At 38.5% G+C, this 72,089-nt stretch overlaps 1 long non-coding RNA gene across 2 annotated transcripts; it reads left to right on the top strand.

The window, feature by feature from the left end:
• The first annotated feature begins 29,526 nt into the window (after positions 1 to 29,526).
• Positions 29,527 to 55,853, top strand: LOC129196681 (uncharacterized). 2 transcript variants are annotated; one of them, XR_008574191.1, is made up of 5 exons: positions 29,527 to 29,596; positions 36,983 to 37,214; positions 41,896 to 42,145; positions 52,077 to 54,585; positions 55,120 to 55,853. It is a non-coding gene; the product is annotated as an uncharacterized LOC129196681 (long non-coding RNA). The 2 variants fall into 2 exon arrangements; XR_008574192.1 differs by lacking the exon at positions 41,896 to 42,145.
• The last annotated feature ends 16,236 nt before the right edge of the window (positions 55,854 to 72,089 follow it).

Raw genomic sequence — 72,089 nt, 5'->3', positions numbered from 1 at the left:
ATCACAGACATTCATTCAGAGCACTCACATGAGCACAAACAGCACCAATGGCCTCATCCTGCTCCCTTTGGTTGAGCAAGATGGTGGTCTAATGGTGAGAATGTACATTTTGTCATGGTGTAACCCCAGCTGGTAACTGAGCACTGCACAGCTGCTCGCTCACTCCTCACCCTTTCAAGGGCATGGAGAGGAGAATGGAAAAAAAAAAAAAACAACTTCATGTGTTGAAATAAAGACAGTTTAATAGGATAACAAAGGAAGACAACAACAATAATAATAGAAATAACAATAATGACAATAAGAATATGTAAAACAAGTGATGCACAAATGCAATTGCTCACTATATACAGAAGGAAAAAAACCCACAATCTGATGCCCAGTCTGTTTCCAAGCAGCAGTCCTGCCTCCCGACTAGCCTCCCCAGTTCTCTCCGGAGCATGACGCTCTGTGGTAGGGAATATCCCTTTGGCCAGCCTGGGTCAGCTGTCCTGGCTGTGCTCTCCCAGCTTCTTGTGCACCTGGCAGGGCCTGAGAAGCTGAACAGACCTTGGCTTTTCTACAACAACTACCAACATCTAAATGCATCAGTGTGTTATCAACATTATTCTCATGCTAAATCCAAACCACAGCACAATAGAACTCCTAGAAAGAAAATTAACTCTACCTCAGCCGAAACCAGGACAATTTATAAGTATGCATGTATGTATGTACAAGGTGGACCCCTCCAGCAGCTGGGCTCAGACATTCAGTCTGCTCAGCAGCTGCCCCTGGATCCCAGGCTGTCCAGTCACTGCCACCTGAACATAGGAGCCATCAAAGCCACAGCCCCACTCCAGCTGAGTCAGACCCCGTCACTCACACTCACCCCTTCTCCTCGCCACCGCCCCAGGCTGTCCAAGACTCCTGCAGTACCACAGCCAGCCCCCTGGTGCGCTCACACTTAGAGACACACAGATGCTTTCACAGCCAGAGCTGACCCTTTGGGACACACACACTCCCAGGTCACTTCACCTGCTCACTGGCTCGTTCAACCTCATCTTCACTTGGGATCACACACTTGCTCGCACACCTGCACTCCCTCCAGTTGCTGGCAACATAGGCTCCCATACACGCACAGGCACATGGATAAGAGCCCCTTACTGGAAAATAGCTGATAGTGGACTTCAAAAAGGCTAAACCACATCCAGCCCATGGTCTGACTCACATCCCCATACGCACAGGACAGAAAGCCCTCACTCAAACAAGAATTATTCCCTTGTCCCTCTGTTTCCCACAACTGTTCCACCCCAAACCATTTAACCCCCTCCCTTTTCCTGCCTTTGTTACCTCCCCTAAACATCCCATAATGAGTCCTGTGCAATCCCAAAACGCTCTTCCTCTGCATCTTATAATGGTCCCTCACTCCTAGGCAGCAACCCCCATTAGTCTGAAAGGTGTTCTGGAGAACCTCTTCCCTTGACTCTTCCTGATGAGTTTCATGCTTGGACACTGGAGCTGAGGGTCTCCTGGGAAAGCCCTGGGAAGAGTATGGACAAGGTGTCCTTTTCTCTGAGTCCTCAGTTTGTGTTCCCACTTGTCTTTGTGTCTCCCTGTGCTGCTCTGAGCTTGTGAAGATGGGTTTTTGATGGGCTGATGGCCCCTGTGATGGGCCTGGGAATAGCCAGGCAGGGCTATTTTGGGGGTCCTTATCTGCTATGGTCTCTCTGTGTTCCTTTGTGGGTGTGGAGACAAGATTTTTTTATCACATAATCTGCCACATATGTTTCTAGAAAAATAAATTTTCAATTTCACTTTAAATAAAAAAAAAAGGTAAGCTTCTTCCACAAAATCCCTGTCTTCTGACCAGATCTGGGTATAAATAATTATTTTGGGATATTATATGGAAGCTGAATTTATTCTGAAGATTCCTTTGGGCACTGAAGTGAATGGCAGCAGAGACAGTAATTAGTAGACAGTATACCACCACTTTTGACAGTCTGAAGCATGACTCAAACATTGTTAGAAGCCTCAAGGACTGGGAGAAATAAATCATATCAAATAAAAGAAAAAAACCAGTGTAGATAGCAGCTGTGGAAAAACATATATATAAAGGCTTATTTCAATTAGAATCACACAGATGAAATCAAGAAAGGTTGGCTGTCTTGCAATTCAAAAGATATGAGCTTAAACAACCTCAGTCGCCTGTGAAGTACTAAAAGATAACTGAAAAGCAAATTTCCAAGAGAAACATCTGTAGTAGAACATCCATGGAGTCAATTTCAAGACTTCAGCTTGTATATCTAAAATGGTAAAATTAATATAGCCTTACACAAATAAACATAGATGAAAACCTTAATAGGAAATATGTGGATTGACACAGATTGATATGATGGGTGAAGGATGCCTGTAGTTCTGGATTGGTGTGTTCATTGGAAGATAATTGCATCAGAGGTGGGTGTCAAAGAGCAGCTTTTATATGACACATTTTGCAGACCTACAACATCAATAATATTTTATCAAGTTACATTTGAGAAAGTAATGATGTCAATAGAAAAATCGAGTTAGAAAAAAAGCTGAGATCAAAATGTTAGACCTAGTCAAGCACATTTTACAGTCATGAACAGGAAGTACTATTTTTTTAGTATTTGATTAATTAGACATTTATACGTTAGAAGTCATGATGATGAACAGATTTGAACTTGCACTCTGTTCTACTCTGTTTATAAAATAACTGTCTAGTTATTTTACGAAAAAAATCTCATCCAGTGCTACGCTTCCAGGAAAAGGTTTGCTTCTGCCTGTGGCATGACTACTTACCCTTATCTACTCACAGAAGGAAGCCTTTTAAACTTGAGAACTTCTTTTTCTTAGAAAAAAAGGGAAAGTTAAAGAAGGAAGAAGTCTTTTCAAAGGCAGCAAAAATGCAAAACATATTTAGTAGGTCTGCAGATATGTATAAATTTACATGAAGCACATTGAAGAAAAACAGCAGTATCAAAATGTTGTGAGACAATATTACATTTTGGTCACTAGCCAATCTAATCTGGTATATTTAATATATATATATTACTTAGGTAATTCTTCTTAAAAAGGAATTAAACATTATGTAGGTAATGTCATTTACACAAGAGGAAGTAGATCCTACTTGTAGTCACCCTCATCCAATATCGATGCCACACATGAGGTCCAACTCCCAGAGTGTGCACAGACCACGCTGGCCAACATGGGAAAACTCAAGAGATGGAGTTAAGGGGGTCCTGTGTGCAAACAGACCATGAGGCTGACTGTACTATGGTTGGTTTGTGACTATAAAGGGTGTACTTTAGAACTCTTATCTAGAAAAAGCCAGTTAGGAGTCAGCTCAGAAAGTTGCTCATCTGCACTTCCAGCTGTTAGTCATAGCTTTCAGCTGAGACTGGTGATTGACTGTGTCAGTACTTCAATCTATTTCAAATAAAATCAGATTCATTTAAACTAGCATTGAAATGAGTTGCAGCTCTGCCTGAGGGAATACAAACCTGTATGTGCATATGCCTTGTATGCCAAGCATCAGATAGGATGAGATATTAATGGAAAATATTTTCCTTTAATGTTCCACTTGTCCTAACTTACTTGTCTAGTGCTTAAGGCACTCACTACAGGGGAAAGAAATCTTTGGAGTGAGTATGTGTATTTCATTCAATATCTGTCAAGAATAAAAATTAAACAAACGAAAAATGGTAGAACAAACTATTGTTTGTTTAAAACAAGAAGACAGACTTTGTGCAAGTGAATATCCTGAACATAAGGCTGAAGAGTCTCACTCTCGCTTTCTTTCTAAGGACTTTTTTTTCCAATTTTTGTTATAAGTGTGAAGTACACTTACTTTGATGGGAGAAACTGAGGCTTTTTGTCCTGCCTTGTTTTACCTAGAGTGGTCCGTGGACTAGTATTTAAAGTACAGTGCTAAGAAGGGGGAGCTTTAGAAAAGATTTAGCAGATCTCCTCTGTTTTTGATGAGTTCTCTAACCTGTGAGGTATTTTCTAAAGGAAATAAATATCACTACTTCTTTGTTTAGTTTATTTGTGGAGAAAAATGAAAAGTACTTCCTTCAGAAGAAGGGACTTACTTAAGAAGAAAATTCAAAATGGGGATTAGGTACAAGCTGGCCAGACTTATAAGGAGAGCTTTAAACTAGATTTAGTGGGGGGACGGGATAGAGTTTTGAGTAACAGAGAAGACCCAGGGGCTGCTGATGTATTAGGAATCAACAGGGAAATACAATTGTGAAATGCCTCAAAGAAATTAGGGTGTGTTCCTCTGAGCAGGTGACACAGTTGATAGCCCAACTGTAGTACCCCTGTACCCTGCAGCAAGGGTAACAAACAGGAGGAGCTGGAAGCCACTATGGAGCTAGAAAGCTATGATCTAGTTGCTATTGCTGAAACGTGGTGGGACAAATTGCATGACTGGAGCACTGCAATTGACAGCTATAAGTTGTTCAGAAAGGACAGGTAAGGAAGGAGGGACAGGAGGGTTCTCCTCTCTGAAAAAACAAAATGAATTGACTGCACAGAGCTATCTTTGAAAAACAGTGATAAACAGGTTGAGACCTTACGGGTAAAAATTAGGGGCCAAGCTGACAAAGGACACCTCATGGCTGGTGTTTACTAAAGGCTGCCTGACAAAAGGGAGCCCATAGATTAAGCCTTCTTACTTGAACTACAAGAAGCATCATGCTTGCATGCATTGCTCTGATCCCGCTGAGGGACTTCAACCACCCCGACATCTGCTGGGAAAGCAGCACAGCAAGCTGCAAGTGGCCCAGCAGACTCCTGGAGTACATCGAGTAAACTTTCTTAATCCAGGTGATAGGCAGCCGCACTAGAGGAGAAGCGTTTCTTGCCCTGTTGCTCACCAACACAGATGAACTAATTAGAGCGGTCAAGACTGGTGGCAGCCTGGGCTGCAGTTAGAATGCCCTGGTGAAATTCACAGTCTTGAGTGATACGAGCCAGGTGAAAAATGAAGTCAAGACCCTGAATTTTAGGAGACTGAACTTTCAGTTGTTTAAGGAATTAGTGGAAAGGACTCCCTGGGAAACTGCCCTCAGGGATAAAGGAACTGAACAAAGCTGCCTGTTTGTTAAGGATATTTTTCTTAGAATGCAAGAGCTCTAATAAAATAATAAATAATAATATAAATAATTATGAATAATTAAAATTAAAATAATAAACAATTAAAAATTACTATAGAAAAGAATAGTACATATACACATGATAAAATAGGTAATTGGGAATATTTTCTTTTTAATATTAGAGTTGTGTAATATTTTCTTCTTACCTACAAGGAAAACTTACAAATTGTTATTTTTCAAAACATTCTGATACAGGAATTGTTACCATAACACTCTAGAAACAGAACTTTTTGTTTCCCTCTTTGACTACTAAATTTTTGAGTAAGACATTAAGGCTCTGTTTTAGAGAAATTTCTATTGGTACATGTATATATTGAACAAAATGTGTTAATAAAATAAATTTTGAAAATTCTGAAGTACTTAATCCTCTCATTTTTGCCCTTACACACCAGCTAGTCAAAGTAAAAAAAAAAAAAAAAAACAAAACATTTCGCTGTATTCTCAACATGGATATTTTTCTCTGCAAGCTGAGGGGGAACATTCAAGGAGTAGAGGACATCTTTCTCCTTCATTCCTGTATTGGTGAACATTTGGGATTATATGCCCAGATCTAGAACACCAGAATCTCATTGCGGAAAATACCAGGGATCCTACATCTCCCAGAAAGTAGCTGATGAAAACCAAGGACATTTAAAATCTAAGACACATCACCCTTTACTTATACACCTGCTATAAAGGAAGTCAGATGATCTTGATTTCCTTTACTGTTCTGTCACAGTAACTTCATACAAAGTTTAACGTACTAATACAAAAAAATTACATTACATTCTCTGTGGTAATTTTTTGTGTGTTACCAAAAAGCAAACTGTCAATAGCTGTCAATATAACATCAAGCATATGGTCTTGAAGATAAATGGAAGCAAGATGTCTTAGTGCTATATCCCTAGCTTTTAAAACAGCAGCAAATATGTTCCTAGATCTGCTATTCATCCTAAGTATACACAGAGTTTTTACAGAAGTAATATAGCAAATATAAAAGATGGAAAAACACGGTTTAACATATAAGTATGTGAAGCATATTACAATTCTCTGTGCTATGAACTAAAGCAAAATTTTAAGTGGAAAGCGTGTGAACTCATCCTTCTTTTTCAACATAGCTACCCATAATATGTATTTTCAAAATTGACAAGAGTTTAATTAGTAATGTAATGGCAACATCAGAACAACCATATATGGCAGATACTAGCAGATCTTCTAGGCAGAAGCTAGTTCTGTTACTTGCAGTAGCATTTTTTTGGAAATTATGATTTTATTCTGCTTCTCTGTGGCAAGATTCTTAAAGTCCTTCGCAGTGCAGAACTGGTCACACTGAGTCACCTGGGAAGAGATCCAGACTTCCTACTTTGTGGCATCTTAACTACAGGTGTCAAGTGAGACAATCTTCCTAAATTCTTATATGCCTTTCACAGTCAGTGAACAGAGCTCGATGCCTCTGAAATACTCCTAACAGAACAAATGTTCTTCTGGAGACTTTGAAAATACTGTTTACCTCTACTGGGTATAAAAACATTTAACACTACAACAGCCCTTACAAGCTGATATGCACTGTCATGGCTTCTGAAGTTCTCACTGATTATTCAAATTGGTTTCTGTTCAGACCACACCACAGTTTTCATCTAAGTGGAAAAAAATCCTAAATATTTTATTTGGATTATGACTGAAATATGTAAGGGACATACAAATAAGATTGACTGATACCATCCTTCATATGTATTAACCAGATAGCGTTTTTACAGTGTGAAAATGGAAAATGACATTATGGGGTTTGGCAGGATTAGGAAGAAATTATATAAGATAGCAAAATGATATGGTAGCAAAAAAGTTGCAGCTTTTGCTAATGTCATGTCTACTGATTCATTCTTTAACACTAAGGGAAATAAATCACCACAGTGCATGGTATTTCTGATTCCATACTAGGCAGCAGAAGAATGTCAGGAGGGCATGGTAAAAATGGGGGTTAGATAGCTAGTAGAGAGCTAGTTTATGGTGATCTATAAATAAATGAGGCTTTTGAGATAGAACCCTTATTTCTTCACATTTTCTATTTCTTTTGATATAGTACTGCCAGTAAATATGATATTTTAGAGTTGTGGGTTGTGGGGAGTTTGTTTTCTTTTTTTTTTTTTTTTTGTCTGAGGATCAGCTGGACTTCATGGGAGGCAATCCTGAAGGGCAAAGGAGTCCAGGAAGGCTGGATATTCTTCAAGAAGGAAATCTTAAAGGTGCAGGAGCAGGCTGTCCTCATGTGCTGAAAGACACATTGGCCAGGAAGAAGACCAACCTAGCTGAACAGAGATCTTTGGCTAGAACTCAAGAAAAAATGAGTGTTTCTGGCCTTTGGAAGAAGCGGCAGGCAACTCAGGAGGACTGCGAGGATGTCATTCGGCTATGCAGGGAAAAATTAGAAGGGCCAAAGCCCAGCTAGAACTTAATCTGGCTACTGCTGTAAAAGAGAATAAAAAATGTTTCTGTAAATGAATTAACAACAACAGGAGGGCTAAGGAGAACCTCTATCCTTTACTGGATGCAGAGGGAAACAGTGATGAAGGATGAGAAAAAAGCTGAGATACTCGATGCTTTCTTTGCCTCAGTCTTTAATAGTAAGACCAATTGTATTCCGCGTACCCAGCCCCCTGAGGTGGAAGACAGGGTTGGGGAGCAGAATGAAGCCCCCATAACCCAAGGGGAAATGGTTACTGACCTGCTGCAACACTTAGACACACACAGGTCTTCGGGGCCTGTGGGGATCCACCCGAGGGTACTGAGGGAACTGGTGGAAGTGCTCACCAAGCCACTTTCCATCATTTATCAGCAGTCCTGGCTAACTGGAGAGGTCCCAGATGACTGGCCGTTAGAAAATGTGATGCACATCTACAAGAAGGGCCAGAAGCTGGACACAGGGAACTCCAGGCCTGTCAGTCTGACCTCAGTGATGGGGAAGGTTACATAGCAAATAATCTTGAGTGCTATCACACCGCACATAGAGGACAACCAGGTGATCAGGCCCACTCAGCATGGGTTTATGAAAGTATGTTGGGTTTGCGTGGCAAGGTTTTGGTAGCGGGGGGGCTACAGGGGTGGCTTCTGCCAGAAGCTGCTAGAAGCTTCCCCTGTGTCTGATAGAGCCAATGCCAGCCGGCTCTAAGACGGACCCACCGCTGGCCAAGGCCAAGCCAATCAGCGCCTCTGTGATAACATATTTAAGAAGGAGAAAAACACTGAGAGAGAGAGCTTTTGCAGCCAGAGAGAGGAGTGAGAAGATGTAAGAAACTCTGCAGACACCAAGGTCAGTGCAGATGGAGGGGGAGGAGGAGCTCCAGGCGCCGGAGCAGAGATCCCCCTGCAGCCCGTGGTGAAGACCATGGTGAGGCAGGCCATGCAGCCCATGGAGGAAGGATGAGGGGGTGTAGAGATTCCACCTGCAGCCCGTGGAGGACCCCACGCCAGAGCAGGTGGAGGCACCTGAAGGAGGCTGTGGCCTGTGGGAAGCCCATGCTGGAGTAAGTTCCTGGCAGGACCTGTGGACCCGTAGAGAGAGGAGCCCACGCCAGGGCAGGTTTGCTGGCAGGACTTGTGACCCTGTGGGGGACCCACGCTGGAGCAGTTTGCTCCTGAAGGTCTGCACCCCGTGGGAGAGACCCACGTTGGAGAAGGTTGTGAGGGACTGTAGCCCGTGGGAGAGACTCACGTTGGAGAAGTTCATGAAGGACTGTCTCCCGTGAGAGGGACTCCATGCTGGAGCAGGGGAACGATGAGAGGAGTCCTCCCCCTGAGGATGAAGGAGTGGCAGAAACACCGTGAGATGAACTGACCGTAACCCCCACTCCCCGTTCCCCTGTGCCGCTGAGGGTGGCAGAGGTTGAAGCCAGGAGTGAAGTTGAGCCCGGGAAGATGGGAGGGGTGGGGAGAGGTGTTTTAAGAGTTGATTTTATTTCTCATTCCTCTACTCTGTTTTGCTTGGTAATAAATTAGATGAATCTCCTCTAGACATTCAGTCTATTTTGCTCGTGACGATAATTAGTGAGTGATCTCTCCCTGTCCTTATCTCGACCCATAAGCTTTTCATTATACCTTTTCTCCCCTGTCTAGTGAACAAGGGGAGTGATAGAGTGGCTCTGGTGGGCACCTGGCCCCCAGCCAGGGTCAACCCACCACAGAAAGGCAGGTCCTGCTTGACTAACCTGATCTTCTATGACAAGGTGACTCGCTTAGTGGATGAGGGAGACACCATGGATGTTGTCTACCTGGACTTTGAAAAGCCTTTGACAGCATTTCCTGCCACATTCTCCTAGAGAAACTAGCTGCTCATGGCTTGGATGGGGGCATATTTTGCTGGATAAAAAACTAGCTGAAAGGCTGGACCCAACGAGTTGCGATGAATGGACTTAAATGCAGTTGACAGCTGGTCACAAGTGGTGTTCCCCGGGGCTCAGTACTGGGACCATTTCTGTTTAACATCTTTATCAATGATCTGGATGAGGGGATCGAGTGCACCTGCAGCAAGTTTGCAGATGACACCAAGCTGGGCAGGAGTGTTGATCTGCTGGAGGGTAGGAAGGCTCTGCAGAGGGATCTGGACAGGCTGGATCAATGGGCTGAGGCCAACTGTATTGAGGTTCAACAAGGCTCAGTGCTGGGTCCTGCACTTGGGTCACAACAACCCCAGGCAACGCTACGGGCTTGGGGAAGAGTGGCTGGAAAGCTGCCTGGAGGAAAAGGACCTGGGGGTGTTGGTCGACAGCTGGCTGAACATGAGGCAGCAGTGTGCCCAGGTGGCCAAGAAGGCCACCAGCATCCTGGCTTGTATCAGCAATAGTGTGGCCAGCAGGACTAGGGAAGGGATCGTCCCCCTGTACTCAGCACTGGTGAGGCCTCACCTCAAGTCCTGTGTTCAGTTCTGGGCCCATCTCTACAAGAAGGACATTGAGGTGCTGGAGCATGTCCAAAGAACAACAACAAAGTTGGTGAAGGGTCTAGAGCACAAGTCTGATGAGGAGTGGCTGAGGGAAACTGGGGCTGTGATTCTATGATTCATTCAGTGAGGCTCACAGACAACAAAATGTCACATAAATACATGTTACAGTGAAGTGTCACGCAGCAGTAATAAAAATATTTAACCAATAGAGGCTAGAACGATGTAAAATGCTTAACATAACTTTTTGGACTTCCAGCACAATTTTTCAGGAGTACTAGCATTCTTATAGCACTTTTTACACTACTTAGCTGAAAAGAAAGTGTATGGCATTGAAGAATCTTAAGCATGGATCAGAGAAGGGAGGAGATTTGAATTTACACCACTAGATACTAGGGGTTTTTTGTAAATGTAATCGTGCTGGAAGGTGTTTTAAAACAACACACAGAACGTTGTAAGTGGTATATAAAAAGAGGACTCACAAACAGGAAAATATCTTGATGCAGCTTGAATTACTACATTAGTCTATCTGGGGATAATTGAATACATGTTTATCACAAGTGCCTTTTCTTAATTTTCTTTGGAAAAAAATACATCTAATCTCACACTGTGTAACTGCTAGCAATTTCAAGAGAGAGATATATTCATTCAGCTGTAATATTCATGTCAACATCTGCAGAACTATAACTTCTATTCATTTCCACAGAATAAGCACCTACAATGTACGTGTAAATACCAGTGTCAAGTGCTGGATGTTGAGTTTATGCCTCTTGCCAACCTGTACATCTCTAAATGAACAGGAGGGGTTTCGCTGACAAAAAATCCCTTACTTATTTGTATCATTCAACTAATTCAGCACAAACATAATTAAGTTTTCATTTGATGCTTTGAGTGCTATTTTTTCTCCACTTATTTCTGTATTATGTGTTTTGATGTGAGTCTGTGCATCCAAGCTGTCTTAATTGACCGTATGTTTGATATCCTAAATATCTGTTCTGTGTGGAATATGCAGTTTTTCTTCATGAACTTCAAGTTGAGAAATCATTCTTTGCAGTCAACTGAATATCTGCCGAATGGTAAAGTGGACATTAGACTTGCTTGACATGTTGGATTCCTCCAGGCCATAATCTACGTTTCTCACTTGTAATAGATACCCTTACTGCTATAATAGCTAAACCCAACAGGACTTATCCATTTATTTAGCTATTAATAGAGATTTTTTTCCCCATCTGTTATAAAAATGGGTTATTACCTTTTTATTTAATCTTATTGCCACACTCCTTAAATGTGATTTATTTGGCATATTTTCACTTAATAGCTATTTAGATTACCGTAGCCAAAATGTCTCCTTAGGTATTGTCATTACAGATGTTTATGAACAGATATGATCAGATGATATGAACAGAGGTTTATGAACACTGAACTCTGTGCTGATTTCTGGCTCAGAATACAATAGACACTTTCAAAGTACATCCAATAGAGATACTATTTTTTTAAAAACAGTTCTTTTTCTTTTCAGGCCCTATTTGAATCTCATTTTCATCCCAGTTCCCCAGCTTTTCTACATTCAGACCTAAGTACCACCTCCTAACACATGAAAGCAAACTCTGCTGCTCATCAGTACTTGCCTACCACTCAGAATTGTCTCCATAACAGTCCTCAGAACAGATTTCTCAACCTGTTCCTGATACCCATAAATATGGGGATCTAAGTAAAGTCTGAAAATTAAGCCTGATACATCCTACATTCTGTGGCAAGAGGACAAAGTATTTAATCTTGAAATTCTTTTTATAACATTGTCTACTTGGTTTTAAAAATTATTTTTTATATTACTAAGCTGTTAATCAGAGTTGAAGAAAATAAAGAGAGCAGGGTTTCTGTTCATAGAAGTTTTTTATAATGTTTCAGTGCAAATCAAAGTGCTGTTCAGAGCACTAACTTGTTGGGTTTTGGTTGGTTTTTTTTTTTTACTTCTGAAATGACCAAGCGAATAAATCTTGGAATGACAATACTAAGAAGAAAGCATATGGCCTAGGGGATCATCAGATTGCACCAGGAGCCACAGTGCCATGAGATTCTTCTGTAAGTGCAAGTATTTCACTCTGCATAAAATTCCATTCCTTTTTACAGTAATAGCTAATGTATGGAATTGTAAAATAAATATACATGAGTAAAGAATTGCAGTTCTGAAACTTCCAAAATTTTGTGAAAATTAGTCAGAATTTAAATGTTTCATTAATATAATATACTGAGTGGGTTATACAGTACCAATACTTTTTTTATTGTTGTCTGTGCATGTCTTTTTAGCTCTAGTTCCCATCTCATCTTAGCAGAAAATTGACTGTGTTTGATAAGTATCTATGAACACAAATCACCAAGTATTTTTTGAAACACTTAGCCAATGCCATGAAATATCTGGATCTATTATAGATGTCATTTTCAGTGTATAGTTCTAAAGTTCAAACCACAGTCAAGTAAGAAGATTGTTGAGATGTATTTTGTTTTTCTTGGAATCAAATCATCATTCATGATTGACATCCTATCTATCATTCAGAAAAAGTATATTGAACCTTGTTTCCTGTAGTATATCTCCTTAAAATGTGATTCTCCATTGATGTTACTAAACCTTGGTATGTTCCCAAGCATTCTGGTCCAAAAGCACATACTTGTCACCTTTTCATTCCATGGCTTCCTAGTAATTTTTGTTTTCTTCATTTTTAAGAAGCCAGACATTTTAGTCAGGTGGAGCCAGCATGCACTAGTGTAGAAGTATGGATGAGTTATTGAACTTGTCTCTTAAAGAAAAATCCTTTAATCTCTGAAATTTACTAATTTAGATAATATAGCTAAATAAAGAACACAAGTTACATTAATAGTATTATTTACCACTTGCTCTTAGCTACAAATTGCCTCAGTTCTTTACATATCTGTGTCATGTAATTCCTTTCTTGCAGCTGCAATAAGACAGCACTGATGTGATGGTCTAAATGTTCTGGGTTTTGGGGAATTTTAAAAGTTTTCTTTATAGAAGCTCAATCCTTAGTAGATATATAAATGAAGCACAGATATCTAATATTAAAATAAAATGCTATGTTTTAATTATTTATCTGGAAACCTAATTATCATTTATAGATAATGAGTTAGACCTCAAAATGTTCATTTTGATGTGCTTTACTCAAGCTGATGCAGTTACTTCAATCTGCATTAACTAAAGATCTTCTTCATTGTATGGTATCTCTGAAGCATTGATAATGAATATTTAGCTAGTGAAATATAGAAGGGACATGACATTAAAGTTATTGCTTCTTCAGATAATTTATGTTCTAAGACGTAATATAGTTACTGATAAAAACAACAACAACAAAAACAATCAATCAAACAAAACCAGAAAAGAAAATCAAACCATAGAACCTTCTAAATGATGGATAGCTATTGCTTTTAAATGAAATCTATTTTTTTTCCACTTCAACTCAACGGATGGTATACATGTATATTATCAAAGATATCATTCTCAACTAAAGTATTATTCTCTTCATAATTTGACACATGGTCTTAAGGTCAATGTCATCTGAGGAAAAAAAAAACCAACCCAAAAACTACCAGAAAAGCAGTGCAGAAATTGAAATATGTACTGTTAAAATCCAAGAGTGTGCATAAATGAGCTGCAAAACCAACAAATTGTTGTTGAAATTACATTGGAAGAAATTTTATTGAAATTCCTCTCCATTACAGAGTAATAATGGCAAATTTTTAAGTACTAACCTGTCTTATGAATTGGCAAGAATGTATTTTTAAAAAATTTTAAACAATGCTATGTTTGCATGAAAGGCAGTATAAAACTTCTTTTTGTTAACATACTCCTCATATCTATATATTTTTATACCTTTTAATTGCATTTCATGTAAAATGATTGATAATATGTATTAAAACATCCAAATATATTTGACGTATTTTCCTGCTTACTATAATCCTGTGTACTTACTTAGAATCTGATATTACATAAATTGATTGCAAATGTGAATAATGCTTTATGATTTATCTCTTTTATTTCTTTGAATCCTGTATATTATTAGTCTAGGTTTTCTTCAAGAAACTAGCAACAACAAATCTCAGACAATGATTGTTCAATGGTTCCCACTGTGTGCATAGACCTGAAGTCATAATTCATGTAACTCATTCTGTTGAATACTATTTATATAAGTAGTGCCTCTTCAGAAGTTATTCTTGTAGCCTAATTATTACAATTTCTCACAGGAAAAGTTCATCTGCCAATGCAGTTGCTCAAACTGACTTTCAAATCAGAGGTTGTCACACAGGTAAAATCTCCTTTCCACACTTAACTTGGAACTCATGATTCTATGCTTTTATTGTTTGCAAAAAAATATGGTTTATGCTGTCTTCTTGTATTTTCCAAAGAAAAGTCTGCATATAAATTTTAAGAATTTTTTTTCATGCTATAAATAACAGTTCTACCTCTGTTTCACAATACTGCCTGTCAAAAATGGATGCCTTTGTACTCCCTTGTAGGCCTTGTTCATCTGGATTGCAGTGAGTTTGCATTCAGTCCTTGCAATACAGAGCTAAGACATGCAGGTAAAAGAGTGATTTTTTTTCTCTTTTTGTAATTTTCATTCTGCTCATAAATAGTTATACTACTAGTTCAACTCATTAGTTTTATAAACTTCCTCTAAGATTGTACCCAGGGGAAAGTTGTAATGAACGGGAGTAATTTCTGAGTCAACAAATAAATCAAAGATAACCTAGTTTTGTTTTGGTTTGGTTTTTTACCTTTTCCAAATGATAAACTTATTGAAATTTTTTTTAAATAAATCTGTATTCATTTGTAATTAAATTTAATAACATTTTAATATCAACTCTACAATTTCTGTGTAAGACTAATTGGGAGAAAACAATTCTGTCAGAAATCAGAAAGTTTTTAACCATTAGCAGAAATTTTTAAGGTATTTATTATTCTTCTTTTATTAATGTTTGAAAACCTTCCTCGATGTTATCATGTTAACACTGGAGCTTTTTAGAAGTTAAAATATTTTCAATGTTTTCCATTGTATTGGGTCTGGCTGAGATGGAGTCAATTTTCCCCACAGCAGCCCTCACAGGGCTGTGTTGTGTGTTGGTAGCGAGCAAGGTGCTGGTAACACCCCGGGGTTTTGGCTGCTGCTGAGCAGCGCTGGCACAGCACCAAGGCTGTCTCTACATTTTCCCCTGCCTCACCAGTAGACTGGGGGTGGACAAGATCTTGGGAGGGGACACAGCCAGGACAGCTGACCCAAACTGACCACAGGGATATTCCATACCATATGACGTCTGCTCAGCAGTAAGAAGATAAGAGAAAGGAGAAGCAAGTGGGGCATTCATTATTTATGATGTTTGTCTTCTGGAGCAACCACTATGCATACTGAAGCCCTGCTTCCTGGGAAGTGGCCGGACATCGCCTGCTGATGGGAAGTAGAGAGTAAATCTTTTGTTTTTCTTTAGTTCCGTGCATGGCCTTTTGCTTTTGCTTTATCAAACTGCTTTTGTGTTGACCCACAAGTGTTTTTCTCCATCTTATTTTCTTCCCCTCTGTCCTGCTGAGGATGGAAATGAGAGCGTGGCTTGGTGGGCACCTGGAATCCAGCCAAGGTCAACCCACTGCATTCAACTTCTGTGTGCTGCCTGGAAATCCATGTATGCTCTCTCAGCTTTCTTTTTTGAATGAAGGTCATTGGAATTGCTTAGATTTGAAAAATATTTGTTTTATTTCTGTCTTCTTTTTTAGCTGAGCCTTCATATATGATGAAGATTACTCACGGAAGGCAATATGTTTTAGTAGCCAGAACAAATGTTAGATATTAACGTGGAGCCTGAAGAAATCATTACCTATTCCTTCAGATTTTAGAAATAAATTCAACTAATAACATGTTGCACCGAAGGCAACTGAATATGTATTTTTATGGATTTGAAGATACAAAGAAATTATTTTTCTAGAGTGTGTGCAATATACTACACGATTAGTTCTGATGATTTAACTTTTGTTTAGAGATTCGAAAATTTACATCTGTTGGCTTTAAGATCCTACATTATAAAATCAAATTGATTTGTAGTTAATTAATGAACAGGAGCCATCCTAACTTACAGAAGTAAATGACATCGTTGCTAATAATTAGTAAAAAAGATTGAAGTTATTTGTCTGCTATTTTAAGTCTTTTTTTTCTCTTTATTTTCATTATGAGACAAATTCCATAACCTTTGTGCACCAAACTTGTTAAAGTAATAACATCTGAGAAACCGAACCTTCCAACTCAATGTACGTTTAAACACTAGAACCTAAGTAAATAGTATGATATGGAGTATAATGCATATTTATACCATGATACAGGGCAAGATTGTGGCAAAATAGAGAAATGCATAGCCACAATATTACAATATCTGTATGTTTATCAAGATTCAGGACTAATTATAGATACCTCCACTTTAGAGCAGCTGAAAGTGGGACTTAAAAAAAATAACATTAAAAAAAAGTGGATTTAACACAGACTGGCAAACAAATCTAATCCTAAAAGAATGGTGGTGGAGGGGTATGTCTGATTTTTTTCAAAAACCTTTCATGTATCTACAGTATGGAGAGGAATTGGTCTAACTGTCTTTAATGTAAACATCTACATTTGAGTTCAACATCTAGTCTCTAAGTGAAGAGTGTGAAGAGAACAAATAGGTATTTTTAGGGCACATTTAATCTTTAATTTTAAAGTAGATTCTAAAATAAATCAGATGACTCATGGTCTAAAGTGCCTATTTTTTCCTGCTGACTAGAAGGAAAGCCTAAGTATAAATATCTTCAATACAGAATTGAAAAAATTAGGTGTGAGGAGTTTACTCAAAAAGCCTTTGGGCAAGAAGTGAATAAACCCTTTCTACTGTGTGAAGAGTTACAGGATCATAACTGTGGGAGCAGAGTATTATCGTAAGGCAAATATTGGTTTTTATCTGAAAAAGGCATCTCTCTCAACTACATACTGTAACAGAAGATACCCTATCCCTGGAGTTTGGCTATTTGTATTGCAAAACTGTTCAAATAATGCCCAGTAGCAGTTTTGAACCATGCCAAAAAGCATTCTCCTGAAACTCCTGCACACAGTCTGGTAGGGTGTTGGCCAGAGACAATTTAGAACTAGCAGTGGGACGGGACCACCCAGTTCGGGAGGCTAAGAGAGATTAATGGAGTGCACGTAGTTGGTCGCAGTACCAGAAAACCCTCTGGCAAATCACACACAGAAAATCCATAGGTAGGTACAGTCCCTAATGTCCCATGGTAGAGCTTAGCATACCACGTAAAGAATTGCACACCAGTAAGTCTTTAGCAGGTACAATACCAACTTTTTTATTATTATTATTTCAACTACAGTCATCCTTTTTCTCAACATTCATATGACATATCCACTACTTATTACTGTTCTGGGAGGACACCCTTTTTGTCTGTGTGTGCAATCTGAGGGGTTTTTAATAATCAAAATATTTAATTTAATTTTATATAATCCCTGAACATTTGTCTTGGTCATTTGCTTCAACAGGACTGAATGACTGATAGCATGATGAACTCCTCTAAATGAACCAGTGTATTTATTGAGCTTTTTTAAATATAGTACACAAACCAAATAATTTTCTAATAAAAAGGATGTATTGAAATAAAACATTCTGAAATATACAGTAATGGTTGTTTTGCTCTGCATCAGATGTTAAAATGCTCCAATCTTAGAAACTAACTTTGTGGAGAAAGAAGAAAAGGAAAAAAGTTCAACTTTGTAGGTTTTGTGCAAGCTGTCAGGAAAATCAACAGCTAGCTTGCACATGGTACAGTAGCTCTGCCTTTTATATGACAAGAAATTGTACCATATGCCCCATTAGAGAAGGGTGTGGAAGGGACATTAAAATATTGTGAGATCTCTCTTAATAAAGTCATAAATATGTAACTGACTTTTCTCCCATTTAGCAAACTTGAGGCTTAAATTTCTTAGATTATAGGTATTTATATGTTCAGTATTAGTTTTAATGTTTTAAGTAGGCCATCTATATTAGTACTTTAATCTTTTTCCACTGCTATTGCAGATAAAAAATCCAAACAAGCATGCATTATAATCATATAACCTATCACAATGGAAAAAGCGTAACAGGCAAAATGTAAACTGAAGTCACTAATGATGAAGAAGTCTGAGATTCAAATATAACATTTGTCTCTCATGCTTTCATGTTTTATTTAGAACTAGTTGTACTGAAATAAACAAAATATTTTCTATGAACTGCATGTAACCAGAAAGGTTAGTAAAAAAGATTGGGAAAATTTCAAAGATCTTGCCTCATGGACTATCTTTTTTATTATTTTTTTTTATTATTTTTTTAATGAAAAAATAATTGGACCATGTGCTTTTTAGTACCATAAGAAAATATTTAAGTAGGCACACAAATCCTAGTGATTCCAAGTTGAAGTTAAGAGTCAAAAAGTAAGATCAGTCTCAGATGTTATTTTAAATGTGATCCAAAGTATATAAACAGTATTTGTGCTTTTAAACATTTAGGGTTCTGAAATACAGGCAGATAAATCAATATGGAAGCAAACAACTTCTTGATTTGCTTACATAATTAGAATATATATAAAAATAAAGAAACTTGAAAGCCCTTAGTATCAATTACTATTCAGATACTTTTTGGTGCCTGGATGTGAAGGTAGTGGTCTATTTTTCAAAAGTGTTTAAAGACAAAATAAAATAGTATTATATTGTAAGCTGCATGCTTTCACAGTCCTTAATCTTTTCCTAAATATTTACCTTGAAAATGAATGCTTAATGCCAAAATGTAGTGATTTAGAACCAAATACAAATCCCCCCCAAATTTATTCATAATATCCTAATTAAAGGTCTATGATCTGCTAAATTGTTGATCTGTATCTAAATTGGTTGTTGTAATGCACCTGTGCAAATGTCTCTAGTAGTCCCAATAAGAAAGGCACTCAAACACCCTGAGGTATTGATTAAAATATCATTTATTAGAGACAACATGAAAAATAAGAGTATAGATAACCTCACATCCCTTCCATAACTTAACATGTTATGCTCCATTGGACAGACCTCCAACTCGGGTACAGCATATGGCACAGACCCTGTCCATGAAGAGGTTCCCTGGCATTTTGGTCTTTAGAGTTTTGATAGCATGCTCTTAGAAGAAAACAACTCCATTCATCATGTCTACTGTCAAGCACGAGGACGTTCACATGAGAACATGCCGCTTCACCTGAACATAAAGAGAAGGACACACAGGTGGTGTAATGTCGTTGTCAAGTGGGAGATGCCTACAGGTCCATCTGTTACGATTAGCTGGCTAGGTTTATCCGGCGGCCAAGGAACATGTTCAGCACAACACGGGCCTGAAGGCAAAGTGCTATTCACAGCGCAGCACAGGCCTGCACGTACTCACGTTAACTGTCGGGTGGATCGCTAACTCCTCGATGTGCAATAGTCTTCCGTTTAGAATCACTACAAACCATTTGTGTATCTGCAAGTGTACATAAGCCTTTCCAGGAAAATTAAGGAAGAAATACAATACTTTTGGAACTACACATCTGGAAAAAATTGGTTCGTTTCCTGAATATTAATTTCTTTGAAATTAAGTAGGATTTTCTGTATTTTCTTTCTTTCTCTGATTGATGTCTTTGGAAATTTTCTGTGGAAAGTCTATTGGAAGAGTTACAAAAGGGAAAAAAAAAATTCTTTTGCAGAAACAATTAAAATAGTACCAGTTTCATTTTTACTTTTGTATGGTACTTCCTGAAGCTGTGCAACAGATAGATCCCTGTTCTCAAGGAAAAATAAAACACAGAAAGTAACAGACAAATTCCTCTGCAAGATTAAGGGAAAATGTTTCCTAATGCTCACTGTGAATCCATTTTTGGTTAGCTTGAAAAATCAGCATAGATAACAATATTCATAAGTTTCCATTTACCCTTCCTGATATGGGTGTTCTAGTAAAAAGCGATGTCTCACTAGCTTAGATAGACAACAAGGTTTAAATTAAGCAATTATTCATTCAGCTTTGTTAATAGGGTATAATAAATTGTTGATTGCAATATATTTTAAAACATAGTCTTAATTCACTTGTATTACTCTAGCTTTTATACCAACATATCTCTGAAACCAGTGTGGTACCTTGGGCATGAATCATTGCTCCATTATTCAGTTTACAAAAGACAATAAAGAAGCATCTGATTTTGCTCCCTTCAGGTAAGAAATTGGTTTTACTTACCCAATCTGTGGAATTTTCTTTATGCAGCCACTGAAGTGGCTATCTTCTTTTCAAGAACATACATACTCTTTTCCCTAGAAAATTCATGAATTACATTTTTTCCATCTGGAAATACCTAACTTGTGGCAGTAAACATCATAACACAGATGTTACAGCTCAGAGCCAATACTACTATTTATCTATCTAGGCTTGTCTTTACAAACATTTAATTTCAGTTTCTGTGAAACATGAAAGCTGTTAAACTTCACTTCCTTTATAGCAATAGAAAGAAACAATAACTATAAAACACGCCACTATTTCAAATATAAAATTGAAGTCTTCTGGTAGTAATTTGTAGGAGAGAAAAGAGATTACTCAACAAATAAATTGTCACTGGAATTACTTTTATATATGTTATCATGCACCATAGATTTATTTTTGGGGGGGGGGGGAGGGCAGAAGGAGGAGGTTGTGAACATTTCGATTAGATGTCATCTCCACAAATAGAAGATGCTTCATGTTGTGAGGACAAAAGACAGAATTTAGGGATCAAGTAATACGCTGGCTATGACTTGGATTTGTATTTCCAACACTGATCTGTTAAGGTTTCCAAAGTGAGGCTTTTATAGCAGAATATCAACATTGCTACCGATGAAAAACATTTAATATACTTTTTTTTTTTTTTTAAATGAAGGAATAACATAGTATCACAGGCATTGGAATGCAAACAATTAAACTTACCGTAAGACAATTTAGCTCTCCGTATTCCATCAACAATACTGAATAGGGGTTAAATATAACTACTTAATAATATGTCTAGTGGCTAGGTATCTGAAGCACCCTCATAATGCTGAAGAGTCTGATACAGATCTTAAGGGAGACTAGTGTCTTTGTGGATCACCAGCTTACAGCCAGATGGTTTGCTCTAATGAGCCTCAAGTGGCATGCGATCCCTATGATGAGACCAAAGAGTTGTGGTTTTGTTTTTCCTTTGAGTATTCTAGCAGCTTAAACTCATAAATGACAGGCACCACATCTAGACACTTTAATTTAGGGGTATACAATCCGGAGTTGAATTCCACTTTTGATTTCTGCAATCTTACTCTGTTTTTTTCCAAATCTTATCCACCCTTGTGTGTTCAGAAGTATTTTATATTATTCATTTACCTGTATCCAAAGTAACCCCCAGAGGATGTTCTAATTAACATGTCTAACTTGTCATTTGGTTTGCACAATTAGATATATGACCAACTCTAAAGATTAATGTAGGGCTTCAGGTGAGCACTTCTGAAAATTAAATTGGCTGGTAGTCTCTTGGTCTTAGCCTGACCCTCTGTGCCAGCCTGACCTTCCCATATTGAGGTGGCATTTAGAAGTAATAATCACATCCACAAAGTAATTCTACCTCCTCTAATTCCCTGACACAAGCAGAATTACCAACTGAAGCAAACAATAGGTTACTTTCACGCAAACAAGCTTTTCAAACAGATTTTCATCTAAAGAATGCCTTTCCCTGGGACACCCAGACTCTGATGTATCATGATAAAGCATTTCCTGGAGATTTTTAGTGAAGTCTAATAAGCTTTCATCACTTTGATACTAAAGAAATTTCATGGACATGAGGAAAAATAACATAGTTTAAAATGTGTCAAAACTGAATAATCAGTCCTTGCTTGTTCATTGAGATGGCAAGTGATATAATTAAATCTGCTGTGCTTTGCTGGCACTTGAACACACTCCTTTTATCTGGAACTGTACCTGTGATTTAAAGTTAACCATAAACAATATTCTTCCCTTTCTTCTCTAAGTGCCAATTTATTAGTTAAAAGCCTGCTGCCATATGGTGAAGCAGTATCTGCTGAAAGAAAAAAAATCAATTAAGTAAGCTTCTAAAGAAACATCTTTCTGAAGAAAAGTTTATGTGATTTTCAGTAACAAATACTGGTATTTGAGTTTGGTATTTAACTTAAAAAAAAAAAAAACAACACAAACAAAAACCCCAGACATTATTGTGTATGGGGAAAAAAAGAATAAACAAACCCAAGGAATAAGCGTGCCCTTTTCATCATGTTCTAGTCTCACAAATTGCAGTATATTGACAAAGTTTTTCCCCTTTAAATTGAATTCCAGAAACTTTGTATTAGAATGAGGTAAAACAGCTGGCAAGAGTAGTCTGCCCAACTTCATCAAGCCATTATGGTAACTTCCAAATTAATTCCTACTCAAGTGTCATGGTTTAAATTGAAGATGCTCACAGCTGTGTTCTGAAAGAATTAATCACTGGAACTTATTTTACTTGATGCTTGTGTCTTATTTATTGGAGTTGTAAATGTATTGATTCATTAGCTCACTTCCATCTGTACAGAGATTTTTCGTGATACCTACCACTTTAAATTAAATCTAGTGGAAAAAATAGGATTGAACTATATAGGTCACTGTGTCCAGTTATAGGATAATTTACCAATTTTGATTTAAGCAACTATCCATCCTATCGTGACAAAAACATATGTTAAAGTGCTTCTCAGTTTGAAAATAGCTAGTTAAGATGTCTAATTCAAAATGAATTCGTTGAACAATCACACAGTTGTCCACTAGGTGCAATGTTGTCATTTGGTGACTTGGGCAAACAGCTAGTATGGCTTGGCCCATTGAATATCAAAAATCAGGAGGAAGCCATTTTTTCTCTTGTCAAGGAATTAAAAGTCACAGCTACTCAGTTTGGACAAAAATACATTTTCATTGAAATGATTGAGTTGATAGTTACCAACTTCTATATTGTTTTGTGTATTTTTAGTTTTCCTTCTTGTTTTTTTAAGTTCAATGGGCCTTAATTCTAAGGATACTAACATTGCTAAAACAGTTTAAAAAAACACAATATCAAGCTAATTTCTTATGTATGTTTGCCCCATGTAATGACATGAGATCTTTGTGTAATTTTATGGGATATAAAATTTTAAAATGTTTACTGATGTATGAATCTAAACTGTGAATTGCTATTCCATTGCTTTGTTATGCCACTATGTGGTACCAAGATTTTAAACGGTTTCAAAAGAGACTAGGAGAGTTAGTCAGACTGTGGCAGCTCTCAACTCAACAACAAAGTTTCTGGAATGTACATTTGGAGTCTTTCAAGTTACCTAAGGGTAGCCTTAAGAATAGATAGACTAGATTTTTATATATATATATATATATTTTTTTTTTTAATTTGGAAAGCATTAAGACATTTTAAATGTTCCTGGAAGTGAATACTATATTACATCATTAAAACTAATGAAAACAGTTGGAATGGAAAATAGAAGATCATTTATAACTCTACTTATTGTAGTAAGCATGTTGAATTCAATATTTATTATTCTAATTAAGTAAATATTCTGAGCTGTTTTTCGAAAAGGTGTATATTTATACAATTATTTACATATAAGGCTTTACCTATAGAAATAGCTTTCAGTTGTGATTCAATTCAACATGGAAAATATTGTGCAATCTCTTGTAAAGAATTTAGCTATTCTATGTTTTCACAAATTCACGAAATGTAATTCATTTATAGATAGCATGTTACTGATAGGAGAGGAATAGAGTTAAGTAATTAATTTGAATGTTAACAGGGTTTAGCCTGCCGTGTAAAATTACATATCTTTACAGATTCATCACTGATTTTACAAAAAGTATACAAACCAATTTTGTAGATTCTGTTGCAGGCTAGTTCTACACTAAGATAACAATTGTTTATTAGACAAATTTTCTAGACAACTTAGAAATTCTGATATTCATTAATCCATGCTCTTCAGGTAGTTATGTTGTACTTTTTGAGAATCTGCAGATGAAATATTATAATATTATTTCAATATTTTTCCCTAGTTATTTACCTGTTCTGAGAATTAAGATGGCAGAACTGTAACAGTTAAGATGATTTTAGAATCATGTATGTTCAAAATATGAATTCTGTTTTGAGGTTCACACAGTAACAGAATGGTTGAGTTTAGGAGGCACCTCTGGAGGCCACCTGGTCCAACCTGCCTGCTCAAGCTCATTTGCCCAGGACCGTCTCATGATGGCTTTTGAATATCTCCAAGGATGGCAACTCCACAACCGCTCTGGGCAACCTGTGCCAGTGCTTGGTCACTCTCCGAGTAAAAAACAGTGTTTCCTGATGTTCAGAGAGAACCTCAGGTGCTTCAGTTTTTGCCCATTGTCTCTGGTCCTTTCACTATGTCCTATCACTAAAAACAGACTGATTCCATCTTCTTTGTACCGTCCCTTCAGGTATATATATGCATTGATAAGATCCCCCTGAGCCTTCTCTTCTCTAGGCTGAACAGTCCCAGCTCTCTCAGCCTTTCCTCATAGGAGAGATAATCTAATCCCTTCACCACTGTCAGGGTTTTGCCCCAGCTGGTAGCTAAGCACCACACAGCTGCTCGCTCACTCCTCCCTGGCAGGGTAGGGGAGAGAATCGGAAGAATAAAAGTCAGAAAACTCATAGCTTGAGATAAAGACAGTTTAATAAGTAAAACAAAAGCCGTGCACACAAGCAAAGCAAAACAAGGAATTCATTCACCACTTCCCATCAGCAGGCAGGTGTTCAGCCATCTCCAGGAAAGCAGGGCTCCATCACGTGTAACGGTTACTTGGGAAGACAAACGCCATCAGTCTGAACATCCCGCCCTTCCTTTTTCTTCTCCCAGCTTTATATGCTGAGCATGACATCATATGGTATGGAATATCCCTTTGGTCAGTTGGGGTCAGCTTTCCTGGCTGTGTCCCCTCCCAACTCCTCGTGCGCCCCCAGCCTGCTGGCTGGTGGGGTGGTGTGAGAAGCAGAAAAGGCCTTGGCTCTGTGTAACCACTGCTCAGCAATAACAAAAACATCTCTATATTATCAATGCTGTTTTCAGCATAAATTGAAAACATAGCCCCATACCAGGTACTATGAAGAAAATTCACTCTATCCCAGCCAAAACCAGAGCAATCATCTCAGTGGTCCTTTGCTGGACTCTGTCCAGTATTCCCACGCTTCCTGTGTAGTGGGGAGCTCAGAACTGGACACAGTACTCCATATGTGGCATTTCCAGTGCTGAATAAAGGGGAAGGATTGCCTCCCTCCACCTGTTGGCAATACTTTCTCTAATGCAGCCCAGGATACAATTAGCCCTCTTTGCTGCCAGGGCACATTGCTGGCTCATGTTCAACTCGGTGTCCACCAGAACCTCCAAGTCCTTCTCTGCCAAGCTTTTTTCCAGCTGAGTGGCCCCAAGCATATATTGGTGCATGAGATTGTTCCTTCCCAGCTGCAGGACTTTGCATTTCCCTTTGCTGAACTGCATGAGGTTCCCGTCAGCCCATTTCTCCAGCCTGTTGAGGTCCCTCTGGCATGGCAGCACAATCCTCTGGCATATCACCTACTCCTCTCAGTTTGGTGTCTTCTGCAAACTTGCTGAGGGTACAGTCTGCCCCAGATCATTAATGAAGATTTTGAACAGTATTGTACCCAGTGTAGACCTCTGGCGTGCACTGCTAGTTACTGACTTCCAACTAGACTTTGTGCTGCTGATCACCATCCTCTGGGCCCAGCCATCCAGTCAGTTTTCAATCTACCTCACCATCTGCTCATCCAGCCCATATATCAACAGCTGGTCTATGAGGATCATATCGGAGACAGTGTCAAAGGCCTTACTGAAGTCCAAGTAAAGAACATCTGCTGCTCTCCCCTCATCTACCAGGCTGGTTATTTCATTATAGAAGTTTATCAAGTTGGTCAAGCATGACTTCCCCTTGGTGAATACATGCTGACTACTCCTGATTATTTTCTTGTTATTCATGTGCCTGGAATTGGTTTCCAGGATTAGCTGCTCCATCACTTTCCCAGGGATTGAGGTGAGACTGACAGACCTGTGTTTCTCTGGATCCTCCTTCTTCACCTTCTTGAAGATGGAAGTGACATTTGGTTTCCTTCAGTCCTCAGGCACTTCTCCCAGTCACCATCAAAGATTACTCAGAGTGTCCTTGCAATATCAGCAAGCTTCCTCAGCGCTTATGAGTGCTTCTTATAACGGCCCATGGATGGGCAAGTATGTCCACTTTGCTTTTAGGTTAACTAAATATTCCATTTTAAACGTGAATCCACTCTAATTTTTCAGTCTCTGTGCTGGGAAGAAATGTGAAAGAATTGTCAGAGAAGTAATTTTATTAAGCCTTAAAAGTTCTCTTTCTCAGGGAGGAGAGTTTAGAAAACATCTTTTTTAACAAAGGATTAGCTTGCTAGATAATCTGTAAATTAACCCATGGACTCTTGCAGTGATACCTAATTATCTTTCCTTGCCTAATGAGAGTATTCATAAGTTATAAAAAAAGAGGGGTAAATAAAGAAATCGAAAATTGGTCTTAGGATCAAGTAGCTACTTTTAAGTTCCTTTGGCTCTGTACTCTAAAAGAAAATAAGAAATTTCAGAAGAAAGTGATGAAAGAAATGTCTCAGATTCTTTCTGATCTGAATGAAATGAAGGCAATACAGGGGTGAGGGAGGAAACTATTTATCAGTTGTGGACATGTCACCTATTCTATCCCGGATGTCTATACAGTCAGTGGAAAGAAACAAATATGTTAAGGCCATAAGTGATCGAACCTACTTTTAGATATATACCTCAAGATGAGATAAATCATGACCTTGAAGCCCCTTTTTCTCTCAATTGGTTATAAAAATATCCAAGGATGACTAGCTTAGATCTGGAGACCTTTTTCTCCTACTTTTAAAGTTAGATAACTAATCCTATTTGGGTTTTGGTTTTGTTGTTTTGTGTTTTTTTTTTTCCTTTCCAGGTCAAAATGACCTGGAAAGTGTGTAGTTTTTCTTTTTGTTGCAATGTATTTTATATGCTTCAAATGTCATCCATTCAAAAAACCCAACAAAATAGAATATGTGTAACATGATGTAGCCTGTATTCTCCAGCAATCAGTACCAAGAAAACAAGTTGTTCAGAAAGCCTTTTCTTACATCTGTTTTAGGAAACAGAGAATCTCTGAGCATCACCACACTGATTTTAGCTTAAGCCCACTAATGGAAAATATTGGGCAGTGGGACAGGTTTGAATGCTAACGTCTCTCCTGGACTAGTTCCATAAGTCATAGCTGCAAGTAAGCATTGCTACTAACCTGAAATTCATTGTTCAAGACTTTATTTCAGATACAGTGAGACTAGACTGTTGGTGCCCCATTGCATATTTCATTTTGATTTCATTCTTGCCTCCAAAATGCTTAAGCAGTCTGATTTTTTTTAAAAAAAACCAAACCAAAACAAAACAAAAAAACGCAAACAAACAACAACCAAACAACCCCCCCCCAAAAAAAAAAAACCCCAAACCACTCTTCCTTTAAATTCCTTTGTTCAGGCAATGAATCAAGAACTATATCACTTTTGTAAAAAATACAAATATAGATTTAAATCAAATAGAGATGGTTACTTTCAGAAATCTAAATTTTGAGTTCTGCAGTCTGGAAATCTGAATCTTCCTCCAAACAGAAAGTGAAAAGCTCCTTTAGATGAAACATAACTCTTGTTTTGAGATAGAATTAACTGTTCTATGGAGACACCCACATCTTTCCGTGAACTGAAGAGGAATCAAAAAATTATTTTATACTAGAAATGTGACCTCCAGGAAACTGAACTTATGTAAAATGAACCTAATTGCAAGTGTCTAAGGTATTTTCAATACAAAACTTAGATTTGTCTCTCAAACTCATGCACTGGGCCCCTGATTGTCTATCCTATTTATCTGTCAGTTCATTCCCTGTTTGTGTTGTTTACCACTTGAATTATCTTTTTTCCAAGGCAGAGGCACTACAAAGGGAATAGATCAACCCAATATATATAAAAACTATTCAGTGTTACTTGGCATCAGATTACAGGCTGGTGCCTTTTCAGCATTTATATACAGATATAGATGATTCAAGTTCCCCAAATACTTTAAGACAGGGCTTTTTAATGTTGATGTCTTGACTTTATGTGCTCGTTTCACCTACGTTGCACTTAATGCACTGAAACGTTGCTTTATGTTAAGTCCAGATTGCCTAAAATAAGGCCTTTTCTAAAAGAGCTGATCAAAAATATTATTTTCAGTCTAGTCCTAAAAGTCTTATCACAGGACCATAGATAGGCTGGGGCTATCAGAAGAGTTAAAATCAGGTGTGCTAAGCCCCTGGCTAGCATCCTAACCAATAGTTCATTCTTTTCTTGCTGCATGTCCTTTTTTTATCTTAGTGATCTTATTTTTTGCTAATTCATTCTCTATAATGATGCAAAACCTGTATTTTTCTCCTTGTGTGGAGTTATTTCACTTAACAAAAAAATATACAATGTGTGTGTGTGTACACAATCAACTGATCCATTTGGATTTATAATGTTTTTTTCATGTATATATGTTATTCTTATACATTTATTTTAGCTAAGTCATTAAGCCTCTCCTTTAGGAAAGAACCTAAAGATTAATTACCTTCACCTCAAATAACACTCAGTTAACAGTCAGTTTAAGTGCAGGAAGAAAGGAAAATTTTCTTCCAACCAACAAGGCAAGACCAGAGAATTTTTGTAATTTAGACGTATTGGTGATCAAATACATAAGAAACTGCCCTTAAGTAAGTTTTTGTTTTGATTTTATATTTGCTTTGCTTCCTTGAATTATCCTCTGTTTCCATAAAGAACAATGGACAGACTTTTATCCCTGGGCTAGTAAATTTTCATGACTTTTCATCTTCCTACCTTACACAATGTTATATTCTGCCAAGAAAAAATGCAGAAATCTAAATCCCACACGCTGCAGTAAGCTATCTATCAGATAGCTGAACCTCAGAACAACCTCACGCTTTCATAAGGAACAGCTACTCACAACAGAGTGAAAAGTCCCTGCTTTTCTCCTGTTGTATGAAATACAATGGGGTTATCGGGGATTGTGCAAACAAGCCAGACTTCCAAATAACAACAAGCAATCTTTATGCTATTCCTCCAGCACAGTATTTTTTCTCCTGAATAGCTTTTAGCTTTCTCCCTCACAATCACCCTTACAAATCTTTGTTGAGTGAAGTTGTCCTGGTTCTGGCAAGGATAGAGTTAATTTCACAAAGAGCCAGGACAGGTGAGCCAAGCTGGCCGGGGGCTATTCCATACCATGTGACATCATGCTCACCATAAAAGGGGGCCAGTCGGGCAGGGGTGGGTTCGGTGTGGCTCTGGGACAGGCTGAGCGTCCGGTCGGTCGTCGGATCGGTAAATTGTTCTCTGTTATCACCCATTGTGAATATCTGTTATCAGTACTGTTGTTGATTGTTTCCCTCTCCCTTGCTGTCCCAGTAACCTGCCCTTATCCCAACCCTCGAGGCTTTGCCGTTGTTTTCCCGTTCTCCTCCCCAGCCCGCCAGGGGAGGGGTGAGTGAGTGGTGCGTGGCACCCAGCTGCTGGCTGGGGCTAAACCACGTCAGTCCTTATATTTGATGATAAGTAGTAGTTTATACACTAGCATTTTTTTTCTCTCAGCTATGTATTTTAAGTAACCTGTCAGGTAAAATCTATAAAATATAGAAAAGCCAAGCAATAAAGATTAAACAGCAGCAAAATAAGACTATATTAAGCACTCAGTTAAGGCTGTTTTCCACTTTCAAGACCTGAATATTTGTCTCTTTATTATATTTAGATGATCAAATTGAATTATATTTACCAAATATGTTATGATTACCAGAAAATGAATTATAAATAAACTTTCATAATTATTTATTTCTGAGAATTACAACTGAACTTTGATCACAGGATGATTCAGGAGTTTAATTAGCTATTAATGCCAAAATAATTTTATTATAATAAGTTTTCTGTACATAGATTTCACTGGAAATGAAAATTATCATCATGGAAATCTGTTACATTTTCATACATTTGGCTAATAAAACTGGGCTGATAACAGCAGGTCATGAAAAGTTCAACAATAAAGTTTCAAAATATTGAAAACATTTTACTAAATTTTAAGATATACTTTTTACTTTAAAACTGTAAGATTGACACAGTAGCACTCTGAAAATTTCACTTGACTAACAGTCAGAAAAAAGTGTCGATAAGATCATTAGATCATATAGAAACAATAACAGAAAAAAATAGTGAACATAGGTGCCAATAATTTTTTTAAATGCCCTGTGAAATTGGTTTCTAAAAAAAAGAAAAAAACCTTTATTCTCATTTAAAAATCATGTATACGTATCAGGTTCCACTACTAAATGAGAGCTACTGATTATGTTGTATTTTTGTAAGTCAGGGCCTTATAAAAATATTTCCTTGAGGAATTAAAATCCTGACAGCTAGCTTTCTCAAGTTTGATAGTTTTTCTTGCAGGCGCAGGGAGTTCTAAAAGCTCTATTTAGGAATAGAACATGAGAAAAAAAATCAGTGAAAGGTTTGAAATGATGCATTTGTTAATTATTATAAATATCAATTAAAATATTTGTATTTGCTGAAATGGTAAGAAAACATCATAATTTTGGCAGTGTTTTGTTTTCCCTGTTACACTTGTTGTTTTCTCCTGCTCTCAAAATTAAACCTTTAGGGAGAAGTGTTATAAGTGAGCTTTGAAATATGTTTATGATGTGCCTCACATTTGCAGTGATATAAAGGAACACACTAAGTTGGTACTGTAACTCAGACCACTTGCAGCAATTTGTGAATTTGAATCCCTAGACAACATTTACCATTACTTTTTTCTTAAATAGACAGTAGAATAGAGAATTGTGTTTAAAAAAGTAGCGTAGGAAACAAGCTTGACTGCAATATAGCAGTTAAGGATAGGTTAATGCTCCTTACAGAATGAAGATTGCAGACATATGGAGAACTGGGCATGAAGAGTTCATATCCATTGCTGATTCTTTCATATTTGAAATGGTAATGGATATGGTATGTCATATGTTAACAGGATGAATAGAGGGCACATGCAAAACTGTAAGAAGAAAATCTAATGATATGTAGGTGTCCTTCATAGTTTGGAGATGGTTGAACCCATCTTGCTTGAACAAGAATTCCCACACAAAGAAAGTCTTTTTTGTAATATTCCTTAAGCTTATTCTGTTATTTGTCTATGGACAGAAAAAAATCACTTTATGGAAACAATATCTCTTTCCATTGACTACAGAGGGCTCCTAGGTGACTAACTTCACATTCAGATGAATGTGAGTCCCAAAAGTTTGGAAAATTCTTGTTTGTCCTCTTTGAAGTTGTCTAGTCTGCTGAACTGAGTGGTAGTATAGGAATTGACAATGCCTTGAAAATAAACTATTGGTGATTTTGCCTTTACTGTAAAAAATGGAAATCCATCTTTCATTTGACTTATTTATAACTTGAAGCAAATAATGAGGAAAGGTCAGGAGACAGGTCTTTTTTTAATGTTACTGAACAACCTCTTTTTCTTCAGATTTCTGAAATTAGCCTTGTTAAAATTAAACACAGGAAAAACAGCTTTTCTTCCCATCTTTTTATAAATGATCTTGAGCAAGTCATTTAAGGGGTTACCACAGAATCACAGAATGGTAGGTGTTGGAAGGGACCTCTGGAGATTATCTGGTCCAACACCCCTGCTAAAGCAGGATCACCTAGAGCAGGTTGCACAGGATTGCATCGAGGTGGGTTTTGAATATCTCCACAGAAGGGGACTCCACAATCTCTCTGGGCAGCCTGTTCCAGTGCTCTGTCATCCTCAAAATGAAGAAATTTTTCCTCATGTTCAGATGGAACTTCCTGTGTTCCAGTTTGTGCCCACTGCCCCTTGTCCTGTCACTGGGCACCACTGAAAAGGATCTGACCCCATCCTCTAGACATCCACCCTTTAGATATTTATAAGCACTAATAAGATCCCCTCTCAGTCTTCTCTTCTCCAGGCAAAACAGACCCAGCTCTCTCAGCCTTTCCTCATACGAGAGATGCTCCAGTTCCCTAATCATCTGTGTAGCCCTCCGCTGGACTCTCTCCAGTAGTTCCTTGTCTTTCTTGAACTGGGGTGCCCAGAATTGGACACAGAACTCCAGATGCGGCCTCACCAGGGCAGAGTTGAGGAGGAGGAGAACCTCCCTTGACCTGCTGGCCACACTCTTCTTAATGCATCCCAGGATACCATTGGCCTTCTTGGCCACAAGGGCACATTGATGGCTCATGCAGAGCTTGTTGTCCACCAGGACTCCCAGGTCTTCTTGGCAGAGCTACTTCCCAGCAGGTCAACTCCTAACCTGTACTGGTGCCTGGGGTTATTCTTCCCTGGGTGCAGGACCCTACACTTGCCCTTATTGAGTTTCATTTTGTTCTTCTCCACCCAATTCTTTAGTCTGTCTGGGTCTCACTGAATGGCAGCACAGCCTTCCAGTTTAGTATCATCAGCAAATTTACTGAGGGTACATTGTCCCCTCGTCCAGGCTGTTGATTAATATCTTGAATAAGACAGGACTCAGTACCCTGGGGCACACCACTAGCTACAGGCCTCCAGCTAGACTGCACAGCTTATCACAACCCTCTGGGCTCTGCCATTCAGCTAGTTCTTGATCCACCTCACCGTCCACTCATCTAACCCACACTTCCTAAGCTTGCTTATGAGGGTGTTATGGGAAACAGTGTTAAAAGCCTTGCTGAAGTCAAGGTAGAAAACATCTACTGCTCTCCCCTCATCCACCCAGCCAGTCATGCTACCATAGATTGGTCAGGCAGGATTTCCCACTGGTGAATCCATGTTGACCATTCCTGATAACTTTCTTTTCCTCCACATGCTTATTGATGTCCCCCAGAATGAGCTGTTCCATCACCTTTCCAGGGATGGAGGTGAGGTTGACTGCCCTGTAGTTTCCTGGGACTTTCTTCTTGCCCTTTTTGAAGACTGGAGTGACAGTGGCTTTCCCCTAGTACTAAGGCACCTCTCTTGTTGTCCATGACCTTTCAAAGATGATGGAGAGTGGCATAGCAATAACATCTGCCAGCTTCCTGAGCACTCGTGGGTGCATCCCATCAGGGCCCATGGATTTGTGGATGTCAAGTTAGCCTAGATGTTCTCTAACCCTATCCTCCTTGACGAAGGGAAGGTCTTATTTTCTCCAGACTTTCTGTTCTACCTCCAGGGTCTGGGATTCCTGAGGGGTGGCCTTAGCAGTAGCAAAGATCAAAGCAAAGAAGGCATTTAGTAGCTCCACCTTCTCTGTATCCTCCATCACCAGGGCACCCACCTCATTCAGCAGCAGGCCCACATTTTCCCTAGTCTTCCTTTTGCTGCTGATGTACTTGAAAAAGCCCTTCTTGTTGTCCTTGACATCCCTTGCCAGATTCAATTCCAAGTAGGCCTTAGCCTTCCTGGTTGCATCCCTGCATACTCTGACCACATTCCTATATTCCTCCCAAGTGGCCAGTCCCTTTTTCCACATTCTGTGAACTTCCTTCTTCCCTTTGAGTTTTTCCAGGAGCTCCTTGCTCATCCACACAGGTCTCCTTCCTCCTTTGCTTGATTTCCTACTCTTCAGGATGCACCGAACTTGAGCTCAGAGGAAGTGGTGCTTGAATATTGACCAGCACTCTTGGACCCCTCCTTCTAGAGCCCTAACCCATGCAATTCATCCAAGCAGGATTTTGAAGAGGCCAAAGGTAGCTCTCCTGAAGTCCAGGGTTGTAATCCTACTTATTGCCCTGCTCCTTCCACACAGGATCCTGAACTCCACCATCTCATGGTCACTGCAGCCAAGGCTGCCCTCAACCTTCACATTCCCAATCAGTCCTCCTTTGTTTGTTAGTACAAGGTCCAGCAGCACCTCTCTCCTTGTGGACTCCTCCACCACCTGTGTCAAAAAGTCATCATCAATGCTCTGCAGGAACCTCCTGGACTGTGTGTGCCTGGCTGTGTTGCCCTTCCAGCAGCTACCAGGGTGGTTGAAGTCCCCCATGAGAACCAGGGCTTCTGATCATGAGGCTACTTCCAGCTGTCTGTAGAAGGCCTCATCAGCTTCCTCATCCTGATCAGGTGGACTGTAGTAAACACCCACAACAGTTACTCGTTACTGGATGAGAATGGTCAGCTTACTAACATGGACATAGATAAAGCACAGACATTTAATGCCTTCTTCACTTCTGTCTTCAACACTGATGATGTGCTCTGGTACCCCAGTTGCCCCGAGTTGGAGGACCGTGACTGCGGTAACGATAAACTCCCAGCTGACCCCAAAATTGTGTGGGACTTGCCACTCCACCTGGATGCGTACAAGTCCATGGGGCCAGATGGGATTCATCCCAAGGTGCTCAGAGAACTGGCTGATGTCATTGTGAGACCTCTCTCAATTATTTTTCAATGGTCTTGGGAATCTGGAGAGGTCCCAGTTGACTGGAAGCTGGCAAACGTTCCAATCTTCAAGAAGGGCAAGAAAGAAGACCCTGTTAACTACAGGCCTGTCAGTCTCAGTGCCTGGTAAAATTATGGAGAAAATTATGCTGGGAGTTTTTGAAAAACACCTGAAGGACAATGCAGTCATTGGTCACAGCCAACACGGGTTCATGAGAGGAAGGGCCTGTTTAACAAACTTAGTTTCCTTTTACAACAAGGTCACCCATCTAGTTGACCAAGGCAAGCCAGTTGACATAATTTTTTTAGAGATCAGGACAGACTGGAGAACTGGGCAATCACCAACCGCATGAGGTTTAACAAGGGCAGGTGCCGGATTCTGCACCTGGGAAGGGGCAACCCTGGCTATACATACAGACTGGGCGATGAGACACTGGAGGACAGCCATGCTGAAAGGGACTTGGGGTCTTGGTCGACAGCAAGTTGAATATGAGTCAACAGTGTGCCCAGGCCAACCGTATCCTGGGGTGCATCAAGCACGGCATTGCTAGCCGGTCTAGGGAAGTGATTGTCCCACTCTACACTGTGCTGGTGTGGCCTCACCTTGAGTACTGCGTGCAGTTTTGGGCACCACAGTACAAAAAGGACATAAAACTATTGGAGAGTATCCAAAGGAGGGCAACAAAGATGGTGAAGGGTCTAGAGGGGAAGACGTATGAGGAGAGGCTGAAGTCTGTTCATTTGTTCAGCCTGGGGAAGAGAAGACTGAGGGGAGACCTCATCACGGCCTACAGCTTCCTCCTGAGGGGGAGCGAAGGGGCAGGTGCTGATCTCCTCCCTCTGGTGACCAGTGATAGAACCCATGGGAACGGAATGAAGCTGCGACGGGGGAGGTTTAGGTTGGATATCAGGAAAAGGTTCTTCACTGAGAGGGTGGTCGGGCACTGGAACAGGCTCCCCAGGGAAGTGGTCACAGCACCGAGCTTGACTGAGTTCAAGAAGTGTCTGGATAACACTCTCAGTCATATGCTCTGATTCGGCTGGTCCTGTGTGGAGCCAGGAGCTGGACTCCGATGATCCTTATGGGTCCCTTCCAACTCAGGACATTCTATGATTCTATGATGCTAACAGTGCCACCCATGTTAGTCTGCCCCTTAATTCTTACTCATAAGCTCTTGATTTGCTCTTCATCCACACCTAGGCAGAGCTTGATACATTCCAGTTGCTCTCTCAGATAAAAAGCAACTCCACCACCTCGCCTTGCTGGCCTGTCTTTCCTAAAAGGTACATAGCCATCCATGACAGCATTCCAGTCATGTGAGCTATCCCACCATGTCTCTGTAATTGCAAAGACATCATGGCCTTGTGACCGCACACAAATCTGTGGTTCTTCCTGTTTATTACCCATGCTGCATGTGTTGGTGTTCAGGCATTTCAGAGAGGTAATCGAGCATGCAGGTTTCCCTGGAAGGGTGCAAGAGAGTCCACCATAGCCATACAAACCGTTGAGGTGGTTGGCTTTCTGGTTCTCGTCTTGGGAGGCAGCTAAGGAACATTTGTTGCTGCTCTGGTTGGCCTGGCTTATTCCTCAGTTGGATGCGATGGCATGAGTATTGCCCCTTTGGACCCTGCCCCCCAAGTCCTTCAGGTTAAATCCCACTTCACCAAGCTGGCCAGCCTGCTGCCAAAGATTCCCTTGCCTTTTCTAGACAGATCCCATCCCACCCCTCCCTAACAGGTCACAGTCATCAAAGAATGTCCCATTGTTGTAAAAGACACAACCCTCATGATGGCACCAGCCACGTAGGCAGGAGCTGATATGCATTATACGTCTGTTCCTGGCTGCCCCCTTTCCTGCAATTGGTAGAATGAAGGAAAAGATACCTTGAGCACCAATGTTTTTCACTCGCACCCCCAGGGCTTTGTAGTCCTCCTTGATTCTGCCCAGGTTCCAGCTTGCATTGTCATTCATGCCCATGTGGAAGAGTAACAGTGGATAGTAGTCTGTGCTCTTGACGAGTTGTGGCACCCTCTTGGCTATGTCTCGGATCTTAGCTCCCAGAAGGCAGCGTACGTCTTGTGAGTCTCTGTCAGACCAGCAGATGAGCACCTCAGTGCCCCTTAACAGGGACTCACCCACTACGAGCACTTGGCATTTCTTTTTAGGGTATCCACTCTGTGCTGCTGGTACAGTTTCTCCTTGCAGACCTTGCTCGTGGGTGTCTATAGCTGTTAAAGCTTCATATGTGGTTTTGGTTGTGAAGCTGGATGGTGGAGACTGAAGCGGAGCCCTTTTTTTTTTTCCTTTGCTCCCTCAGACTGTTTAAATCTCCTGCAGTTGCTCCTGGCAATGCCCAAGCCATGCCAGCCTCACGGGTGAGAGCTGCCAGCTCCTGGTGGGTCTCTCTGCTTGTCCTTGGGTTTCCCTGGCTCCGGGAACCCCCTGTCCGCCTCAGTCTAGCACTCAGCCACAGAACTTACCACTGCTGCCACTGCATTCCTCGCCAACTGTACTGTTTCCTATTCACATCATCTAGTTTCTTCTAAGAGGTGAGTTTACACTGTGATTAATTTCATAAACTAGGTGTTAATCAAGTAACCAGATAATGTCTGTTTCCACAAATGTTTTTAGCATCAGAATACTAGTATTTTTTGTAACTGCGATGATCTAAGGACAAAGGTAGTCACATTTATAGCTTTTAATTAATGATATATTTGGAAAAAACCTGTACAAGCTCTCCAAGGTCCCGTCAGTTCACTAAATAATATGATTGTTGTAATTGCACTTGTCTACACAATTAGACAGAGTAACTGGGAACAAATGAGAAGAGTGAGCATGTAAGCAGTATTAAAAGTACATGTAAAATTGAACCCAAGCAGAGCAAAAAGCAAGGAACAAAAAAGCATTACAACATGTTCCTCACACCAAAGGGAGGAAGAAACCCCCACCATGAACATCTTATTGTTGGAAACTCATCCTAAGCCTCTCTTACTCTTGTAGAAGAAAACAGAAACTATCTTAGGTCCTAGAAGGTCATTGGAAATGTGATATTAACACTAAAGAGGCAGATACTAGGAAGGTTTTTTTCCCCATCTATAACAATTTTAGCTAAAATAATATAGCTTTCCTGTATTAATTAGATAATTTGTGCTTTTAGAGTGTTAAAATGTCACCCGATATAAGAGTAAATTCTAAATTTTTTTATATACGATATATTCCTGTTTTTCTATAAAAAGATTTAGAGTGAACATAATTAATCTTCTGCAGGATTTTATCCTTCTTTACTAATTATTGAACAACCTTCAAGTGACTCTCTTCCCAGCTTTGTTGCCACACTTAAGGCAGGTTGTATGTATGACTTAGTATCTCTGATATCTGCACTCATCCATCAAATGTGGTAGAAACCGTCCATAATTTAAAAGTAATTGGGATCATGTAAGCATTGTTTCATTAGGAAGTGCAGATAAAATCAGTGTATATCATCTTTATCTACCTAATGTTTTTACAACATTATTTTTCAGAAGGCATCCACATTTAAATTATTATAATTTGAGGAGCTGATAGGAAGGTTTTGCCTGTGAAGTCACCCCTCGTGGCTGGAGTCTAGAATCCTCAATTATCTCTATTTATTCATATACAGCAAAGGAGGTAACAGATGCATGCCAGAGGCCTGATGTTACATAGAGACACATTCTGCAAGTCATTTCCTTCATCAGAAGTATTCCTCATTTTCCCCACTACCCAAAATGTACTGTTGCATCAGTGGTAACTCATTTCCATTTATTTTTACCCCAATTCTTCCCTCTGTCCAGAGAAAAATAATAGACCTAAAAAGGCCAAACCCGACTGTGATTCTAAATAGATTGTGAGTAAGCAAAAAAATAAATACAACTATTCTGGTTTTGCCAAATAGGAAAGTAGAACATGTACACAGGCACACATTTTCAGATTTGAAAAGTTGATTAAGTTAGTTCAAAGACTGAGCCTCAAGAGGAAACATTGAACTCATATGAGAACTCTAAAGCCCTAAAATGACCAGAAATCTTAGAATGGAATGGAATAGAAAATAGGATAGGATAGGATAGAAAAAAAGCAAAAATTTGAAAATATTTTAAGCTGGTTTCATATTAATTTTTTAGACATTATCATGGTCTGCTTGTTTGGAATGGCAGTAAATGACATGGTTGCTTTCTCTTCATTACCAAAAGAGAGATGTACAGACATAACTTGTACGTGTCATCTTTTCTTCGTCAAGTCCTAGAATGTATAATGCACATAATCTATCTCATGGTGTAAGTATATCAACCATTCAGTGTGGCATGTAGCCATATTTCAGTAAAAAATGCAATGCCTTATCTCCATCAGATTTTAAAGTCAAGTGGCTGGTGAGCTTCAATTATTTTGCTGTGCATGAGTTTTTTTCCAATTAAGAGAAAACCAACATGTCATTTGGAAGACTTACCCTTTTATCTTCAAATCATCCTTCATGATAGATTTCTACTTGCACATTTCTAAAACAGATAGCAGGTTACAACATGCAGTGTTGCCCCTGCATAGTAATTTCCTTCTGTAGGTCTTCGAACATGAAAACTCTTTGTTCACAAATATAAGTATTACAGAACTCCTTGTCTCCTATGCTGAATAATTTTTGGAGATTATGTTATTAAAATTAAATTATGACATATTATTTAGGAAAGAAGAATAGAACATATTTCTAGTATAAATGCTGAAATGTAAATGAGAACCTTTGCTTAGAATATAGTGTGGTTGAGAAAGGGAATTTTCTAAGGTGTTACACATTTTCGAACATATTATGATAAATTCTATGCATGCTCAGCTCAAAGATTTTCTTTTATAGAGCTTCAGTACATCCATTAATACTGTAGAGTTATTCTGTGGTGACTACAATAATTAAAACTGATTCTTGGCAATGAGTATCATTCCTGAAAGAGATGATACAACCTTTTCGGTATCTTCATTTATTTATTTGACTGATGCATTTTGGAATAGGTAAGAAACTGTTTTAACTTATCAATATGTTGTTTTTCTCTTTTCCATAATAAATAGCAACAGATGTATTTATTACCTATACTATTGCACTCAAAACTAGACATAGGGAAAATGGAACTCATATAGATAGCTAGGGAATTATGGTTCCCCTAATTAAAATCTCAGTTACCAAACTGAAATGCAGCAAAAAGCAACCATTAGTCCGGTTACAATAACACTAATAGTTTGAATCAATACAGAAAAAACTCTTTGATGATAAAACAGTCAAAACTGCTAAACAAAAATTCTTACTGTGCCTACCCCTCTGCCTCAGAGTTGTGCTCACCCTCTGGGATGATCCTCTGGGTCTTCAAGTCAACAGTAGCAATTTCCACTGAGCCAGGGGTGCTGGAGCCCTACCATCAATCTAACATCCCACTCTCTTTGCTGGGAAGTGGTCAACAACTTGGATAGCGCACAACAACCATTCCCCGAGTCCTGCAGTCTCTTTTTGGGGCTGTTTTTAGGGGGTTTCTTATAGCAGTCTGCTTCTTCCTCCTTTGTTCTCTCAAAGTCTTGAATTCACTGGACAGGTCTGCTTACCTTGACCATCACCATAGGGTAGCTGTCTGCCCTCAGCCCCCTGCTGCAAGGTCCCTGGACCTGGCCCGGCTCCCTTGCAGCTGCACCTCTGCCCCAGGGGTGTGTCTGTCTCCTCTGGTGGACTAGTTTCCTGGTTGGCCTTAGCCCAGCCTCATCCTGGGGCTGTGTCTGACCCGGGTTTCCCCTCACCAAGCCTGATCCTGACCACTTCCCATGGGCTGACATCCTGGCCTGGCCTCGGTCCATCCCCATCCCCACAGAGATACCTGATGTCTTGGGCTGTGGTGCCCTGTAAGGATGGGCCGGCATTTGTTAAACACAGACAGTTGTGTTGTGTTATTAACCTTATCATGTAAGGTGTTCACACTCGTGAAGCCAGAACATGTTAAGCTGTCAGATATTTTTTTTAAAACAAACTAAAACCACTTCGGACCACATCAAGCCCAGATAAGCCCTCAGACTCTGCAATCTCGGGCTAATACAAACCCTCTGGCCTTTTATTAATAGTAACAAAATCATATTTACTGAGCTACAACATTAACATTGTGTTATTAAAGAATCTTGATAGTTTTTCTTAAGGTCTAGTCTCATTGCACCGCATAAAACTAAGGCATTTTTACTGTCTGATGTAAAGACTATGAAAAAGTGAAATTGTAGACAAACATCTATAATGTGACTGTGAGATACATACAGATTTTGGAGTCAAAGTCAATAAGCAATTACAAAACCTTTTAAATTCTAATTCTTTTGCTGGGTCACCTTCAGCTCACTCCAATATGTCCTTCTGTGACAGTTCACATAGATCCAGCACTGAAACAAGAAAACTGGGTAATCTGCTTCACTATCTTCTCCTATTCAGCCTTAGAATTATTGTCCATAATTCAAGTGTATGGAGATATTGGATCTACTTTTAACTCTAAGTTACATTTTATATAAAGTGATTGATATAAACTGAAGACTAAACTACCTTTATTCTAATTCTCATGCCTGTGCTTTTTCTTCCATGCTATTTAGATTCCATAACAATTCTTAGAAATCTTTTGAAGGCAGATTGTTACTCCTGACTTGGCCTAAATTTAAAGAACCAACAACATATTTTAAAAAATTACTGTCTTTTAAAGCACCTGAGATAGCTAGCAAAAGAGGTACTACAGAATGATCTCATAATTTTATTATCACAATATTCAGAGGCAAACATAAAACTTGTAGCCTTTCACAGAAGCACATCTGAATCTAGATGATCCATAAATTCAAAGGTTTTTTTAAAGTTCATAGACTTTTGCCACAATGTTCAAAATTACTTGGGTTTTTTGGCTAGCAAGCAGAGTTACTTTTTCTTTTCATCATATACAAAACACAGAGGTTTTGCATGACTGAGAAAAATACATATCTTTTAACAAAAACATGAATCCCTCCTCAGTTTTTTTTTTCCTTCTCTCACATCTTATAATCACAGATGAGCATGTTCCAGCTTCAGGAAATAGATATACAAAGTGACTTATAACACTTCTATATTAAAATGTTCTGTATTCTATAAACAGTGTTATACAGCCCCCATTAGAAATTATTAAAAAAAAAATTAATTACATTTTATATCATGATACTGAACATTACCAGAACCCACTAAGTTTTCTTCAGTTCTAGGTCTTCCAGTGAGACTGAAGGGAGGATGACCTTCCTTATTTCCCCATATCAACCTTCATGTCTCTTTGAAGACTAGTGCAACAGGTGCCCTTCTCATGACATCATGAACCTTCCCCAGTCTCCATGACTGAACACTTTTGAATCAAAATAGTGTGGCCTTCACAATGACAGCAAACAGCTCTCTCAGCACTCTTGGATGCAGCCTGTCTGGAGCTGAGGACTTCTGTGGCTCAAGGTTTCTCAAGTGAATCTAGAATCAATCATCTTCTGCTAATAGCTCCTACTGAATTCCTTGAATCCTGTCTTTATGCACAAAGACCCTGATCTTGTTGTAAAGATCAATGCCAAGGTGGCATTGAGTACCCCAACCTTATCTATGCCCACTGTCACTAAAACAACCACCTCTTTTAGCAGACTTCAGCATTATTTGTAGATAAGAATTAGTGTAAGCTGGGTTTAAGCAGAACACGGACCATTGTGATTATGATTTTATATACACTTTGATTTTATATATGATTTTGTATACACTATATATATGTTTATATACTCTTTAATATACTCAACATGAAATTCCTCACTGATAACATTATAATACAGCAGCAGGCTCAGATTTCCCTTGATTTTTTTTTAACTGCTTTTTTACAGGAGCTTTTTCACAGGAGCTTTTTCTGTTGCCTTTGATATCATTTTTCAGTTTCAATTCTAAGGGAGCTTTGGCTTTGCTGACATCAGCTTTCCATACCTGGGCAAAGTTTCTATATTCTGCATTTGTGTCTTGTCTCCATCTCCTGTGTACATGCTTTTTTGCATTGGAAATCAGTCATGAATTTCTGGTTTAGCCAAGCCAGACTTCTTATACGCCGACTGTAGGCTGGGCAAGGAATGGATAGGGAGCAGCCCCGAGGAGAAGGACTTGGGGGTATTGATTGATGAGAAGCTCAACATGAGCCGGCAGTGTGCACTTGCAGCCCAGAAAGCCAACCGTGTCCTGGGCTGCATCAAAAGAGGTGTGACCAGCAGGTCGAGGGAGGTGATCGTGCCCCTCTACCCCATTCTCGTGAGACTCCACCTGCAGTACTGCATCCAGCTCTGGGGGCCCAGTACAAGAAAGACATGGAGCTGTTGGAGAGAGTCCAGAGGAGGGCCACGAAGCTGATCAGAGGGCTGGAGCACCTCTCCTATGAGGACAGGCTGAGAGAGTTGGGATTGTTCAGCCTGGAGAAGAGAAGGCTCCGGGGAGATCTAATTGCGGCCTTCCAGTACCTGAAGGGGCATACAGGAAAGATGGTGAGGGGCTGTTTATGAGGGAGTGTAGTGACAGGACAAGGGGTAATGGGTTTAAGCTGAAGGAGGGTCGATTTAGATTAGATGTTAGGAAGAAATTCTTTCCTGTGAGAGTGGTGAGGCACTGGAACAGGTTGCCCAGAGAGGTTGTGGAGGCCCCATCCCTGGAAGTGTTTAAGACCAGGTTGGATGAGGCTTTGGGCAACATGGTCTAGTGGAGGGTGTCCCTGCCCACAGCAGGGGGTTTGGAACTAGATGATCTTTGAGGTCCCTTCCAACCCAAACCATTCTATGATTCTATGATTCTATGACTCATTTTCCAGAGTATTGGGATGGACTGTTCTTGTGCTGAGAGGAAATACCCGTAAAGACCTGACAGCTCCCTAGAGCTCCTTTGCCTCTCAGAGCAGTTTCTCAGATGATACCATCTGACAGTTCCCTGAAAAAGCCAAAGTCTGCTCTCTAATGTCCAGGGTCTGTATGCTGCTCTACTTGCGTTCCTCACTGCGCTTGGGATCTTGAACTTCACTGTTTCATGGTTGCTATAGCCAAGGCTAGCACTGATTATCACCAGTTCTTCCTTGCCCACGAGCTGCAGATCCAGGAGTCTTGCATGATAGGTCTGTCTGACATATGTGTTCAGAAGTTGTCCTAAACACCCTCCCAAACTTTCTGGATTGATCATGTCCCATTGGGTTAAGCCTGCGGACGTCAGAGAGGTGTGAGTGCCCCTGTAAGAGACAGGCTCTGTTTGGAGATTCTCTTGAGTTTCTCAAGCCTTTGTTCATTTCTGTTACAAACTCCTATCGCACTGTTACCCTCACTTCTGATCTTGACTCACAAGCTCTTAATTTGCCTATTGACCTTTCTACAGCAAAACTTCATGCATACGACTTCATCATATAAGGGGCAACCTGCCTCATCTCCTGCCATGCCTGTCCTATCTAAAGAGTCAGTATCCATTCATCACAGCACTCCAGGCATACAAGGCATTCCACCTTCTCCAGGTTATCATCATGGTGTCAGAGTCCTGTCTCCACACATGAATCTCATTCTCCATGTAAATATTTGTTTACAGGCACCCCTTTCAACCTGCCTTATCCTTCCAAGGAGTTTTTTCACTCCCATAGACAATTCTCCTGAAACGATTAAATGTAGCCATAACTTAAGATTTTCATACTGCTATTTATTGTCTCCCAAAAACACCACTTCCCTTTGCACACTTTTAAGGGTTTTGTGTTACAAGAATAATTTGGAAAGTCATTCCAAGGATGGTAGAATAATATAAAGTGGTAGGGAGTGACATGATATTAAAGTAAAATTTTCATACTAGTTATTTTAGATTATGAAAAGACTGGAGAGAGGGAAAGGCTTGGCAATGCAGGAGAGAGAGAAGAGGAAAGATACTGACATGTATGGAGAAAGTGGCAAATTAAATTAAAATTTCATGAAGTCAAATAAGGAGAGAAAGGAGTTTTTTTCCATCTTGCCTGTATAATTCATAAAAACCTGAACAGAATTTAACTGAAGTATTATTTTATTAAGGTATACCTTCTCTGAAGGAGGCAAATACAGGACATATCAGAGGGAGGGAAATCTTTATAACTAATAAGCTAGATTTTACCCAGTAAAACTTGCATGGGACTAATGGCAGTGTATGTTTTTATTATTATTTTATGGTTCACGTATTTTAACTGTTATTTAGCAGCACCAAATTCCCAAATGCACATTGTGAATTTGTGTGTGTGTGTAAATGAATTGTTATGATATAAAGTTTTGATAAAATATACATATAAATATAAATAATTGTGGGGTCAGTCCCTAGATTTACAATATCTACTACTTATTTACATTTGAGACTGGATTATTTAAATAATATAAATGCATTTAACACATATTAGAGAAATATGGCTATGATACCATTGTCATGGGTATTTATACATATTCATGATTCTTACATGCACTATATTTCTCTGATTTCTTTTCACTTGAGCCTCTAACAATTTTTAGGAGGGAATAAAAAACTACCATTTTTCTTCATCCAGATCATCTTGCACATATTTCAGTACAAGTCACTAACTCTCATTATTACTTTACTTTCCCTTAGTGAGCATAAGACCACTGTATTACCTTTCTAAGTTGTCTCAGAAGGATCATTCAAAACAATTTAAGAACTAAATGTTCAAGTCTGTTTAATTCATTCAGATTATCCTAAAAGACCACATTTTTTCCCCTAGTCCCACCTTTTATAACATCAGTAAAACAATAAATATTCTTATCTTGCTCTTTATTTAGTGACCATTTTAAAGTGAAAAACCTAACGTCTTATTACTATTTTAAATACATACTTTGGGGAAATAATCCCATAAAATAAATTAAAATATAACAAATTATGGTAAATATATAAAATCCACTTCCTTTTTTTCTTTCTTTAGATACAGATCAGTACAATGTTATTAAATTTTATAGAGTGATGCTTTCTTAATCTATGTGTTCTGAATCAGACTTGCAATACACTCAGAAATGAAATGGAAATGGATTTATGACTATATAATCTATTCGATAAGTAATACAGCTAGTTTGGGGAAGCTGAAATATTTTCTATTGATTAATAACTAATCCAGAAGTAAATTTTTTTTCTGACTTCAGTCTTAACAGATATACTGATTTATTTATACTGGCATATGTCTTCTTATATTATAACATGGGTTTTGAGCTTTAACAATAATAAGCATACCTGCTAAATTTCAGTACCTATATTGGAAGTAAAAATTCATGCCATCTTTCTTCACAAAAGATTAGGATGAGATGGTGATTAAGGACTCATTTAATTTAACTTCCTCAGTGTGGTGGGTTGACCCTGGCTGGGGGCCAGGTGCCCACCAGAGCCACTCTCTCACTCCCCTCATTCACTAGACAGGGGAGAAAAAGTACAACGAAAAGCTCGTGGGTCGAGATAAGGGCAGGGAGAGATCACTCACTAATTATCGTCACGAGCAAAACAGACTGAACTTAGAGAGGGAATTCATCTAATTTATTACTAGGCAAAACAGAGTAGAGGAATGAGAAATAAAATCAAATCTTAAAACACCTCCCCCCACCCCTCCCATCTTCCCGGGCTCGACTTCACTCCCGGCTTCAACCTCCTCCCCCCTCAGCGGCACAGGGGGACAGGGAATGGGGGTTACGGTCAGTTCATCACACGTTGTTTCTGCCGCTCCTTCATCCTCAGGGGGAGGACTCCTCTCATTGTTCCCCTGCTCCAGCATGGAGTCTCTCCCACGGGCTACAGTCCCTCACAACCTTCTCCAACGTGGGTCTCTTGCACGGGGCGCAGACCTTCAGGAACAAACTGCTCCAGCGTGGGATCCCCCACGGGGTCACAAGTCCTGCCAGCAAACCTGCCCTGGCGTGGGCTCCCCTCTTCACGGGTCCACCGGTCCGGCCTGGAACTTGCTCCAGCGTGGGCTTCCCACAGGCCACAGCCTCCTTCAGGTGCCTCCACCTGCTCCGGCATGGGGTCCTCCACGGGCTGCAGGTGGAATCTCTACACCCCCTCATCCTTCCTCCATGGGCTGCAGGGGGACAGCCTGCTTCACCATGGTCTTCACCACGGGCTGCAGGGGGATCTCTGCTCCGGCGCCTGGAGCACCTCCTGCCCCTCCTTCTGCACTGACCTTGGTGTCTGCAGAGTTTCTTACATCTTCTCACTCCTCTCTCCAGCTGCAAAAGCTCTCTCTGTAACTGTTTTTTCCCTTCTTAAATATGTTATCACAGAGGGGCTGATTGGCTTGGCCTTGGCCAGCAGCGGGCCTGTCTTGGAGCCGGCTGGCGTTGGCTCTATCAGACACAGGGGGAGCTTCTAGCAGCTTCTCACAGAAGCCACCCCTGTAGCCCCCCCGCCCCGCCACAAACCTTGCCACGCAAACCCAACACACTCAGCAAAGTTAAAGGTATGCTTCAATAAATAAAAAAATATATAACTGATTTTATTTTAAGAGTCTGAGACAGATGTTGTCTTATGGCTGACAGGTCAATCCTAATAAAGCTAACAGTCTGACAATCAAGTCAGAAAAGAGCCTATACAGATCAATCATCACCCAGAAAAGCTAATGGAAAGTCTCCTAAACTAAATAAACACAATGATAATTTTACCTTGTGTATAATAAAATAAACCTTCGATTTTAGACAATTTTAAATATTTTTGAATGTGTGTTTATGTGTAATTAACCTATACATAATATATATAATGATATATATAACTCTATATTTAGATGTATAGTGAAACTGTATATTGTAATGTAGCTTTTATTGCAACACTTATGCTCAGTATTGTAAAAATCAAAATGACACAAACAAGCTGCCACAAGAACAAGAAAATCTGAATGTGTGATTTATCTTCTCTCCCTAGAGCATGTCAAGACATTCTGTAATCCCTGAATAGATTTGTAGTTCTCCTCAAACTTTATGTTTATCAGGTAATATCAGGAAACTTAAAACTTATCAGGAAAAAGTTTTAATACCATCAACTAATTATAGAGATAGTTGGATAGGTATCTCAGAATACCTCTCCATGTATTCTTGCAAATACATGAAGGCTCCCTTTATCTAGATTCAAGCAAACTTCAAGCTGTTTAACTATGTGTCCTAGATCTGACTCGGATGGAGCTCATTTTCTTCCCAGCAGTCCATAAGGAGCTGTGGTTTAGATTTGTGACTAAAACAGTGATGATAACACACTGAAGTTTGGGTTATTGTTGAACAGTGTTTGCTTCTCATTCTGCCCCAACAGCAAGCAAGAGTGAGGGGGTGGGCAAGAGGTTGGGAGGGGACATAGTTGAGAAAGCTGACCCAAACTGACCAAAAGAATATTCCATTCTGTAAAACATCACGTTCAGCAAGAAAATTGGGGGCATAGTCTTTCCAAAGCAGCTGTTTCTCAGGACTCTCTGGTCATCAGTCTACTTGGAGGAAGTGGTGAGTAACTATATTTGAATCACTTGGTTTTGGGGTTATTTGGTTTGGGGTGTTTTTCCTTGTTTGTTGTTTTTGGGTTTTGGTTTTGTTTTTTTCCTTCACCTATTAAACCATCTTCATCTTGACCCATGAGTTTTCAGCTTTTGTTCTGCTTCACTCCCCCATCTTGCTGGGAGGAGGCAGATGGTGAGTGAGTGGCTGTGTGGGTGCTTAGTTGCTGGCTGGGGTTAAACCACCAAAGCCCTTTTTGGCAGCCACTGTGGCTCTTGAATCGTTTTAGATAATGACAGTTTTCACTGGAATATGCTACACTGAATTTATAGTTGTTATAACTGTTTAGCTGGTACTTTTAGTGGGTTGTTGCTGTTGCTTGTCACAATGTTGACTGGTTTGCTTTCAATACTGTTTTCTTTGTTCCTTCACCTGCTCTGTGGTGTGCTCCCTCTCTTGCTGTACATCAAACTCCAAAGTGGCCACTTTTGGCTTTTTCTGTTTGCTGTGTTGTTTATCAATTTGTTTGACTTTGCCTGGGAGAGCTATGATAAAAGCACTGGCCTTTAGCCTAATCTGCTATTTGGGCCCTGCACTGCTGCCATCTCAGTACTCTGGGAACCAAATTGTGGATATAGTTAGCAATTACACTTTTCTCCTCTTTTCCTCTGGAAGCCAATTTGTGGGAGAAATGAAGAATGGCACCACCCCCTTCTCCTCTAGGGTAGATGTTTCCTGCCTTGTTGCAGTGGCCCTTCAGTCTCTTGAACATCCCTATGTAACCAGAATGCTTTTATTGGTTTATGCAATGAGTCAGATTTTGGCTTTTCCTAAGGTTAAACAACCAGTTGGAATGCCACACAGGGATTTGCTCTGAGGCAGCCAATTTATGGATGGCAAGGTGTGTGGGAGAATTTAGGCAGATGCTTGGAGTGTTTTTCACCTCTGATGGTCTGGGACTTCATGCCTGAACAGGTGTAGTATCCTATTGAAGTGGCAAACCATACAACAAAAAAGGATGCCTTGCCTACACCAAAGAGATGCAAATTCTAGCACCAAGTTGGGACATAGCCTACACCTTATTGAGTCTGTGTTCTGCACCCTTAAAAGGGCAAGAGGGTCTTTGGATCTGAGGACATACAAATGAACTCTGTGGCTAAACCAGAGGTTCAGGCCTTGATTATAACTCTCTCCTGTAGTCAAGAAGAAACAATGGAAGCAGAGGTTAGTAAGGGAAGAAAATGTTTATCCTGAGAGGGAGAATGAGGAAGAATCAGAAGAGGCAGCCTCTTCTACAGCTGAATAGCCACAGGAACAGGAGAGGGATGAGACAGAAACCAGAAACAAGTGCACTCTTTCTCTTTCAACAACTGGTCAGCAGAACTCTGATAAGAGAGATTAAGTCTATATGAAGGTGGCAGTGAAGGAACTCTAGAAACTCCAGGAACACAGAAGACACAGGCTAAAGTCATAATTCTGTGCCTGGCGGAACTAAGAGGGAGTTTCTCAGGCAAGACTTATCAGTGATATGTTATGTTCTGTGTGCTGTAATTTTTTCACCTTTTTCTCACCTGACTTCTAACTATAAATTCTAGCTTAAATGCAGCCAAAGAAACCTCCTAGATGAAATTTTTGATTAAAACAGACACATCCGCGCACTCTAACAGACTGTGAGCTGACTGACCACTTCTGAGTGGGAGGGTTATTGTTTTCCTTGCCTTTTTGTTTTTCAGTCTTTAGGTGAACCATCATGACAAAAGTCTGTGATTCAGTTGCCTAAAGATGTCAGATACATAGTATCATCTGACATAGCCTAGGGTATGTTGCTTAATTTCTCATTGCCAGGTCAGAGGGCACTGGTCACTTCTGTCATACCTCCACATTCTGTTTCTGTTTAGATGTTTGAACTGTCCTCAGAATGCAGGACATGAACTGATATGGTAACGAGCCTTTGAATGGTCAAAACTCTTTGTGTTTCTTTTTTTTTTTTTTCATGCTTTTAAACAATCTTTTGCAAACACATTGCATGCGTGAAGGAAAAGGAGGTGAGAAAGTAGGCATGAGAGGACTTAAATTTGGAGGAAGTTCTTTTTGAAGTCATAGTCTTTGATCTCCCACTTGGATTTTTGTTTCTTTTTTCTTGCCAATGCACATTTGCTTTCTTCATCTTCTGGGATTTGTTGTGGGTTTTTTTTTCCTTCTTTCTAGTTAAAATATTTAATAAAAATCCTTACTTAATTTTTATTTATTTTTATCAATTTGGCATATTTGTTATTTTTAATGTATGGCAATATTCCATAATTTTAGTACTGGAGAAGTATTTATGGTTTTTTTTACAATATACTATTTATAAGGTATAAACAAGTAGAATTTGCTCACTGTGTATAATTCAAGTTCAAAATATTTTAAGTCTAGAATTTCAATGCCAATAATAAAATCAATACTAAACCTTTTTTAAATAAACTCCTTGTGGATGTTAGAAGCAAAAATAGCAGGAGACAGAATGCCTGTTTCGAGAAAGAACACCAATAACTATGCTCTTTCTGAGGAGCTAGTTTATTCTCTATGATCTAAGTAACAATAAAATCAGGTATAAAAGAAAATTAGCAGTTAAAGCAACAAAAGGTTTATTTTTCGCCTAACTGAATCATGCTGACTCCTCAAGTGCAGAAGGAACAGATAAAGTTTTTATATACTTTTTTTTTCCTTTGCTGAGTCTCTGTTTTTACCAGCTGCCTGCAATCTCAGAAGCTAAGCACTGTTGAGTAGATTAGTCTTATTTTTGAGAGGTGTGGTGTTCACTGCAACTGCTGACTGTAGCTCACCTCCAGTCTGCACTTGTAGTCTTCCTAGATAGTCATATTGATCTTTTCGGAGAAGCTAAGTCTTTCTGTTCTCATCAAACATCAGATCAATCTGGACTATCTGTTATTTCTCCATGCTGCTTCTACAGCTATTCTTTCAAACACGCTCCTAACATGTAGTCTAAGAACACCCATGAGGATATCATCATGTCTTAGTCACGCTGAGAAGTACTATCCCCCAAGAATCTCATCACTCTATTAGTGGTTATAGTAACAAGATCTGAATGGTACAATCCTGAAAGCTAAAGACTGAGAACAGTAGTTCTGAGAATAAGATGATATATCTGCCAAACAGAGTTATGGGCTAGGGGCATAACTTTGTTTTTATATCAAGGAAGAACAAGAAATAAATCTCTGTCTAACAGGTCACTGAGATTTTTTTCATTTTATACAGACCCCGCAGTTTCATGTGACATAATTTCTGATTCCAAAAATATCCTGTATATTTCATATGCCTCACTGAGTGCAATTGCTGGTATTGAAATACTCATTAAGCTAGCTAAGCATCTGAGCATCACCCTCTAGCCCCTTGTTCCTTCCACCCCCATGACAAAGTGGTGAGCACAATGTGTACCTTTTCTGTTCCTGATAAAAGAACTGACAGAATTCAGAGTCTGTAATATACTTTCAAATTCAATTAGGAGCTGATGTGTTTCCATGGTGTATTATGGGAGATATTGTGCATAGCACTTCCTGCAGTCCAATCAAGATAATTCTTTCTTACAATGGCAAAAATAGATGCATGTCACTATCTTTTCTGATTGAATCAATTTTGCTTGTAGTAGTAAAAAAATCTACTGGAGAAAGCATGGTTTCATGTTAAAAACTAGATTATCTTTTTATTGGGAAGTAAATCACTTGTACTGGGTCTGCCCAGGATGGAGCTAACTTTCTTCATAGCAGCATGTATAGTGCTGTGTTTTCGGTTGCTAGCTAAACCAGTGTTGGTAACACGCAAGTGTTTTGGCTAATGCTAAACTTTACTTGCAACAGCATCAAGGTCTTCTAATTTACTCTTTCTCCATCTCTTTTTTTTCCTTCTTTTTTTCCTTATTCCAGGCAAGTGCTGGAAACAGAACAAAAATTAGGAGGGAACATAGCTGGGACAGCTGACTGGAAATTGGATAAAGGGATATTCCACACTATATAATGTAATGCTCATCAATAAAAACTGGTTGCAGAGTGAAAAACAGTGTTGTCCTCAAACATGTCTCTTGTTTGGAGAATGGCTAGACATCAGTCTGCTTGTGAGAGGTGGTAAACAACTGCCTTTGCATCACCTGTTTCCTCTTTCCTTCACTTATTAAACTGTCTTTATGTTGACCCATGAGTTTTTAGCTTTTGCTCTTCTTCTCTCTCCATCCTGCTTGGGAGGGGGAGAGTCAGAGCCACTGTGTGTGCTTAGCTGTTGGCAGGGGTCAACTCATCACATCATTCTACAAAAATATCAGAATCATTCTTGATAACGTAAGCCTTTGAAAGCTATGAAAATTCCATGTGTTTATTTTTATTTTGGTTTTTGTTTGTTGCAGATTTAGCCACTGAACTATGTAGCTGATTTGAATTTTCTATTCTGTATCAATCTTCCTATGTTATAATTTCTGCAATTGATAGCAAAAGTTAAAAAAAAAACCCCACCCCAAAACAGCTCATTAGTGTCTTAACTGTAATAGAAGTACAAAATAGTATTTTTTCAGAGAATTCTATAAGTAGGAAAGACACTAGAGGTTGAATTTACTTGACCAGATTTACATGTGACAGCACACCTGAATTTTCTGTATTTTAAAGATTTTTTTCTCTTTTATTTGAATTCAGATGAAACCCAGCTGTAAATGTTGAAAATCTTTATGTTCTTTTCTTCTCTTTTTAAGGAATGTGTCCTGACCAAAGTTCTGGTGCCATCCATTAAGAGTTAAACCTCACAAAGTTTTCTGACTACTGTGATGATAAGATTATTCAACTCACAAAGGAGCTACTCTGCTGGCAGACAAGCTCTGTGTAGGGAAACCTAAAGTAAATCTCTCATAAATTAATCTCAGGACAGTACGAATTTGAGAGGTTATGGAGGAGTTCAGATATAGTGTTTGATAGTGTTAGGCCAGAAGACCAAATAAGAGTGAGTCTGAGTCTCCAGAGCTGTAGACAGAGTACTTAATTTGGAGAAGTCAGAGCTACGGTTCCTCTGAGCCATCCATTCATTTTCCATTAGACACTAATGCAGGTATGATTCCGTGGGCAGTTTCTAGCACTCATGAATGTGAATTTCCCTCGTACAGCCAGGCACCACCATTAATTCGGGTTTTGGCTTAGCTTTCCAACCCTGTTTTTATTTTCCTCTTTTGCTATAAAAATGGCTTTTGTTATTGGGAATTTTATTGATCTGAATGTTATTAGAGGTTGACCTGACTTTTTGTTTAAAAAGTTGAGACTTATAAATTATAGGCCTGTTTCTTCCATCCAGTTTGCACATCAGGTTTTTTTATTCTGAAATATAGCAAAATTTGTTGAGTAATTGAACAACAAAATATGAGAAATCAGCTCTCATAAGAGTAATTGGAGATGATGAAAAAAGCAGTGTCAAGGTTTGGGAAATTTGAAAACTTGAGTATTGTGCTGTCAGTATTAGCAAACTGACTGATATTGAGACTTTTATTATTATTGTTATTCTGTATATCTACATCTCATAATTTGTTGTAGATTTTTCATTTCTTTAGCATTTCTTACATGAACTGTAACATTTTCTAGAAAATGATTTTTCTGTGAAAATAATGCATTTCTTCCATAATTAGACGTGTCAAGTATAAACATAGAACTGAAGAAAAGAAAAAAAAAGGAAAATAAAACAAGAACGTACGTCTTCTGTGTCAGAAACAAGACTTGACAGTGTAAAACCTAAACTGAGAAGAGCACAGAGTATAGACACATTGGCTCCTGTGCATAGTCTGACTTCATGTATTCAGCCCATGCATAGAAATGAAGCAACACAGCTGGGAGCCACTGCCTGGAAATAGCCTGTTATCAGAAACCTGGCATAAGTGATGGAATTTCACAAGCAAGGAATATGTGTTGTTCATTTTAATGACAACAACTTGTGCAGTAAGAGCATCTGGTTCCTGAGAATATGGCTTTGCTTATGTCTCAGTATGTATGCTTTGTCTTGTTGCTTACCCAGGTGATTTAGTACAACATTAACATGGGCTAAATTTCATTGGACTGGAAAAGGATCATTAAAGTATTTCAGAAGTAAAAAAAAGGATCTCTTGCAGATTTCACTCTGCGCTGAAAATACCATTATGCTACACTATATTTCAGACACTTGCAGTCAGTCCTCTGTTGCAATTAAAATTGGACAAGCTGACAATAGCCTTTCAGATTTTAAAAAGATACATATGTTTTTTTCTGTTGAAATTATATTTCTAAAAACTCTAGAATACTCATTTATCATACAGTGCTATACTCAGCTCTTTTAGCTCATAAGCAAGCACAGACCTATTGTTCAGCTTGATTCTCATCAAAGAGATTATTGTCTGCTTGGCAAAGAAAGAACTGAAGGAGACATGTAAAGAAGGTAAGTTATAATTTAAATAAGAAACCCTCAGAGTAATTATTTGACTAATGAGAACCCGGTAATACTGCTGCTTCTGACAGCTTAAGTTAAAACTTAGTTAAAGCAATGAAACAAAACCACTGTTTATATATGTTGGTGTCTGCTAGGCTAAATGATTAAAGATTTATTTCTACCAACACGAAGGAGCAGAGAGGGGCAAGGGCAGGCGGGGGAGCCCCAATAACCCGCTCAGAGAGACGAGCCCCTGCCCCAGCCCTCCTGGGGCTGTCCCCAGAGAGCCCCAGCCCCATGGGCCAGGGGGGCCACCCGTCACCCTGAGTCAGCGGCGGAGGCTCTCCAAATCACCTTCAAGACTGAGGGGAGGTTTACTGATTTGCAATGTTTAGGTGAGGAACACAGGCAAGGAAAGGGGGAGATATCAGTGTGGGGAAAATAGAGCAATAAGAAGTCAAAAAGGGCCAGTCTGTTAGAATCACTCAGGTGTTTGTCCTTAACATTATTTGCATACCTGCACAATTCTCAATTTTTTTAAAGATTTCTGGGGACTATGGCATATCCATAAACCATATTAACCGAAGACTGACACTCCCTATGTTCCATCTTGCATCCAACTTGAACAAAATGACCTAAAAAAAAGAGAATACTGTAATTCATGGAAAAAACACACCAACATGTTATAAAACTGCACAGAATTTTCCTGACTGAAGCAGGACCATGAAGCAGAATGGCAATACTTGGGAATGCAAGAATCTATTCCGTGGGTAATGAAACCTGGAGGGAAAGGGAAAAGAGGAACAACACCTGGAAATACTAAAATGACACCGAGGTATCAAGTGTTGGTTTAGTAACATGTTGCTCTCTGCCACATGGGTAATTGATTACAATGTAAAAGGGGTTTCATTTTTTCAGTTTTTTCCTGCTTTTGGTTATTTTTAAGATCTCAAGATAAACTGACATTACCTACAGTTTCATCGTGGTCAATGATTTCAAAACTGAAGCTGGCATGGTAAACTTTAGTTAAATCAACTATTTGTGAATAAAAGTCTCAGAGGACATCCTGTATCTTTGGTTGTGTATAAGAGAGATTTGCAGGATAAAATGTTTTATAATATTAAGAAGCAAGCTGAATTGAAATCAAACAGATATTTGTGTTCTGGTTTTGGCTGAGTTAATTTATATATATATATATATGTATGAAAATTATATGTATATTATTGTTATTATCTTTTTTTTTATCCTATTAGTCCGTCTTTAACTCAACCCTCAATTTTTTTTTCCATTCTTCTTCACATGCCCTTGAGGGGGGGAGGGGTGAGCAAGTGGCTGTGTGGTACTCACTTACCAGCTAGGGTTAAACCATGACAATTTATTAAAGTTTGTCCTTCACAAAAGAAAAAAAAAAAAACACCCAAAGACAAAACAACAAACCCAACAAAAAATCTAATACAATACAGCTGAAACTGCTTGTGCTGCTGAATTAGCCCTTTCTACTATGCTGTTTCACACTTCTGCATAGGAATTTAGTTATGGAGTTCTTCATAAGTATTACATTATCTTTACCATTCTGGCCTGAAACCCTTGGTCATTTACTCAAATGAGGTTCTTGTCTATCATAAAAAAGAAATAATATCTGTTTACAGACCCTTCTTAGTTTTTCTTAATTTCTTCTCTTCAGTCATTTGTAAATATTTATACTTGTTAGAGAGTTACAGGACTAACAGAACAATAGCGTATTCTTAGCCTTCATGTGACAACAAATATCATGTAACCAGTAATATATCTTTTAACACCAAAATCTTATTCTGCAATAATAAGGCACTCATCAGAAAAATGAAAGGTAAAATTTTCAAAAAGTATATAACCAGCTGCGCTTAGAAAAGCCATTCTTTTCTTCATTTTTATCATTTACTGCATGAAGGATCTGATATAAAAATCAGTCTTTACAAAATTGGTACCGGTATGTGGAGAAGGGACTCTACAGGTACCAAGTTTGTGGTTAAAACCCCATAATTCGTATGAAAAAATGCAGTATACTTTCCTTCCCCCCCCCTCCCCCGTTCTCTAAATATTAAATTTATTTACAGAAAAATACTAGAAAACTGTCCACATTATTCATGCTTTGAATTGCATAACAGCACCTTCTGTGTCTGAGGAGATGTCAGGGTTCTGGCTAGATGCTAATTTCTTGATGAAAGAAGTGGATGTGGCTAAATATATTTCACGTTACTCACTGAATAATTTACTTTAACAATTATTTTTGTTTGTGTGACTAATCTCATAACTGATTACATTTTTTGTTAAGTGGTGGACAAATTAATTTTCTACATCAAATGAGTTGGTTTTTTTCAGGTACTGCAATGGCTTAAAACATTCTCCATGTGAGACCCGATATAAATGAATATTTATATTTTATGCACTTGGAAAGTCATCCAGAATTAATCCAGAAAACAATAAATATTTGAAAAACAAAGCAAGCAAGCAAGCAAACAAAAAAGCACAACAACCGTTTCATAGTTCATGTGTATATTTTTCACATGTTCCTTTTTTTCTGAGGAAGCTCCTAGAAAACAGAATAAAAGGCAGTGCAGAAACAGCTGAGATAAGCCTGAAGAACTGGTTCTGTGAATCTCTACTGTTTAGTCTTTTCTGTATCTTGCCTGTTTGAGAATTATATATATATATATCTCATAAAAAACTGTTAATCATTAATTCCTTCACTCTAAATATGTACAATTACCCCCTTTTAAATTTTATATAAATTTGTCTTGTATGTTCAAACTCCTTGTCTCTCCTTTAATGCCAGGTTTTAAAGAAATTCAGTGATAGGAATCCATTCCTGAGATTCTTTAGGAAGCATGTGGCTTCAAAAGAGAAAACCTTTTCAACAAGGACCCAGAGTTCATCTTTGTTCCTAGCTCACATGAAAGAAGAGTGTAAGGATTTTGGTTTTTTCAGCTTCAGCTTGACAGGAAGAAGAAATAAATTAAGCGAATTAAAAGAAACACTTAAAAGACCTAAGAAGAGGCTGTAAGAACACAGCTTAATTCCCTTATCCACATGCAGTTGGCTCTTTTGATGAAAAATGACATTATCCTACAATAAAAGAAATGGGAGTGGCAAGAGGAGGAATCTAATGAACATGTACAATGAGCAGAACCTTTCTAATTTCACCTCTCCTAGATCTTGTGAGGACAGTTTCAGCTGCCAGGCAATCGAAGACTCCACCTGTCTCTGCTCTACTCTTAGTGAAGTATTTTAGGCAAGTTCACAGTAAAGTAGTAGCACGTCTTCCTGCTCTGCTTAAATGTATCACATTACTATTTCCTGTCAGCAAATTCACTTTTGTTTTAGATTTACATTAAGCTGTTAGTATATTTATAATATGGATTTTGAGAAATTCAACATTTTTAGTGATGAACAGTAAAAAATTAATTAATCTGGATATAAAATTAGTGTAAGAAAGGTCACATTAACAGGTCAATTCAAACTTGTTAACAGCTACTGTTGTATCTAGGGTTGAAGATAACTTATGACATGCTCTATGTTTCAATTTATCTCATTTTTATTTGATTGCTTGTTTGTTTTGGAAACACAAAGTGCATTATGCTAAAACTGCTTCTTAGCCTTATACTGCATGACCATCTAAACTATGTATCAGAGTATTAATGGAGAAAATTCTACTGCATGTACATAGATATAAGTAGGAAATTATTTGATTTGTGTTGGTAATAACAAAGTCTGGATACCCATAACAAGAAAATGGAATCTTTGTGCTTAAAACTGATGGAGGGGGAATAAAGCATCATTTCCTGCAGGAAACTCTATTACTAAAGGACAGAAGATAAATATATCTTGCAAACCTGTTCAGAAGCAAGCCATTTAAAGGGATTCAAAGTTGAAAAACTAAAATAATAAGTGCCTGAAGTTTTTTACTTCCTAGATTAACACTTGCAAGATTCAAGATGATTCAGGGAATGAAATTTACAACACTGTATAAATCGTAATATATTATGGAAGACATTTATTTTGCAGATGTAATGGTTTAACCTGACAGGCAGCTAAAACAATTGCACAACTGTTCACTGATTCCCTCTCACCCCACCCCGCATCAGAATGGGGGAGAGAATCTGAAAGAAAAAGGTAAAACTCCTATGTTGAGATAAAGACAGTTTAATAGGACAGGAAAGGATAATAATGAAAATAATAATAGAATATGCAAAACAAGTGATGCACAACACACTTGTTGGCAGGCCAGTACGAGAAGCTGAAAAGTCCTTGACTGCTTAGCAACAACTAAAACATCAGTGTGTTATCAACATTATTCTCATCCTAAATCCAAACCACAGCACTATACCAGCTTCTAGTAAGAAAATTGGCTCTGTCCCAGCTGAAACCAGGACAGCAGATCACTGGCCAACACATAAATAATTGCTGAATGCAAGCCATATTCAGATGAAAGTTCTGGAAGTTGAACAGAAAATGGAGCTGCACATAAAACTAAGTAATGTCACATAAAACTAAGTAACGTCACAAAGCCTAGGAATAACACATAGGATTTCCTGTTCAGTTTTAGAAGGACCAAAAAAAAAAAAAAAAAAAGTGATTACAATGTCAGGAACAAAGGTAAGAGTGTAGAAACTACATTTCTAGAAAGGAAAACCATTACAATCTATTAAATACACACAAATATATACTAATACAAAAGTTATCATTCACTCTCAGTAGCTGATAAGGTGACATATTAAAACTAGAGAAAACAAGCTGTGGATAAGGACATAACAACAAAGTCAAAAGCTTTTTCAGAAAAAAACACTTTCTTTCTGGGTGTGGTTAATGAGTAAGAGAGGGTTTGAATCCTGAACATACCTTAAGTGTTACTGAAAAATAAATATTAAGTTATAAAAAAACAGCAACTAAACATCCAATTACTGCTTCAGGAATGTGAAAAATTTTCCAGAAAGAAATATATTCCAGTGCAGTAGCTTCTGCTTGTCAGTGAGATTTTACTGCTTTCCTCAGAAAATAAGCAATCCAAATGGAAAGGTTTTTTTCTTGACTTGAACTGCACTTTCAATGTTTTCAAATAAATTTTCTCATTCAACAAATAAAAATCTTTCTTTGTCGTTGTTGCTGGGATTACCCCTCCCCCATCCCTTTTTTTTTTTTTTTTAATGAACAAAATGACTGAGAAAAAGAAACCTCTTGAGATTTTGGGAGGGAAAGGAAGGGGACCAGGGGCCTGGCAGTTTTTGTTTCAGACGTTTTTAAGATTAGATACTGTTTTCCTTTTCAGAATATCAAGAGACATTTGATAACAGTGGTACTATCTAAATATGAAGCAATTAAATTTTATATTAAGATACTTTGATGACTTATCGTCACAATGAAATCTCTTTGCTACACTTACAACCACAATTTTATGTCTAATGTTTAAATTACAAAACTGAAAAGAAGACCCCCAAGAGACAGTCTGTATTTTCATCAGAAAGTATACTCATATCTATACTGGTTTTGGCTTAATATCTTTCTCAGTGGTCTGAAATCTTTTTTATTAATTCTACTGGGTTTCCCACACACACACTATTGTAAAAAATTGTACTTATTTAATAATAACAGTGGTTAACAAAGTCTTATATTAACACCATCACATCAAGATAATAGTATTAATTTTCTTTGTTTGATTGATATTTGGTATAATCTTTCTTGATGATTCCTATCTGAAAATCACTATAGTCTATTAGAATAGGAAATACTGTAGGAAAAGAGAAATAAGCATGTCAATGCTCTACTTTTTCTGGTTTTTTTACTTCCTTTGAGTCATTTGTTCTGTTTCTACTTCTGTTCCTAGGAAATTAGTGCCAGTAAGTTGCCCATCATAGGTCTCTAAATGTCATTACATAGAATGATTTTATAATATTCACTTCAATGTCTGGGTTTATACTTGATCTCCTGCCCTCTCAATATAGGTCAAGTGCAATTCTTTTTCCAAAGTCTTATTGCTGATATTGGAACTGAACGAACTCTAGTAGCCTGAATCTCAATTACAGTGAAGGCAGATCTAAATTTCAGTCCCTACAGATTCTCATACTGTTGCAAATTTAACTGTTTCACCTCTGATTAATTATATATTTGACTTTGTAATTTGTCATACTCAAGTCTTTCAGTCTCCTCTGGGATGATAATCAATAAATATTACAGATGATAGATTAAATCTTCTCTTGATGTTAAAGCCATCACTGTATATGCTAAGCTCAAAAAGTTTCCAATAAGTTTGATATATACGTATATATACACACACATATATACATAAATATATATATGACATGCTGGCAAAGCTCTCTGTTGGATTTGAAACACGACATATGAGTTATCACCTGTACTTGATACTTTATCAGCTGTACTTGATAGTCAGATTTATCACCCGTACTGTTGGAAAATCTAACTGAAGATTTGGAAATAAAGTTCTCTTTGCAGAACTGGTGCCCCCCACCCCCCATCCATTGTGGAATGAAGCAAAACAATTTGCATGGGGGGTTTTTTTGTGAATTGTTACATTATTTGTATATTAACATCCTTCTTCTATCTATCAAAGAGTTACTTTAAATTTCATATTATCTGTGAGAATCAATCCATTTTGGCAGCTCAAAATGTTAAAAATAACCTCCCAGACATACTTGTAGGTACAATTTGGAAAGTTATGTATGAACACTGAGCAAATTGAAGCTAAATCTCTGCCACTAACCCAAAGAGTGCTTATAAAGTTTTCTCCCACAAAATTACCTGCTCAACTTAATTTTACAGTGAAAACAAAAGTGTAGACAGTAGCAAGTCCTGATGTTCATTAGCTGAGTGTTGGGGTGTGTGGAAGGAGAGTGTCTGCTCCTTAAAGGGTATCTGGCCAAAAGAAACACAAACCAGAACATACAGAGACAAATCTGAGGAACACATGATGAGGGAGGTAGTGATAAGAACAAACCTGGTCACTAGCCTGAATTGGTAAGAATGTGTGGTGTGTGAGAATGTTTATTCTCATGGCTTTGATTTTTGCCACACAAACCCAATACATTCCACCCCTCACCTCTGAGAATCACATATTTAAGAGTTATATTGTTAAAATCCTCATTCATCACACAATCTTCACAAATTTCACATCAACTAAAAATAAGTCCCCACACCAAAATCAAAACAATATCATCACAAAATTGACAAAAATGGACAATTTACATGCAATCCACCTCTCCTCCTCTCACCACAATTACAACAGGAATTTCCCACCATCATTTCACTCTATGCTTTCTAGCAATGCTCAGTCCATGTTTTGCCCTTTAACTTCCCCAATTATCCTTATCTTGAATTCCTTGTGCCTCATGTTAGGTGCGGAAAAGGACTTTGGTGGGTTGACCTTGGCTGGCTGCCAGGTGCTCACCAAGCTGCTCTGTCGCTCCCCTCCTCAACTGGACAAGGGGCGAGAGAAAAATAAGATGGAAAAAAACTTCTCCAACACGGATCTTTCCCACTTGTTGCAGTTCTTCATGAATTGTTCCAGCGTGGGTACCTGTGGTGGGTTGAGCCTGGCTGGGGGCCAGGTGCCCACCAGAGCCGCTCTCTCACTCCCCTTATTCACTAAACAGGGGAGAAAAGGCATAACGAAATGCTTGTAGGTCAAGATAAGGACAGGGAGAGATCACTCACTAATTATCGTCACGAGCAAAACAGACTGAACTTAGAGAGGGAATTCATCTAATTTATTACTAGGCAAAACAGAGTAGAGGAATGAGAAATAAAATCAACTCTTAAAACACTTCCCCCCACCCCTCCCATCTTCCCGGGATCAACTTCATTCCCGGCTTCAAACCTTCCCCCCCTCAGCGGCACAGGGGGACGGGGAGTGGGGGTTACGGTCAGTTCATCACACGGTGTCTCTGCCGCTTCTTCATCCTCAGGGGGAGAACTCCTCTCATCGTTCCCCTGCTCCAGCATGGAGTCCCTCTCACGGGGTGCAGACCTTCAGGAGCAAACTGCTCCAGCGTGGGATCCCCCACAGGGTCACAAGTCCTGCCAGCAAACCTGCCCTGGTGTGGGCTCCTCTCTCCACAGGTCCACAGGTCCTGCCAGGAACTTGCTCCAGCGTGGGCTTCCCATGGGCCACAGCCTCCTTCAGGTGCCTCCACCTGCTCCGGCGTGGGGTCCCCCATGGGCTGCAGGTGGAATCTCTACAGCCCCTCATCCTTCCTCCATGGGTTGCAGGGGGACAGCCTGCTTCACCATGGTCTTCACCACGGGCTGCAGGGGGATCTCTGCTCCGGCGCCTGGAGCTCCTCCTCCCCCTCCTTCTGCACTGACCTTGGTGTCTGCAGAGTTTCTTACATCTTCTCACTCCTTTCTCCGGCTGCAAAAGCTCTCTCTAAGTGTTTTTCTTCTTCTTAAATATGTTATCACAGAGGGGCTAATTGGCTTGGCCTTGGCCAGCGGCGGGCCTGTCTTAGAGCCGGCTGGCATTGGCTCTATCAGACACAGGGGGAGCTCCTAGCAGCTTCTCACAGAAGCCACCCCTGTAGCCCCCCCGCTACCAAAACCCTGCCACACAAACCCAACACAGTACCCCATGGGGTCATGAGTCCTGCCAGTAAACCTGCTCCAGCACAAGCTTCCCATGGGGTTACTGCCTCCTTTGAGCACATCCACCTGCTCTGGCGTGGGGTCCTCCACAGGCTGCAGGTGGAAATCTGCTCCACCATGGACCTCCATGGGCTGCAAGGGGACAGCCTGCCTCACCACAGTCTTCTCCACAGGCTACAGGGGAATCTCTGCTCCAGCACCTGGAGCACCTCCTCCCCCTTCTTCTTCACTGGCATTCGTGTCTGCAGGGTTGTTCCTCTCACATCTTCTTACTCCTCTCTCTTCCAGCTGCTGTTGCACAGCAGTTTTTTTCCCCTTCTTAACTGTGTTACCCCAGAGGCACTACCACCATCACTGATGGGCTCGGCCTTGGACAGTGGCGGATCCGTCTTGGAGCCGGCTGGCATTGGCTCTATCGGACATGGGGGAAGCTTCTAGCAGCTTCTCACAGAAGTCACCCCTATAATCCCCTCACTATGAAAACCTTGTCAAGTAAACCCCATACAAATAATTTATATTTTGCATTATATTATCACTGGAGGAAACAAACAAACAAAGAAACAATACCTCAGCAAATCATAACAAACTGAGAAAAACAAACAAAGACAGAAGACCAGAGAGCAGAATTCTTGGTATCTTATTCCTGACTTCTGTACCCAGCAATGAGGATCTAATCTTCCCATTTTTATGGCTTTGGAAGGTTTTTATTTCTGGTTACTCAATGCCTTTAACAAAAGGATTGAAAAGTCTTCTTTTTATCTTTTAGCAAGTAAGTTCTGTAGAGTGGGAAAGCTATGGATTGCAATTAAGAGAGACAACTCAGTTCTCCCACTTACTGAGTGACTGGTCTGATTGTTAAGCTGCGTGGCAAAGAGCATGCACAATTCTCATTGTTGCGGTCTGAGCATTTATATCTAAGTTCATCTTGGACCTAGGAGCTACAAGTGCTCAATGTTAATTGATGTTAGGCAGAAGATGAGTGCCTAGGGAATAAGATTAGGAAAGACAGGAGTGCAATTGACAATTGAGCATTTCCAATAGCATAGCTGTTTGGCCCCTCAAAAGATGGGGGCATTGTTTGGTTTTGTTTTTTGTTTGATTGATTGATTGGTCTGCCGTCCCGTCCTGTGTGTCCCCCCCCTCCCCCCCGGGATAATGTCTATTTCCTATAAAAGCTAGCTTGGGCTTTTCTAAATTACTTTCTTGAGCTTAGGCTCCTAAGTGTAGAAGTGCCTACATCTTTGTTAAATACTTGCTTGTTCATGAAATAATATTATAGAATAATCAATCCTTTCTACATTTTTCTAACAAGACGGTGAAGTCTATCTGTCAGTTTTTGGATACTGGAAATTAGATAATAGGAACACCACTGCAATGTCACTCAGGAGCAATATATCTCATGGAAAGTGCACAGATTCACATTAGTTATTTTCCAGAGACACATGACAAACTTTATACTTGGTGTTTGCTTTGTTTTTATGAGATTAAAGACTGCAAGATTTAGTTCATCATGTCTCAGTCTCATCTGGGTGCAACACTGACTGAAAAAAACCACCAACATATCCAAACAATTTTCATCAGTAACTTATATTAAAATTAGAGAGACATACTAGGTGGGGTCATTCTTGATTTTCCTGTGAAGACAGTGCAATTCAATATTAACAGTTTGAATAATGGCAAATAAGTAAAATATATAAATGTCATTACCTGGGAAACAATTGTAATCATGTGAGGCAACACTGTCATTGAAAATGATCTTGATAAATTAAAAAAATAGTCCAAATCAATAAGTGGAAATTTTGTAAAGGACAAAGGTGTATATTTAGAAATGAGGGGGGAAAGAGGGAAAACATAAAATTCCTCATTACCAGCTGGGAAACACTATTTCAAGAAAGGATCTGATGTTACAAATCACAAATGAGGCAATAAAGTAAAATAAATTGACAAATGTGGTACAGAGGAGAGCATCAAGGATGATAAAGATTTAGAAAATGTCACCTGTGTGAAAGAGTTGAAGGAAACTGAGTCTGTATAGTCTAGAAAAGAAATGATTGAGAGGAAACAACAGTATTCAAATATATGAAACTGTAAAAATGAGACAGTGATGGATTGCTTTCCATATCCTCTGAGGGTAGAACAAGAAATAATATAATATGCAGCAAGGAAGGTTCAGATATGATACTAGAAAACATAATTACAAAAATAGTTAGCACTGAACTTGTCAAGGAAGTGGAATTTCTTTGGAAATCTTAAAATCTTGGCCAGTATACTTTGCCTTGCTTAAATGTAATGGTGTGTGTTCATTCAAAGATATTCTCTCATTCCTAAAACATGTGCATCTTTGAAACAATTCTGTCTCTCAGTCTTGAGCTCTGTTAGATGTGAGCATTGCAGTGGAAGGAAATAAGTCAACCAAAACTGTTATAAAAAAATCATCCTAGAATCTATCAGCATCCCGGGATCAGCCCAAGACCTGGCAAGTCATCCAGATGTTGACATCTGAGTCCTTGTCACAGCTCCTTTTTTGGTAGAACTCGGCCATACAAATATTTTGATAGATGGTCTTTTCAGATTATTTTTACCATTTTTCTTTGATTTAAAATAATTTATTATAAATCAGTGAGGTAGTGAAATGGGGTGATGAAATAAGCCTACTGAGCATGGATTTTTTGGGTTTTTTAATTCATTTACTGACTAAATATTGCCTCCAGGCTACATTTTGAATATGATTTTTGTGGAAAAAAAATATTCATTAGTAACACCAAAATCTGGATGAGATCAGTATTTGAAAGAGTACTATGAAATAGGTAGGATTAGCTTGTTAAGATCATCTAGAAAGTATGTAATTTATGACCGTAGCTGAAAAAAAAATAATAAAAGATTTAATTTGATGGTTTTGTCTGGTTTTCTCTCCCTATTCTTCACTGATTTGTGGCAACAGGCCACATTATACACATTTCTGTATTTCAATTTCTACAATGGCCGTTCAGAAGGACCCTGTCTATTTTATGCATATACAATTTACAGTGTCTGCATGAAAATATATTTTCTGATTCCAGCAAAAATATGCACGACCTCTCCAACCTCCCCTGCAACCCCAAACCAGATGCTATTTGTCCAGGCTTGTAAGGCTTTTGCATTCAACTAGATTCTATTTCTTCATCTGAATGTGATATTACAGGTGTTGGATGCATCTAGAAAACTCCAGAATTTTAAAGAACTTTAAAGCATCATTAGTTAGACATATAATTATCTGGGGTGGGGGAGGGGGAAGGAAATTACATGAGCAACAGGTACATCAATCATTTCTGAATGTGCCTGACAAACTACTCTGGGGCATTATCTAACTCTCTAATTACATCAAGTACTGGTTAGCTAGTTCAGTTCATGAAACTGTGCTTCGGGTGAAGAGCACGTGAGAAAGACATTAGGGACAGTCCTCAAGCTCAGTTTCAAACTAGGACCAGAGATCAGGTACAAAATCATAAAAGTTCTTCAATACAATTAGATCTTTTGTTTTGTTTTGGTTTTGGTTTTACTTCTGTATGTAAATAGTATAGATTTTTTTATTATTATTATTATTTTCTCTTTTTCTCCAGAGTTCAGCTACATTCCAGCTGGAACCAGAAAATAAGCACCTACCAGCACACCATCTGACTCAAGTTATAACTACATATTGGAATCTAGAGATCTTAATCCAGAGTTATAAATATCAAACATAAAATTTGAATATATTTGGATCAACTCTCTTGTTTTGATTTTCAAAGGTTACTGATCAAAAATTACTCTGCTGGTTTACCATTTATTTGGGAAGAGAAGTTTCTTTTTGTCAACAAAACTGAACTTTCTGTGTTATTCTGGTCTGCATAATATGATGGAGTGTTGCCCTATAGCTGAATAGAAACAGATGTATATGGAGAAAATAACAAAAACAGACACAGATGGTGTATCACATGTATAACTTCTTAATTTATCCCTCTTTGTGTGATACAATTATCCCAGCAAGTAGGCTGTATTCATCCCTTTTTCACAGATTTTGCCAGTTCCTGCAGGGACACTTTTCTGCATCGTGCTGTAAACTGCCGGGGAGCACACAAGGATTCCTCACTCTCTCATTGCACCCTCTATAGGTCCCTTCCCTGTCCATTTTGCCTTTTGTTTGTTTGTTTGTTTCTTTTTCAGTTACTGTGATTACAATGAAAGTAGGATTGTTGCAGTTAATTGTTTCATCAGAATATTGATGTGGTTTTCCTCTCTAGGCAAAAAAAAAAAAAAAAAAAAACCAACCAAACCCAAAGCCTCGTTCCATTTCCTATTTGTAATTTGCAACTAGAGGATCCTCCTTTCCACAGAGGAATGTGTTATTTAAACTTTATATTCAGAATTCATATTTACCTCATTAAATTTGTATAAACTCAAGCTAATCTCAACAATGTTGAGTTTACCCTGAACTTTGCATAATGAATATTAAATCAGGACTTTGGTTTGACTGGCAAGCTGCTAAATGTTTCCCCATCAATATGTAAAGGTGATTTCCTATCATAGCCTTAAAGATGTCTTTAAGCTTGTGGTAATTGTGAGTATAGAAATAATTATTAAGGTAAGCAATGAAATAAAATATGTTTGTGAGCATATTAATTAAACTCCTGTGGCAGGTCGCTATAATAAAGCAATGTTGTGTCACCAAAGTAGGTACTGGAGAGGAGGATACATTGTGAAACAAAGATCATCAGTTGTTTTTTCTCTGCTTTTTTTTTTTTTTTTTTTATTTTTCCCTTTTAACAAGGGTCAAAAAGGTTTAATCCATTGCCACATACTTGACAGTTGCCTGGTTCCATTAACAGTAGAGAGCTATACACTTGACTGCATTACTTTGGTTCAGCTTTTCATCAGTCCATGGCTTTATGTTACTTTCTGCCCAGTAAAGAACTGACACACAGATCAGGCAGAAAACATTGAATTAAAGCTCACTTTAGGAAAGCAGACAAGCAACAACACTGGAAGAGTTTTCCCAGAGAGGCTGCAGATGCCTCATCCCTGGAAACATTCAAGGTCGGAGGCTTTGAGCAACCTGATCTAGTTGAAGATGTCCCTGCTCATTGCAGGGGGAATGGACTAGATGACCTTTAGAGGTCCCTTCCAACCCAAACCTATGATTCTATGATTTTAACAATAGTGTATATGTGCTGTTCATATTTAGTATTTTTAACAAAATAATGTTTCTATTTAACCATTTACTTAAATTCTGTACATATTCTTTAACAACAAACTGTATCATTACGTACATTTTCAAACCGAAAAAAACCCCATATTGAACAGAGATAAAGCTAAGATATGGCCCATATTTGTAACAGTGCAGAATAAAAAGCCTTCATACATAGAGTAAAGTCTGATGAAGAAATCTTTGAAAAAGTCTTATTGTTGTCAGAGATCAAATAAAGGAACAATCGTATAAAAATAAGAAAACAATTCAATCTACATTAACTGTGACACTTTTTTTCCCCCCCTCTGTGGTCACAGTGTTATACATAGGCAGGAACATCCCCAAAACTTAAATGAAAGGAGAGCACCAAGCTGTATTCTTGCCTGGTTTTGAACTTGCTCTAGCTCAGTTATTCCACAGAGTTTGCTATCTGCTTCTTTCTACTTCCCCGAAGCTCTCCGACAGTGTCCTAGATCTTTCTGGCCAGATCTTTTTCCTCTGGCTCTGTTGAAGACAGTGACAAAACTCCATAATAAATCCTTTTCTCTCTGTTTTTAAATTTCATTCTTCAGTAATCCTCCTTTCCCTCTATTCTGAGCTAAAATTGGCCACCAAGAACACACACATGAAATAAGCACCCATATACTTGCTTACACAAGACTGACATTCTACTATTACAATTCTTTCTGAATTTCTTCTTTTATTAGGTGTTAGACTGTTTTGGTATTGTTAGATGGAGGAGACAAGGTCCGTATTTCTGCTTGGACTACAGAAAGTTAAATAATATAATTGATTAGATTTACTGGAAAATTTCACATTTCTGCACCAAGCTGAGATTTCTACTGTCGAATAGCAGAAACACAATGATCTTTATTATTATTATTATTATTATTATCATCATCATCTTCTTTTTGTTTACTGAAAAGCTCCAGAATTTTTTATTTTTTAGTTATTGGGATTGTTCATTCTCATTCCCTTTTTCAGTTACAATTAAAAAAAATGACAGATATATTATGCCATTTGCCTTTTTCATTCCAAAGAAAACACTGTAGAAAAAAATACAGGATTTGTGTCAGTATCAAAAACCATTCAGCAGAGCTGTTCTGATTTCCAGTGTGACAAAACCTAAGGCAGATCGCTGTTAGCTCCTGGTGACATACCATGAATTGTTTCAGCTAGTAGTATTCATGTTCTGTATAATAAGTGAAAGCACTCTGATATGAGAAACTTTCACTATTATTACTGTTAAGAAATGTTAGGAGAAAATTTGCTTAAGTATCCAACTTACTCTGGTCAATTGAAATTCCTCAGCTGTATACGTCAGTAGCTAGGCTCCTTTTTTGACGGCAATGTGTCCTACGGAATATTTCACAAGTGTAAAATTTGAGAGCTGGGAAAGAAAATGACTGGTTAGGTATTTGATCTCATGCCTGTTATCAAAAGTTATTGTTGAATACTGGAATCTAGATTAATGCCCTGGTCATTTGCAAACTGCATTAATGTATCTTTACATATTAATGTATATGTTAAATGTTTAGCATGAACATGCAAAGAAAATACAGCTGTGCTCTAATGAATTTCTGTCCTGAATAACTGTCCAGAAGGCCTGGACATACCACACTTTCTCTCACAATTTAGTGTGGACAAAATTTTAGAGTAGTGAGCCATGGTATCTGTGACAGATAGTTCTTATGATAGTGGTAGTGGTTTTTTCCTAGACATTTTCTAGATCATATTTTCTGCATGTCACTTCTCTGTTCAGTGAATGAGGGAATTACTTCAACACGGGAAACTTGTCCAAGTGTGACTGTTTTCAGTGAAACAGAGGATTTTCCTTTCCTATCACTAAACTAGATTATGTCTCAAGAACTCACTTTAAGACATTCATATTATAAACTCTTTTTTTTATTCCATGCTTGAATTAAGCACTTTACTAGAATACATACTTGTATTTCTATTGTTATATGATGCCATGCTTTATTTTAAGCAATTTATCTTTTCTGAAGTATTTTTCTCATAGTACATGAACTGCTATTCAACAGAGTATTATTTATTTTCTTCTAGAACATCATGTAATATTTGCATGAGAGGTGCAACAAAAAATACATGTCATTAATTTATTTGCTTCAGCGACCTTTCTATATATTTTGAATTAGTTTATTTCAGTCTAAGAGAATATTTAATCACACTTGTTCATACACAGAATTTTACTTACTAAGCAACACTGTTTTTTTTCTGCATAGAGGGATGTTTTATTCTCATAACGAAGACAAGACAATAATTTTTATATTGACAAACTCAGATATTGTTATTATAAAGATTTGAAACAAAATTCTGCCGATACGCATGTAAATTCAGAGAATTATATTAAAAACAATTGTTAATGCAACAAACTCCAAATGAAAAATATGTGTTGATTTTTATCCTAAATAAAATCTGCTAATTTTAAGGAAGATCTCAGTTGCACTAGCTATTTCTTTAGTAAATTGAAAATACATTTGTCTACTTCTACTGCAAAGAATAATACTTACATATAATTAACAACAGCAGCAATACTATTACTCCCACTCTACTCCTCCTCGTAATATGCAAACATAACAGATTATGTCTTTATATTCAAGATTTCCAATTAAGACATGTTACCAGTCTGATCAGAAACATTTTACTAAATTCAGTTTTGATGTTTGTTATAGTTTATAGTTCAGCTATTGTGATCCTAATTATGTAAATAATATCACATCCAAGAACACCATGTATATGACAAATGGTCAATGCCCATCCAATGGGGAAAATGTAAAATAAGTGTGTTGGGGTGCTCATATTTTACTGTAATTCCTGGTGACTTGTTGGCTAGCAAGCACTACAGCAGTTCTCATTAGTCCCCAGGCAAGCAATAAGATAACAGTCCTATAGACCCACATAATAGTAACATCAGTTGAAAATAGCTGAGGAATATTGGTTTATCACAAGGACAGTGGACGATGAAGAGGTAAAAAAAAATTAGTTATCCTCCAAAGTACGAAACTATATTTTTTTTCATTTGGATAATGAAATTTCAGTGATGTTTTGCAAGGAACTAGTAAATATGGTTCTCATAAAAAATATGGTGTAAACACAAAAAATAGTGTAAGTTCTTGAGACGTAGCATTATGAAGGCTTTATTCAGATTTGTCAAATTCATAAATGTTCAGGGAAAGAAGAACCTATCAAATAATTCAAATCAAAATGTTTAGCATAGAAATGTAAAATATTAGGAAATTTTTTTCTCTTCTTTTTTTCTTCTCTACAGAATGAATGACTATCAGCACTGACACAAGAAGAAATAGGTATAAATTAATCAGGCTGTGGAAAGTCAGTCTGAAAAAAACAGGAATTTGCAATATAGTCTTCCAGGAGAAGAAGGCAGGAAAATCCAAGTGGCTGTAAGATAGAAAACATTAAATTTATACAGGCTTTAGTAACACGGTCGGCATAGTAGATTTCTTTCAGATATGTGTTTTCTAAATCCTGTTTTTCTTTCCATTGTTCAGGGTTAATTACTTCTTCCATTAAATTAGTGATTTATTTGGCTGGAGTACTGTTTTATTTTAATTCAGTAATTTATTTAACTACCTTTTATGGTAGTTAAACATGGTTAAATACAGTAAATCACTTAATATCAAATGAGGCAAAGCACACAGAA

This window comes from Grus americana, chromosome 1 (genome assembly GCF_028858705.1).
Source record: "Grus americana isolate bGruAme1 chromosome 1, bGruAme1.mat, whole genome shotgun sequence".
In the NCBI taxonomy this organism is placed as follows: Eukaryota; Metazoa; Chordata; class Aves; order Gruiformes; family Gruidae; genus Grus; species Grus americana.
Note: the sequence above shows the minus strand (reverse complement) of the source record. Positions and strands in the feature narration are given on the sequence as shown.